The sequence below is a fragment of the Bos javanicus genome, chromosome 2 (genome assembly GCF_032452875.1).
Source record: "Bos javanicus breed banteng chromosome 2, ARS-OSU_banteng_1.0, whole genome shotgun sequence".
In the NCBI taxonomy this organism is placed as follows: Eukaryota; Metazoa; Chordata; class Mammalia; order Artiodactyla; family Bovidae; genus Bos; species Bos javanicus.
Window position 1 is genome coordinate 54335160 of NC_083869.1, and position 72089 is coordinate 54407248.

Genomic DNA, 72089 nt, shown 5'->3' on the forward strand with positions numbered 1-72089 from the left:
ATTTTGGGTTTTGTTTGTTCTTTTTTGTTTCTTTCTCTGAGAATTGTTTTTCCCTTCAACTCATCCTTTATCTTCTCTACTACATCTACAACAAAAATAACACCCAAAGCCCTCATAACAATTTAAGACTCTATTGTTTATATAAATCAGACACCTTCCTGATAATCTTCAACATAACTCAGCCTTTTATTGGGAATCTCTCATTTAATCAATCTTGTCCTTAACATCAGTGTTTTAGGTCGTAAACCATCTTTAAACTCATGAGTGTGATGGGGAATTCACTTTTAAGTTCCTGCATGTTGGTTTGCTGTCTCAAAGTGCCATTGCTTCCTGTTAATTAAGTTAAAACTTCACAGTAAACCAGTGACCACTTTTTATCTGCCCCAATTTTAAATTGCCTCTCATATTATTATTGTGTAGATTTCTGTCTTATAAAAATATACCCATTTTTCTATATCAGCATTGAAATTAGCTCTTTATTTCCACTGCTCTAACATAAAACCTCTGAGTTTACATTCTCTGAATTTGACTTTCAACAATTATTCAAAAAACTACTTCAGTGAACTTCAAATATATATTTACTTTCCATTCTCAAATGGTCACACCATCTTCAAAAGAACCTGCTCTATTACTTTTAAAGACTGTCATGTACCTAGAGAACTTAGATGTTCTACCTAAGAGCATGGTCATTTGATCATGTTTACATGTTGAAATGGGATTTATTCTGGTCTTATAATTGATATTTACTTAAATTTTCCATTTATTTTGATCTCTTATGATCAACCCATTGCATAGAAAGAGATAATACACTTTGGTGAGTTCTGTTTTGTTAAACCTTGCAGATTATTTGCCAGACCTCACTGGTAATTTAGAAAATTGTAAACTGTTCTATGGTATGTAGGCAGCAAAAATATATTAATATTTTAAAGCTTCATGTTATTAGCATGAATAGAAGCTTTTGAAATATTATCTTGTTAATCAGTTGATCTTTCAATAACTAGATCTTTCAACTCTAAATTTACTGGAAATGCTATTTTTAAGGTACTATAAAGTAAAATTCACTAAATAAGAAAAATATCATTTGAAAACAGTAGATTTTTTTCTTATATTGAATTCATTTCTCTTACTATTCTTGGTAACTAATTTATTGCTGCTATCATTTAAAACTTTGATCTTCTAATTGTTAATGATTTAGAATTGAGATAATTAGAAAGTGCATTATAATGACTAATTAGAATATGAACAGCACTATGCCTCAAACACAAATAATGAGTGGGAAATCTGTTGAACTGTTTTTAATGTTTTAAATTATATTGCCATTTGAGAAATGTAATTATCATTTTCAATAGCAGTTTTGTTCCTACAAAGAAGTTTTAAAACAAGATTGCAGCTTGAGACCTCCAAATTTGTTCAAATATGTTAAAATCTCACTTATGTCCTTTTAATTTTGATATATATAAAGTGTGAATTTGAAACTGAGATTTTTGCCTATTTATAAAAAAGAACATGTGGAGGTTACATTAAAATATGTATCACATCTCCTTTTTGAAATGTATTAGACAGCAAGCTAATTTATTATGTTTGGTTGGCATTGGTAGGGCTACTCAGTGAATATTCTGAAAGATACTTAAGTAAATCAAAGTTCTGATTCTTTACTTACCTTCTTACTGAATGACTTTAGACTAAGGTATTTATGGCAGTCATAATATATATTTAAATACTAAGAAATTTAGAAAGATTTTTGGATGAATCATTGGTTGTTAATAAGGATGGTTTGGGTATTGCAGGCTTGTTGTGATCATTTTGCCACTAATTCCATCTTAAAGTTTTTTAATTAGTCATTTTTTTCTATTAGTTTTTGTGGGCAAGAACAAACTCCTTGGAAGAGCTAATTCTATAAATTGTTCAAGTACCTCAGTTATTTCTAATTTAGGATTGTTCAACCATCCAACTTTCTCATTTATTATCTTTAGCTTTCTAATTTCAGTCAAAGTCATAAAATAGAACCCAAATTATCTGTTCTAGAAAAAAGAGAGACTCCAAACTCCAGATAGTTTGATCTACATTGGAAAAAAAAATACACTATTTATAAAATCCCTATAGCACTTTGCAACTAATCCATGAGAACATTTACTAAAGCACATGTTTAAAAAAAAGGTATGTGTAAAGATAATTTTCAAATAAGCTTTAATTATACAGAATGAAGTGACTTTAGTTTGTCCAATAGGAATTTCAGCATTGAGATTATTTCCTGAATTGACCAGATAACTGGATTTTTATATCCCACTTCACTTGGTAGTGGCCACATCCTGAGTTATGTGAACATGAGGAATGTTCCTCAATCTAAAAACAGTGAATAAGAGAATATATATTCTAGGGAAAACTGAGGAAGAAATGATGGCATCAGTACCTGCTTCAGTATTTTACCAAATAATAGCTGAAAGAATGTTTTAAAAGATACCAAATCAGAGATTTTCTATGCTAAGATGGTAGATCAATGAGATTTTCTATGACATAAACATATTAAAGAGCTGTAACAAGGCTCATTGGAGGTTACTATATCTTCATGGAAACCATTTTCTTGGATTTGCCCTCTGAGTTATGAGGAATTCAATGTATGCATACTTAATGTGAAAGTCTGAAGTCATGGCATGTCAGAGAGAATCTGTGTTTCATAGGTTATCTATCTATGCAGGCTCATTGTTGTAATGCACACAAGAAATCAGGTTGGTAAAGCTGGCACATAGATTATCTCACATCCAACACCATCCCTGGAAAGTATAGATCTAAAAAGTAGTAAAAGGTCAGAGCAGTGCTGGAAAACATGGAGGGATCCACAGAGGAAATATAAATATCTAAAGAATTCCTAAATAAAGTTAATATTACTATTTATTACAAAAATAAAAACTATATAAATTGATAAGAAAAAAAAATCTGTGTAGCATAATAACCATAGAAAAAATTGAAAATATATATTAGTCCCTAAAGGTTATGTGGCTGAGTATTCCAAATCTTGAAGAAATAGAAAATTCCCCTTGTTATATAATCTCTTCCAGAAAAATAAGGGAAGTCGCTTTATTATAGGGCATGTACAACTTCAGATTTATAAGTCAAAGCCCAGTCACTATCACTCTGTATATATTTTCACCATCAATAAATATGAATTCTAATTTCATACTTACCCAACAACATTTGGTGTTATTATTCTTATTTGTTTTTTAGAGATGAAGATGTCATATCCTATTACTTTAATTTATATTTTCTTAATCACCAGATTATCTGTTAAAATGTTTATTAGTAATTACTTTTATAAACAGGGATCATCTTAAATACAACAATATATACAATATAATTAGTGGAACATACATTATGTTTGTTGAGTAGGTACTAATACATGTATAGAAATGATTCTCAATAAATTCTGCATCATGACTATCTCCTGGGAGGGCTCAAGCTAGAGTGAGTTTTTCCTAGAATTGAGTAGATTAGATTTCTGTTCACAAATATTTAATCCCTTCTCCTCTTGACATCCATAAAAAGAGTATACTTAGCTATTGTATTGATTTTGGGCTGGACAGTGTGATTTGTTTAGGGCACTAGAATATGGATGGAAGTTAAAGTATACTAACCCTTAAAGAAACCCCATATTTCCACTCACCTCTGGTGAAAGCTTCTATTTCTTCATGAAAAGTAATTATTTTAAGTAACTGCTGGTGGAATAGGGCTAAACTCAACAGGAGCCTTTAGTAGAGCCAAGTCTTAGATACATGAGCAAGAAATCCATTTTTATGTAATAGTACTACAAATCAATAGGAAAAAAAATGACAAAAGATATGAACAAATATATCACAGAAGACAACAAATAAATGAACACCATAAGAAAGATGCTCAACTTTACCAGGAAAATGCAGAAAAGAATCAGAGAAAGTATCATTAACATGTCAAGCAAACCAGCATTTTTCTCTTACCAGGTTGGTAGAATTGATAGTTTGATCAGATATAGTGTTAATGTGGATATGTAAATTGAGTATAATATGTCTTTGCTGAAAATAATTAACTTTAGCTTTTTAGGAACACAACTTGACAGTATCTTTTAACAGAAAAAAATGCAAATACCTAAAGCCCCAGAATTCCCACTAGGGAAATTAGAGATCTCTCTTAGAGAAACCTTGTTCACATATATAGAGTCATGCAAAAACTATATTTACTGTAGCAGTATTGGTGAGAACCTAAAAACACTTTTCCTGTTCCATTACTAGATAATACTGAAAATAGGCAACTTGGGTACTTTTTCTGGGAAGATAAAATTAAGAACAAACTATAATAGATTATTTATCAATAATAACAAAGTTCTTATCAAAACTAGCTTCCAGACCCTCATCTCTCAATCAAAAGGTATATAATACATAGTGGTAAATTCTGTTAACTCCAACCCAGTTTCTTACTGTGTAAGACTTCCTTTAAAAATCACTCTGACCAGGCCTTAAAATCCAAATTCCCCTTTCTAGGAGATTCCAAAATTCTATCAACTGGATATTCTCTCTTACCATAGTCAATCTAATCAACTTATCATTGCTTGGTTAAAGATTTTCCAGGAGATGTTTAGAGAGTTGAGAGTCAAGATTAGAAATAGCAGTATCTGTATGTATATAATGGAGAAGAGCACAGTTATGAAGCCAGATTTCCTGGTTGAACTGATATAGCTAATTCTTGTTAAAAGTAAATGAGTAAATTTATTTAAACCAGTTTGGATAAGGACACAGATTTTAAGGTTTCAAGAAGTGTTAGACCTAAACAGTAATAAGTAAGTAAACGTCCTAAATCTCTATCAACAGAAGAATAATTAAAAAGACCTACAATTCATTTGTATTATATACAGTTAAATAGAAAGTTAATAGAAGAAAAGTGAATTATGACATGAAATGTACTACGTTCAGTTTAGTTCAGTTCAGTCGCTCAGTCGTGTCTAACTCTTTGCGACCCCATGAACCGTAGCACGCCAGGCCTCCATGTCCATTACCAACTCCCAGAGTCTACCCAAACCCATGTCCATTGTGTCAGTGATGCCATCCAACCATCTCATCCTCTGTCATCCCCTTCTCCTCCTGCCCTCAATCTTTCCCAGCATCAGGGTCTTTTCCAAAGAGTCAGCTCTTCACATCAGGTGGCCAAAATATTGAAGTTTCAGCTTCAACATCAGTTCTTCCGATGAACACTTAGGACTGATCTCCTTTAGGATGGACTGGTTGGATCTCCTTGCTGTCCAAGGGACTCTCAAGAGTCTTCTCCAACACACAGTTCAAAAGCATCAATTCTTCTGCGCTCAGCTTTCTTTATAGTCCAACTCTCACATCCATACATAACAACTGGAAAAACCATAGCCTTGAACTTGTATTTAAGTAAAAATAAACTATAGGTATGTAATGTATGCTCAAGTAATACATGAAAATTTTCTGTAAGTATCACATCAAACCCAGAACAGTGTTCATTTCCGAGGGAAAGGAATGGATGAGATTGAAAATTACTGAAAGGAGTTGTATTTTTTTTTTGAAAGAACATATTTATGCATTAATTGATTTTTCTTACAAAGGACATATTTTCATTGTTTTTATTTCACATGGTGGTGTTGAAAAACAGTTCATATAGTATGTGGAACTCTAAAATGTTCATAAAATGCATGCCTTTTTCATCTAAAACTTCCAAATAATTTACAAGTGAACATACAGAGTACTTTCAAGTACTTCTTTATTTATGATTTTCAAATAGTCACTTCAGGAAAGAGACTCAACAGCTGTTTTACTGAAGCATTAAGAAAATCTAAGTCATGAAGTGAGCAGTAATTCCTTAACCAAGGAAAATGTCAGGAGGCATTTAGATAGGCAAAATATCATTCTTCCTGGATGGTTAGATTGTGTGTTGCTTCATTTAATTTTTGGCAAATTGATCCATTTTGCTTTCATGAATACATTTCTAGAAATCATAGGATGTTTTACATTGGCTCAGAAGGAAATATTTTCCTCAATAAAATCAAGCAGCATAATTTTTCTGGTCTTTAATCAGGACAAGGAGGAAAGAAATTTCAGTCGTTAAGCTTTAAGGTTTGAAATAGAATTCTCCCTTAATACAATGTTTATCAGTATCAATCAAATATAGTCTAACAAGATATTATGTATAACAGTATCCTCAAAGGCAGTTAATGTATTTCAGTGCACTTTTTTTTTTTTAAAGAATAATCTGTTACTTTAGACTTTATAGATCTCATTCAGATCTTTGATGTGTACCATTGAAACACATTTAAAAAGACAAATGAGTTTAAGGGAAAAATACTGATCCGGAAACACAAAGTACAAAATTAAAGTGTGTTAATCACTAGCTCTAATATATGATTTATATTTTTTCCTGCTTTACTGCTGCTGCTGCTGCTAAATCGCTTCAGTCGTGTCTGACTCTGTGTGACCCCATAGATGGCAGCCCACCAGGCCCCCCCGTCCCTGGGATTCTCCAGGCAAGAACACTGGAGTGGGTTGCCATTTCCTGCCTTACTAAGGTATAAACGACACAAATTTATATTAGTTTAAGGTGTACAACATGATGATCTAGTATGTGTATACATTGTGAAATAAAGTGCAATAAGTTCAGTTAACATTTTATCACGTCATTAGGAACTTTTTTTTTTTTTTGGTGATGAAAATTCTTAAGATCCACTTTCAAATATGCAACACAGTATTGGTAGCAATAGTCCGCATGCTGTACATTACATTTCCAAGACTTATCTTATGGCTAGAAATTTGTACATTTTGACTGCCTTCATCCATTTCTTCCTCCCACCACTCCCAACTCTGACAATAACAAGTACGTTTTCTACGAGTTCAGATTCTCCAAATAAGGGTGATCATACAGTATTTATCTCTTTCTAAGTAAGTATTGCTTACTTCACGTATCGTAATGCCCTAGAGGTTCATCTATATTATTAAAAGTGGCAAGATTTCCTTATTTTTATAAATTAATACAATTCAATTATATATGTATAGTTATAGATACAGATATATCATATTTTTAATCCAGCTATCTATTGACTGATACATAGGTTGTTTGCCTATCTTGGCTATTGTAAATTTAATGCTGTAGTGAAGATGTGGGTGTGCATGTATCTCTTCAAGATTATGATTTTTTTCCTTAGATATATACTCAGAAATGGGCTTCCTGAATTGCATGGTAGCTCTATTTTTAATTTTTTTAGGAAACTCCATACTTTTTTACTGAGTGGCTGTACCAATTTACATTTCCATTAACAGTGCACAAGAGTTTTCTTTTCTTCACATTCTTACTCACACTTGCCATCTCTTATCTTTTAGATAATAGCCATTATAACAGGTGTGAGGTGATAGCTCATTGTGATTTTAATTTTCATTTCCCTTTTGATTAATAATATCAATCTCTTTTTCATGTATATGCTGTTTCTCATTTGTATGTCTTCTTTGGAAAATGTTTATCCAGATTTTCTACCTATATTTAAATTGGATTTTGTTGTTATTGATTTGTGTACACTTTTTATGTGTTTTGGATGTTAGTCCCATATAAGATAAATGATTTGCAAATGTTTTTTCCTAGTCTATGTTTCCTTATCAAATTGTTGATGGATTCCTGTGCTTTAGTTTGATAATAGTCCCACTTGTTTATTTTTGCCTTTGCTTATGGTATCAAATCTATCATTGAAAAGCCTATGCCATGGAGTTCTTTTTTTTTTTAATGTTTTATTCTTTCTAGGCATTTTATGCTTTAGGTCTTATTTTCAAGTATTTAATTTATTTTGAGTGGATTTTTGTGCATGGTGTAAGATAGTGGTCTAATTTCATTGGTTTCATGTCGGTGTGCAAATTGCCATACACCATTTATTAAAGAGACTGACATCCCTCATATATTCCTGGGTTATTTGAGATAAATTATCTGACCATACATGCATGGGTTTATTTTTGGGCTCTCTATTCTGTTTCATTGGGATATATGTCTATGTTTATGCCAACGGCATACTGTTTTGATTATTGTAGCATCGTAGTATTGTTTGAAATCAGAAAGTTTGATGCTTTCAGTTTTGTTCTTCCTTCTCAAGATTACTTTGACTATTTGAGATTTTTTGTGGCTCTATACAAATTTTAGAATTGTTTATACAATTTCATTGAAATTTGATAGGGATTGTATTGAAAGTGCAGTTTGCTCTGGATATTATGGAGATTTTAATGATATTATTTTTGCCAGTTTATGAACAAAGAATATGTTTTGATTTATTTGTGTTTTCAGTTTTTATGTCAATTGACATGAAAATGTGACAATTTTAATGTCATATATCTTTAGTGTACAGATCTTTAACATCCTTGGTTAAATTTTTTCCAAGATATTTTTATCTTTTTGATGCATTTATAAATGGGATTTATTTCTTAAATTGTTCTTTCTGCTATTTCATTATTAATGTATAAAAATGAGATTTTTTTAATGTTGATTTTGTATTCTACAATTTTACAGTATTAATTTATTAGTTCTAACAGTTTTGAGAGGAGTTTTAAGGCCTTATCTTTGTAGTGTAATGTCACCTCCAAATAGAAATAGTTTTATTTGTTCCTTTCCAATTCAAATGCCTTTGTTTCCTTTCCTTACTTAGTTGTCCTGAGTAGGATTTCCAGTGGTATATTGAATACAATTGGCAAGAGTGGGCATTTTTGTCTTGTTATTGATCTTAGAGGTAAAGCTTTCTGCTTTTCACTGTTGAATATAAAGTTAGCTGTGGATATGTTATATATAACCCTGATCATATTGAGGTAATTTCTCTTTTTGACCAGGTTGTTGAAACTTTTTATCACAAGTAGATGATGAATTTTGTCAAGAACTTTTCCTCCATCATATGATTTTTATCCTTTATTTTGTTAATGTGGTATAGTTCATTGATTTGTACTGTTAAACCGTCTCTGAATCCCTGTAACAAATCTCACTTGATGTGCTGTATGATCCTTTTAATCTATAGTTGAATTCAGTTTGTTCATACTTACGTGAGACTTTTGCATCTGTGTTCATCAGAGATTGTTGTTGTTCAGTCACTAAGTCATGTCTGACTCTTTGCGACCCCATGGACTGCAGCACACCAGGCTTCCCTGTCCTTCACCATCTCCTGGAGTTTGCTCAAATTCATGTCCATTGAATCAGTGATGCCATCCAACCATCACATCCTCTGTTCTCCCCTTCTCCGCCTGCATTCAGTCTTTCCAAGCATCAAGGTACATGGTACAGATACCTTCTTTATGGTCCAACTCTCACATCCATACATGACTACTGGAAAAACCATAGCTTTGACTATGTAGACCTTTGTAGAGAAAGTAATATCTCTGCTTTTTAATACACTGTATAGGTTTATCATAGCTTTTCTTCCAAGGAGCAAGCATCTTTTAATTTCATGGCTGCAGTTACCATCTGCAGTGATTTTAGAGCACAAGAAAATAAAATCTGTCACTGTTTCCATTTTTTACCCATTCATTTGCCATGACGTGATGGGACCGGATACTATGATCTTAGTTTTTTGAATGTTGAGATTTAATGTTGAATATCATCAGGGATATTGGCTTGTACTTTTCTTTTTACTATATTTTTTCTTATCAGGTTTTGGTCTCAGGATAATGTAGTCTTGTAAAGTGAGTTTAATGTTCCTTCCTTTTTATTTATTATTTTTTGGAGGAGTTTGAGATGATCTCATATTAATTTTTGTAAAATTTTTACTCAGCCATTTATTTTTAAAATTTTTATTGAAATATAGATGATTTACAAGTTTTTTTGAGGTTCAGGTGTACTGTAAATTGAATCAGTTTTTTATATATATATATATATATATATATATAATACTCTTTTTTTAGATTCTTTTTTCATATAGGCCATTACATAGTATTGAGCATAGTTCCCTGTGTGATATATTATTAGTTATATTATAATATATAGTATGTTATATATATATTATATAGTATTATATTATAACTAACTATTATTATTTATTTATTTTCTATACAGCAGTGTCAATCCCAGTTCATCCTTTATCCCTCTTCCCCTTTGGTAACCATGTTTGTCTTCTACTTCCATGACTATTTTTATTTTGTTAATAAGTTTATTTGTCCCATTTTTATAGACTTTTCAAAAAACGTGTCATATGATATTTTTTCTTTCTCTGACTGGCTTACATTACTCACTTTGACAGTCTCTAGGTCCATCCAAGTTGCTGCAAATGGCATTATTTCATTTTTTCTTGCAAAGTAATATTCCATCGTATTTATGTACCACATTTTATTTTTCCATCTCTATGTTGGTGGACATTTAATTTGCTTTCCTATCTTTGCTATTGCACATAGTGCTTCTGTGAACATCTTGGCTATTTGTATTTTACTGAATTGATTTTCTCCAGATATATGCCCAGGAGTGGAATTTGTGGGTCATACGTTAGGTTGCTAAGAGTCGGACATGACTGAGTGACTTCACTTTCACTTTTTACTTTCATGCATTGGAGAAGGAAATGGCAACCCACTCCAGTGTTCTTGCCTGGAGAATCACTGGAGGAGAATTCCACCAAGGGAAGCCTGGTAGGCTTCAGTCTAAGGGGTCACACAGAGTCAGATGTGACTGAAGCTATTTAGCAGCAGCAGCAGCACGTTACGTCTATATTTAATTTTTTCAGGAACCTTCATACTGTTATGCATAATGGTTGCATCAATTTGTATCCCCACCATCCGTGTATGAGGGTTCCCTTTTCTCCATACCCTCTTCAATATTTATTGCTTGTATATTTTTTGATGATGGCCATTTTGACTGGTGTTAGGTGATACCTTGTACTTTTGATGTGTACTTCTGTAATAATTAGTGATGGTAAACGTCTTTTTTTTTTTTTTGACCATCTGTATGTCTTATTTGGAGAAATGTCTGTTTAGATCTTCTGCCTATTTTTTAATTGGGTTGTTTGTTCTCTTGATATTGAGCTGAATGAGCATTTTGTACATTTTTGGAGATTAGTCCCTTCTCAGTCACTTTGTTTGCAAATATTTGCTCCCATTCTGTAGGTTGTCTTTTTATTTTGTTTACAGTTTCCTTTGCTGTGCAAACATTTTTAAGCTTAATTTGGTCCTGTGTTTATATTTTTTTTCATTACTCTAAGAAATGGATCCGACAATATCTTGCTGCAGTTTATATCACAGAGTATTCTGTCTATGTTTTTCTCTAAGAGTTTTAGAGTATTCAGACATATATTTAACTTGAATCCATTTTGAGTTTATTTTGTGTAATATGTTAGAGGATGTTGTAATTTTATCCTTTTACATGCAGCTGTCCAATTTTCACAGCACCACTTATTGAAAAGTCATTTTTATATTCTTGCCATTTATATTCTGTTCATATATATTCATGCCTGCTTTGTTAGAAAACAGTTGATCATAGGTGCATGAATTTATCTCTGGACTTCTATCATGTACTGTTGATGCATATTTCTGTTTTTGTACCACTACCAAACTATTTTGGTTACTTGTAGCTTTGTAGTATAGTCTGAAGTCAGGGAACCTGATTCCTCAAGCTGTTTTTCAGATGTTTGATAGAATTTATAAGCAATGTTATCTAGTCCTGGTCTCCTCTTTGTTGGGAGTTATTTTATTACTGATTCAGTTTCCTTAGTAGTAACTAATCTGTTCAGAATTTATATTTCTTTCTGATTCATACTTGATAGATTGTATGTTTCTATGAGTTTGCCTGGTTCTTCCCACTTGTCCAATTTGTTGGCATATAGTTGTTTATATTTTCATTTTATGGTCCTTTTATTTATGTGCTATCAGTTCTGATGACTCCTCTTTCCTTTCTAGTTTTGTTTGAATATGCTTTCTTTTTTTCTTAGTAAGCCTAGGTAATTTTTTTTGTTAATTTTGTTAATGTTATATAAACATATCTGTTTCATTAATCATTCTTTTTTTTTTCTTTCTATTTAATTTCCTCTCATGTTTTGTATTTATAGGCATGGTTTTATTGATGCCATTTTGTTCATTATTTTATGGATGGTTTTTAATTATGATTTTTATTTCTCTTTTTCTCTCTTCCTTTGTGATTTGATACTTTCCTGTAGTGGTGTGCTTGAACTTCTTTCTGGGGATATTTTTGTGTGTATTTGCTCTATATTTTCACTGTTTGATTATCATGAAGTTTACACAAAATGTATTTATGATAGTTTATTTTCAGTTGATAACTTCAAATGCCTAATGAATCCCTATATTTTTTTTCTCACATTTTTTTTTGTTTATGATGTCACATTTTACCTTGTCTATCTACTAACAAAATTTTTAGGGATATTATTTTTTAAATTATTTGTAACTTTTTTCTTAACCTTCATATTTTTAGAAATGTGACAATTTTATCCACCATCATTACATTAGAGTATTCTATACTTATCTGTATATTTACCTTTACCAGTGATATTGATACTTTCACATATTTCTCTCACATATTTTTCTGTTACTAATTAGAATCCTTTTGTTGCAGCTTGAGGAAATCCAGTTAACCTATTTTGTAAGGCAAGTCTAGTGGTGATGAACTCATTCAGCTTTTTCTTGAATGGAAAACTCTATCTCTCCTTCAATTCTGAATGATAATTTTGCTGAGTCCAGTATTCTTAAATGTCAGGACTTTTTCTTTCTTTCTTTTTTTTTTTTTACTTTCAGATTTTTAAATATGTTATGTCATTTCTTTCAGGCCTTCAAAATTTCTGCTTGAAAATCTGTCAATAGCTATATGCATACTAAGTTGCTTCAGTCATGTCTGACTCTGTACAATGCTATGGATTGTAGCCCGTCAGGCTCCTATCTGTGGGATTTCCCAGGCAAGAATACTGGAGTGAGTTGCTATTTCCTCCTCCAGGGGATCTTTCCAATCCAAGGATTGAACCGGTGTCTTCTAAGTCTACTGCACTGGCGGGTGGGTTCTTTACCACTAGCCCCACCTTGGAAGCCCTACTGATAGTAATAGATGTTCCTTTTTGTGTAACTTTTCTCTCTTAATTTGCTGGGGTCTCACTGTGACTTAGCAGCAGCAGCAGCACTGAGTTCTTACTTTGAATTCTCTGAACTTCCAGATCTACATAGCTGTTTTTTGTTTGTTTTTCCAATGTTAGGATTGGAGTGCTAACATTATTTATGCAATGCTCAGCCATTATTTATTAAAACAAACTTTTCATACCTTTCTTTTTATTTGTCCTTCTTCTAGGAATGCAATAGTGCAATTTTCATTTTTCAATTCTGTCTTATAAATCTGTTAAGCTGTTTTCTGTTTTCACTCTTTTTTATTGTTTTAGTCATTCTTAATGGATGGGTTTCACTACCTTGTTTTCAATTTGCTGATTTTTTTCTTCTGCCTAAGTTATGTCTACTGAATACCTCTGTTGCATGGGTTTGTTTGTTTTTTTTTAGTTAAATTATTATATTTTTCAACTTTGTGATTTTTGCTTTGTGGTGTTCTCATTTAGTCTGACTCTTTGTGACCCATGGACTGTGGCAAGCTGTGCTACTCTGTCCTCCACTGTCTCCTAGAATTTGCTCAGATTCATGGCCATTGCATCAGTGATGCTATCTAACCAACGAATCCTCTGCTTGCCCCCTTTTAATTTTCTCTTCAGCATTTCCCAGCATCAGAGTCTTTTAATATGAGTTGGTTTTTCATATCAAAGGGACAAAGTATTGGAGTTTCAGATTAAGCATCAGTCTTTTCAATGAATATTCAGGGTTGATTGCCTTTAGGATTTTTTTTTCTTTTTGATCTCCTTGTAAGGGACTCTTATGAGGGACTCTCAAGAATTTTCTCCAGCAACACAATTTGAAAGCATCAATACTTTGGTGCTCAGCCTTCTTTTATGGCCCACATCTCACACCCACACATGACTACTGGAAAAACCATAGTTTTGACCATAAGGACCATTGTCAGAAAAGTGATGTTTTTTGCTTTTTATAAACTGTGTCAGTTTTCATTCCAAGGAGCAGGCATCTTTTAATTTCATGACTGCAGTCCCTGTCCCCAGTAAGTTTGGAGCTCAGAAAATAAAATCTGTCACTTCTTCCAATTTTTCCCCTTCTATTTTCCATGAAGTAATGGGTCTGGATGCCATAATCTTAGTTTTTTGAATGTTTAGTTTCAAGCCAGCTCTTTCAGTCTACACGTTCACTCTCATCAAGAGGCTCTTTAACTCCTCTTTACTTTATGCCATTAGAGTGGTATCAACTGCATAACTGAGCTTGTTGATATTTCTCCCAGCAGTCTTGAATTCAGCTTGTAATATATTCAGCTGGCATTTCGTGTGATATATGCTGCATATAAGTTAAATAAGCAGATTGATGATATACAACATTGACATACTCCTCTCCCAATTTTGAACCAATTGTTCCATGTTTGGTTCTAACTGTTGCTTCTTGAACCACACCCAGGTTTCTTAGGAGACAAGTAAGGGGATCTGGTACTCCCATCTCTTTAAGAATTTTACACAGTTTGTTGTGATCCGCACAGTCAAAAAGCAAAGTTAATGAAACAGAAGTAGATGTTTTTCTGGAATTCTGGTGCTTTCTTCATGATCCAATGAATGTTGGCAATTTGATCTCTGGTTCTTCTGTCTTTTCTAAACCTGGCTTGTACATTTGGAAGTTCTCGGTTCATGTACTACTAAAGCCTAGCCTGAAGGATTTTGTGTATAACCTTAATAGCATGGAAAATGAGCGAAATTGTATGGTAGTATGAACATTATTTGACATTGGCCTTCTTTGGGATTGGAATGAAAACTGAAATTTTCCAGTCCTGTGGTCACTGCTGAGTTTTCTAGATTTGCTGGCTTTTTGAATGAAGCACATTAATAGCATCATATTTTCAGATTTTAAAAAGCTCAGCTTGTATTCCTTCACCTTTGCTAGCTTTGTTCATAGTGAAAGTGAAAGTGAAGTCGCTCAGTCATGTCCGACTCTTTGCGACCCCATGGGCTGTAGCCTACCAGGCTCCTCTGTCCATGGGATTTTCCAGGCAATAGTACTGGAGTGGATTGCCATTTCCTTCTCCAGGTGATCTTCCCAACCCAGGGATTGAACCTGGGTCTCCCACATTGTAGACAGACGCTTTACTGTCTGAGCCACCAGGGAAGCCCTAGTAATAGTGCTTCCTAAGGTCCACTTGACTTCACACTCCAGCTACACATAAGTGACCACACCATCATGGTTATCTGGGTCATTAGACCTTTTTTGTATAGTGCTTCTGTGTATTTTTGTCACCTCTTCTTAATATCTTCTGCTTCTGTTAGGTCCTTACTGTTTCTGTCCTTTATGGTGCCCATCCTTATATGAAATATTTCCTTGATCTCTCCAATATCCTTGAAGAGATCTCTAGTTTTTCCCATCCTATTGTTTTCCTCTGTTTCTTTACATTGTTCACTTAAAGAAGGCCTTCCATCTCTCCTTGATATTTTCTAAACTTCTGCATTCTGTTGGGAACATCTTTAATCCCTTTCTCCCTTGCATGTTGCATTTCTTCTTTCTCCAGCTATTTGTAAAGATTCCTCAGACAACTACCTTGCCCTCTTGTATTTCTTTTTCTTCAGGATGGTTTAAATCTTTGTTTCTTGTACCATGTTTATGAACCTCCAGCCATAGTTCATCAGGCATTCTGTCTGACAGATCTAATCCCTTGAATCTATTAATCACTTTCACTGTGTAATCATATTTGATTTAGGTCATACCTACATGGCCTAGAGCTTTTCCATACTTTCTTCAATTTAAGCATGAATTTTGAAATAACAGTCTCTTAATCTGAGCCACAGTCAGCTTCAGGTCTTGTTTTTGCTGACTGTATAGAGCTTCTCTGTCTTTGGCTGCTAAGAACATTATCAGTCTTGACAATTGACCATATGGTGATGTCTATTTGTAAAGTCGTAACTGGGATTGATGGAAAAGGATATGTGCTATAACCAATGATTTCTCTTGAGAAAACTCTGTTAGCCTTGGCCCTGCTTCGTTTTGTATTCCAAGGCCAAGTTGCCTGTTATTCCAGGGATTACTTGACTTCTTACTATTGAATTCTAATACACCCATCTGAATGCAGAGATCCAAAGAATAGCAAGAAGAGATAAGAAAACCTTCCTCAGTAATCCATGCAAAGTAATAGTGGAAAAACATGTAATGGAAAGACTAGAGATAGGTTCAAGAAAATTAAATATACAAAGGGAACATCATGCAAAGATGATCACAATAAAAGACAGAAGCAGTATGGACCTAACAAAAGCAGAAGATATTAAGAAGAGGTAGCAAGAATACATAGAACTATACAAGAAAGATCTTAATCTAGATAGCCATAATGGTATGATCACTCACCTAGAGTCATACATCCTGGAATGTGAAGTCAAGTGGGCCTTAGGAAGCATCACTACGAACAAAGCTAGTAGAGGTGATAGAATTCCAGTTGAGCTATTACAAATCCCTAAAAGATGATGCTATGAAAGTGCTGCACTCATTATGCCAGAAAATTTGGAAAACTCAGCAGTGGCCATAGGACTGAAAAGGTCAGTTTACATTCCAATCCTAAGAAAGCAATGCCAAAGAATGTTGAAACTACTGCACATTTGCACTCATCTCAGATGCTAGCAAAGTAATACTCAAAATTCTCCAAGCCAGGCTTCAACAATACATGAACCAAGAACTTCCAGATGTTCAAGCTGGATTTAGAAAAGGCAGAGGAACCAGAGATCAAATTGCCAAAATCTGTTGGATCATATAAAAAGCAAGAGAGTTCCAGAAAAACATGTACTGCTTTATTGGCTACACCAAGGCCTTTCACTGCGTGGAACAGAAAAAAATGGAAAATTCTGAAAGAGATGGGAATACCAGACCACCTTACCTACCTCCTGAGAAATCTGTATGCAGGTCAAGAAGCAGCAGTTAGAACTGCACATGAAACAATAGACTGGTTCCAAATTGGGAAAGGAGTATACCAAGGCTGTATATTGTCACCCAGCTTATTTAGCTTATATGCAGAGAACATCATGTGAAATGCAGGGCCCGATGAAGCATAAGCTTGAAGCAAGATTGCCAGGAGAAATATCAGTAACCTCATATATGCAAATGACACCACCCTTATCGCAGAATGCAAAGAGGAACTGAAGAGCCTCTTGAATAAAGTGAAAGAGGAAAGTGAAAGAGCTGACTTAAAATACGACATTCAAAAGATGAGGATCATGGTATCCAGTTCCATCACGAATGGCAAATAGATGGGGAAACAATGGAAACAGTGAGAGACTTTATTTTCTTGGTCTCCAAAATCACTGCAGATGATGACTGCAGCCATTAAATTAAAAGATTGCTCCTTGGGAGAAAAGCTATGACCAACCTATACAGCATATAAAAAAGTAGAGACAGTACTTTGCCAACAAAATTCTGTCTAGTCAAAACTATGATTTTCCCTATAATAATTGTGTATGTGAGAGTTGGACCATAAAGAAGCTGAGCTCTCAAGAATGGATGCTTTTGAACTGTGGTGTTGGAGAAGACTCTTGAGAGTCCCTTGGACTGCAAGGAGATGAAAGCAGTCCATCCTAAAGGAAATCAGTCCTGAATATTTATTGGAAGGACTGATGCTGAAGCTGAAGCTCCAATACTTAGGCAACCTGATGTGAAGAACCGACTCATTGGTAAAGACCCTTATGCTGAAAAAGACTGAAGGTAGGAAGATAAGGGGACAACAGAGGATGAGACAGTTACATGACATTACTGACTTGATGGACATGAGTCTGAATATGTTCTGGGAGCTGATGATGTACAAGAAAGCCTGGCATGCTGCAGTCCATGAGGTCGCAAGGAGTCAGATACGACTCAGCAACTGAACTGAACTGACTGATGATTAAAATGACATTTTTTATGTTGATGTTAGTTCTAGAAGTTGTTGTAGATTTTCATAGAGCCAGTCAACTTCAGCTTCTTTGGCATCAGTGGTTGGGTCATAGAGATGAATTATTGTGATGTTGAATTATTTTCCTTGGAAATGAACTCATATCATTCTGTCACTTTTCAGGTTCCACTCAAGTAGGATATTGGACACCTTCTGACCTTGGGAATTCACCCTTGGTGTCATATATTTTTGCATTTTCACATGGGGTTCTCCTGGCAAAAGTACTACAGTGGGTTATAATTTCTTCCTCCAGTGGACCAGGTTTTGTCAAAACTCTTCACTATGACCCATCTATCTTGCATGTTCCTTCACAGCATGGCTTATATCTTCATGGAGTTATGAAACCCCTTCATCATAACAAGGCTATAATCCATGAAGGGATAAATAGTTTTAGGAAGCACTTACACTTTTTAAAACAAATTTCAATAAATCTTATATAGTAAAACCAAGTAGAAATGACAAAAACAGAGTTGTAACAAATGTATGAGATAGAGAAATAAAGTAAAACATGTGAAATATGCAATCAGTACTGTAGGATACAATCTTGAGTAGTTTTCCCAACAGTCAGAAGAGGTCAAGATGTTAAGAAAAGGAAAAGATGAACATTTTGTAAAAAGTACACATATTAATTTGTAATGTATAAGTAATATACTTAAAATTTGTGTGTGTTTGTGTGTGTGTCTATATATATATAACATAATATGACAATGGGATGGAAATAATATATATATAATTATGTATGTATGTATATACACGTTTTTAATATGTGTGTATATGTATGATCATCAGTTCAGTTCATTCCCTGAGTCATGTCCAACTCATTGTGACCCCATGAACCACAGCATGCCAGGCCTCCCTATCCATCACCAACTCCCAAGTCCACCCAAACCCATGTCCACTGAGTCAGTGATGCCATCCAACCTCTCATCTTCTGTCATCCACTTCTTCTCCTGCCATCAATCTTTCCCAGCATCAGGGTCTTTTCAAATGAGTCAGCTCTCTGCATCAGGTGGCCAAAGTATTGGACTTTCAGCTTCAACATCAGTCCCTCCAATGAACACCCAGGACTGATCTTCTTTAGGATGGGTTTGACCTCCTTGCTCTCCGAGGGACTCGCAAGAGTCTTCTCCAACACCACAGTTCAAAAGCATCAATTTTTCGGCACTCAGCTTTCTTCACAGTCCAACTCTCACATCCATACATGACCACTAGAAAAACCATAGCCTCGACTAGACGGACCTTTATTGGCAAAGTAATGTCTCTGCTTTTTAATATGCTGTCTATGTTGGTTATAACTTTCCTTCCAAGGAGTAAGCATCTTTTAATTTCATGGCTGCAGTCACCATCTGCAGTGATTTTGGAGCCCAGAAAAATAGTCAGCCACTGTTTCCACTGTTTCCCTATTTGCCCTGAAGTGATGGGACCAGATGCCATGATCTTAGTTTTCTGAATGTTGAGCTTTAAGCCAACTTTTTCACTCTCCTCTTTCACTTTCATCAAGAGGCTTTTTAGTTCCTCTTCACTTTCTGCCATAAGGGTGGTATCATCTGCATATCTGATGTTGTTGATATTTCCCCTGCAATCTGGATTCCAGCTTGCACTTCCTCCAGCCCAGCATTTCTCATGATGTACTCTGCATATATGTTAAATAAGCAGGGTGACAATAAACAGCCTTGATATACTCCTTTTCCTATTTGGAACCAGTCTGTTGTTCCACACCAGTATAACTGTTGTTTCCTGACCTGCATACAGGTTTCTCAAGAGGCAGGTCAGGTGGTGTGGTATTCCCATCTCTTTCAGAATTTTCCACAGTTCATTGTGAATCACACAGTCAAAGGCTTTGGCATAGTCAATAAAGCAGAAATAGGTGGTTTTTTGGAACTCTCTTGCTTTTTCCATGATCCAGCGGATGTTGGCAATTTGATCTCTGGTTCCTCTGACTTTTCTACAACCAGCTTGAACATCAGGAAGTTCACAGTTCACGTACTGCTGAAGCCTGGCTTGGAGAATTTTGAGTATTACTTTACTAGCGTGTGAGATGAGTGCAATTGTGCAGTAGTTTGAGCATTCTTTCCATTGCCTTTCTTTGGGATTGGAATGAAAACTGACCTTTTCCAGTCCTGTGGCCACTGCTGAGTTTTCCAAATTTGCTGGCTTATTGAGTGCAGCACTTTCACAGCATCATCTTTCAGGGTTTGAAATAGCCCAACTGGAATTCCATCACCTCCACTAGCTTTCTTCATAGTGATGCTTCCTAAGGCCCACTTGACTTCATATTCCAGGATGTCTGTCTCTAGGTGAGTCATCACACCTTCGTGATTATCTGGGTCAAGAAGATCTTTTTTGTACAGTTCTTCTTTGTATTCTTGACATCCCTTCTTAATATCTTCTGCTTCTGTTAGGTCCATACCATTTCTGTCCTTTATCAAGCCCATCTTTGCATGAAATGTTCCCTTGGTATTTCTAATTTTCTTGAAGTGATCTCTAGTCTTTCCCATTCTGTTGTTTTCCTCTATTTCTTTGCATTGATTGATGAGGAAGGCTTTTTTTATCTCTCCTTGCTACTCTTTGGAACTCTGCTCCAAATGGGTATATCTTTCCTTTTCTCCTTTGCTTTTCACTTCTCTTCTTTTCACAGCTATTGGTAAGGCCTCCTCAAACAGCCCTTTTTTTTTTTTTTTGAATTTCTTTTTCTTGCGGATGGTCTTCATTCCTGTCTCCTGTATGATGTCATGAACTTCCATCCATAGTTCATCAGGTACTCTGTCTATCAGATCTAGGCCCTTAAGTCTATTTCTCACTTCCACTGTTTAGTCATCAGGGAGTTGACTTATGTCATACTTCAATGGTTTAGTGGTTTTCCCGACTTTCTTCAATTTAAGTCTGAATTTGGCAGTAAGGATCTCATTATCTGAGCCACAGTCTACTCCCGGTCTTATTTTTGCTGACTTAGATATTCTCCATCTTTGGCTGCAAAGAATATTATCAATCTGATTTTGGTGTTGACTTCTGGTGATGTCCATGTGTAAAGTCTTCATGTATGACCATAGGCTTGAGGTAATAATTGAGTTGGGATAGGACACCTTTTTGGTATTGTTTAGTCACTAAGTCATGTCATTTGACCCTTTGTAACCCCATATTCTGTAGCCCAATAGACTTCTCTGTCCATGGGATTTTCCAGACAAGAATACTGGACTGGGTTGCCATTTCCTTTTCCTGGGGTCTTGCTGACCCAGGATCAAATCAGTGTCTTCTGCATTGGCAGATGTATTCTTTACCTGTGACCCACCTGTGAAGCCAACAGGACAACTTACCTCAGCTGAAAAATAAATTGAATCCATAGCTTTCTTAGGTAAGCTGCGAGAATACCTAGAAAACCTGGTGAAACTTAAATACATGGATTAAGATACATTCAGGCAGGAAAAATAAAGTTTACATACAAAGGAATAATGCCAGCCTGATCTCAAGTTCTTTCTTTTCATTTCAAAAGACATTGATATCAGAAGAGTTTTGAGAGGAAACATTACCACCCACAACTCTATAACTCTGTTATTTTGAAGGAAAAAAAAGAAAAGAAAATTCTCAAATACACATGGCTCAACAGTATAATTTTTACAATCTTACAAGGGGGAAAAAATCTTCATAGACATAGTCTTATTTGAAATATGAAGCTGTTGTTTGAAAGCAACATCAAAGTGAAGATATTAATATTTTAGTCATGATAAGAAAAGTTATAATCAGCGTGAAATCAGTTAAACATTGACTTAAGATAATTAATGTTTAAACAGACTGAACACAAATGTCAATAATTTTTGGACAAAGTGATACACAGTTTAAAAGTAAAGTAACTGAAATAAAAATATGACATTGTAATAAAAATGGAAAATAATTATAGGTGAAAGGTAAATAAATGTGTGTTATATTCTTTGAAAAGGGTCAACATATAATTATCAGTTTAACAGAGACACCAAGAGAAATGTAGGCTCAACTTTGATATTTCAAAATGTTAATCTCCAGTAGAATTGCAGAGGATTTTTTCTTTCTTTCTGCTACAGCTATCAAATAAGTAAAGAAAGAACACACAATAAATCATATCCTACTATCTAAAGAGAAAAAATAATAAACACTTAAAATTTTAAACAATATTATAAGATTTAAAATAAAATATTATATTATATATATATATTAAGAATGAAAATATACTGAGTTTCCATAATGAAAAACAAAAAAGTGATCTCTCTTTTGTCAGCAAATAAAATTCAGTCTCATTGTGATACATGTTCCTGGGATTTGGGGTTATTTGCATTTAGTAAAATTAAGGAAATTTTACTATATATACAAAGTAGAAGATTTAACAAGAAGCTCACAAACCAGTGGGCTTCCCTTGTGGCTCAGCTGGTAAAGAATCTGCCTGCAATGTGGGAGACCTGGGTTTGATCCCTGAATTAGGAAGATCCCCTGGAGAAGGGAAAGGGAACCCACCCCAGTGTTCTGGCCTGGAGAATTCCATGGACTGTATAGTCAATGGGGTCACAAAGAGTTGGACACGACTGAGTGACTTTCACTTTACTTCACAACCTAGTAATCAAATGTCTTTTGTCACCAACTAGATATGTACAATAGGCAAGTTAAAATACTTCTCGTGTTATTGTTTGTTTGTAATATGAAAATAATAATAAGATCTACCTCATAAGATGTTCCAAGGAGCTCAGAGCACAATTTGTTTTTTAGGAAGTGCTCCATTAATACTGTTATGTAAAGACATTCAGGAGGAGAAAAACTTGTAAGTGGGTAGTACTCTCAGATGTGAAAACCTCACAACTATACTTGAGCTGGCGCTGGCTGTGTGTACAATGTTTGATGGCAGGTAAAGACACTTTGTCCTAGGTGTTATAGGTCCAGATGCCCACTTGAGAGACATTGAAGTCTCTAATATGATTTTCTGAAATCTATTGAAATGGATATGGTGGCTCAGAAGGTAAAGAATCTGCCTGCAATACAGGAGACCCAGGTTCAATCCCTGGGATCATGAAGATCTCCTGGAGAAAAAGGGAATGGCAACCCCTCCAGTATTCTTGCCTGGAGAATTCTACGGACAGAGGAGCCTGGCGGGCTACAGTCAATGGGTTCACAAAAAAATCAGACATGACTGAGTGACTTAACACACTTTCACACCTGAAATAGTGTCAAAATTCAGGGGACCAGAAAGGAAAGATTTGGAATTGGAAAGCTCCATTTAGCATAATTAAATTTTGACTATACCTTTATATCAGTTTGTTCCACTGACAGATTTTTAGAGTAGAAGCAGTCAACTTTCAAGAATAAAAACATAGATGTTCAATTGACTGATGAGAAATCTCAGTTTTTTCCTAAAAAAGAACATAAAATAACTATCACATTTTGACACAAAAATAATTTTGTTCTCTTTAAGAAAATGTAAAAATGTGCTGCATGATGTCTTGGGTGCTAAAATATACTGTTTGCCAGTATAACTGCATCCTCCATCTGAATGGGTAGGTGGGAGATAAATGAAAAGTGACAAGTGGAGTAAGTGTGGTCACGCAGCCCATTTAGCTTCCACTTTGAATATGGATTGAACATTCCTCAGTGAAATGGATTCCACTCTTGAAAGTAGGTTAGAGCAAAGATGAAAAAGAGAAAGTAATAAACAGGTTATATTTGTGATATGGCCCTTTGTGCTGAAAAAAAGAAAGAGGAAATATTTAAAATATATAAACAATGATGCTAAAGAATTGTGAATGAGTGTCAACAGAATAAAGTGCAAACTCAGAAAGTTGACACCCCAAAGTTTTATGATTTATTGAAATTAAATATAGAGCTGAAACATACTCCTCATGCATACTGATAGGAAAGGGAAACCAGATAAATTTGGAAAAGAAAAACATACTGAGCTCTTTTAAAGTGGTATATTACCACTGGTTCAGACATAGACAAATATTGTTTTGAATATTAATTGTGGGTAATGAATATCATTCTGTGCAGAGTCCTGCAGACGTTTTTCTAGAACAGCAAGACAAACTCAAGCAAGCTTTAGTTAACATGACTGAAACTGCAGGTACAGAGTTATGTGTCTTATACAGAAGGTGCAGTGTTATGTACCTGACACTTCAAGTACAAGATTATGTGCTTGACACTAAAGGTACAGGGTTCAACACAGTCGATGCAGACTTCTGCTGCAGTTGATTAACTTTCATATTTTAACATTTAAAAAGAAGATGACAGTGGCTAAAATGTAAGGTCCTAATTCTTCCTGCTCATATTAATTCTCTGGTGAAGAGAATGTTTCACCAAGAGAAGATTTAGAATGCAGAGAAGCAAAGGGTATGAGAAAGGTCTTGAGAAAATAGAAGATTAAAAGGAGGGAAGAAGTGTACACAATTTGTATGTTGATAGTAACCAGAGGCTTCCTAGGTGGCCCAGTGGTAAAGAATCAGCCTGCCAATGCAAAAGAGTCCAGGTTCGATGCTTGGGTCAGAAAGATCCCCTGCAGAGGGAAATGCAACCCACTCTAGTATTCTTGTCTGGAAAATCCCATGGACAGGGAAACCTGACATACTACAGCCTATGGGGTTGCAAAACAGCTGGACACCATTTAGGATTAAACAACAACACAAGCAATTAGAAAAGAATGATGTGAGGAAGTGGAACTTAAAATCTATCTAAGAGGAGATAGGGAATCGCATTAAGAGCAGGAGATTATATATGTCTTCTTAAACCCTTGCTAAAGTTTTGGTTTGAGGAAAAGGCATGATCTTAAGAAAAGGATTGCAGGGATTGTGTGGGAGACAGGATAAAGCAATTCATTTCTGAATGTGTCAGAATATAAGACTTTCGGCCTACATATATTTAAGTGGGAAAAGAAGGATATGCTAATTACAATTTGTGAATAAGCACTCTGAATAGCATATATACAGAATAAAATGTCTAGAGGCAGATGTTCCAGAAATAATTAATTAAATAGTAAAACAAAACGAAAAGTTAAAAAAAGCAAAGAGAAACTTTCGTGGTCCAGTTTTCAGGTTTAGTATTGATATTCAATTTCTGTAGAAACTGTTGGAATTCTGTACAATTTCTGTTGGATTGGCTCACAGGAGTTGGATTGTAAATATGTATAATATGTAAATAACTTTAAGATACGTAAATAATTTAAAAAGAAGGGTAATAGATATGAAAATGCTCCACAATGAAAATCATTATAGACACTGGGAATGTTGAATGGAGTACCCAAAGAACATTTCCAATTCTTATCTCATTTCTCCTGAAATGTATCTAATTTCTTACATAGGGACACATATAAAATATAATCCCTTCCTTATTGAATGAATATATTTTCTTTCAACTTACCTTCTTTCGAGTCATTGCCTCTAGGACTTCTGTATAGTGAAGATTCATTTGGCCGCTTTTCTACATTTATGTTTATTGTTTTTGTCATCCATTTTAAGCCCAACAATTCTAAAAGGCAGGAAATGTAGCTACTTACATTGCCCAGTCTGGAAAATATAAACATTATATGATAATGATAACCAGAGATTAATTCACTAGGCAGCATTTTAAACAATTGCATTTTGAAAATAAATTCAATTTCTTACATACAGCTTATATCTTCTAATAAAATTTACAGTAAAACTGGAGATCTCTTTAATATATAGTCAACTCTCAATATATAGGCACATCTTATTTGCAAAAACTGAATGTTCTTCCAAAAGCATCACTTTCATCATATTTCAAGGACCTTCAATGGTTTCTAGTTACATACTAAGTATGAATTCAGAATTTACAGCTTTAAAAAATCCCACCCAATATCACCATAGTGTAACCAACCATAAAACTCTCTTTTGCTTTTGCTTTGATTAAATTTTGCCATGACTACTCATCACAATTTTTTTTTCAATCAGTTTCATGTTTTTCTTCATTGTTGCATGTTGATGTTTAATATCATGACTTTATTTTGTGAAAAACACATTTCCTATAATAGCACCTTAATGCAGTGTTTCATTATGTCAGTAATAATCAATTTTTTTCAACAGAATGAATATTGATTTAATTTTTTGTATTTTGTAATAATTTACATGATAATTATAATTATCAAGATGATTTTAAGTGTACTTCATAACTAAAGTTCAAAGAAAGAATGAGAAAAAGGGAATATTCTGAAGGAAACCGAACCAAGCATGATAAACTAATCATCTAGTTTTGTCCATTTTGCTTCCGAAGACTCTCTTTTCTCCTAATTTTTCTATATCCACTCCCAGTTCTCAGTCTAGAACATCATATCTTATCTGGATTTATAAGGAAAGGGTTAATAAGAATTCCTTGCTATCTAATTTTCCAATTTTATTGTTGGTTTTTCTGCAACTTTAAAAAAAAAGTTTTTCAAGAAAAAACAATGTTTCTAAAATGTAATCTGTTTCTGTTATCCTTCTACTTTAAACAGTCTCCGATGAAGGCAATGGCAACCCACTCCAGTACTCTTGCCTAGAAAATCCCATGGACAGAGGAGCCTGGTGGGCTGCAGTCCATGGGGTCGCTAAGAGTCAGACATGACTGAGCGACTTCACTTTACTTTTCACTTTCATGCATTGGAGAAGGAAATGGCAACCCACTCCAGTGTTCTTGCCTGGAGAATCTCAGGGACGGGGAAGCCTGGTGGGCTGCCGTCTATGGGGTCGCACAGAGTCGGACACGACTGAAGTGACTTAGCAGCAGCAATGGCTCTAGCCTATCTTCAAGATAAATTCTGACTTCTCACTAGCGCACCCGAAGTCCTTCACTGCCTGGTTCGCCACCAGTCACTGCTCTGTTTCTTCTGTGAACATCCTGTCCTAATCTCTTGAATCTGTTGGCAAGTGGCTCAGTCAACCATGTTTTCTGTCATCTGTTTTATTTGGAAGGAATGCTCACGAGGACAAAAAAAAAAAATGTTATGTGATTCTGATACGCTGTAGTTTAACCTTGTACTTCTTCTGTGACTTCCAAATAACTTTGAGAAGGCATGATGGAAAATTGTTAGATAGATATGAGATAGCACTTTAAAAATTATATGGAACTAAGTAATTAATGTAACCTTAGTCTAGTTGTTTCTATAGACAGAATTATTATTTTGAACCTGAGCTCTTCCTAGTGGCACTAGGCTTAGTCTCCATATTCTAACTTTACAAAGTTATGGTAGGAGCACTACATGAGATTTACTTTCTAACAGTGTTTTTATATTATTTTTGGGGGGGTTTCATTGAGATATAATTGACGTATAGCACTGTATGAGTTTCAGGTAAAGATTTGACTTAGATTTATTGTGAATTGGTTACCACAATAAACTTAGTTAACAACCATCATTTTATATAGATATAATAAATAAAAGTGGGAGGTAAAAGAAAAACAGTTCATGGTAATAACTCTTATGATTGATTCCTTTAACAACTTTCATATACAGCAGTGGTAATTATAGTCATTATATTGTACATTATACCCCTAGTATTTATTTAGCAACTTTTTAAATGTACAATGCAGCGTTGTTAACTATACATATAGTGTTAGCACATTTTTAGAACTCATTCATCTTGCATATCAGAAATTTTATACCCATCTAATAGCATCTTCTCATTTTCTTCTCTGCCTCAGCCCCTGGCAACTACCATTCTACTCTATTTTACTGTGAGTTTGATTATTTGAAATACCTCATATAAATAAAATCATACTGTATTTGTTCTTCTGTGACTGGCTTATTTGACTTCGTATAATGTCCTCAAGTTTCATTCATGGTGTCAGGTATATCAGCCTTTCCTTCTTTTTTAAAACTAAATAATGTTCAATCATATGTCTGTACCATATTTTATCTGTTCATTTGTTGATAGAAATTTAGACTTATTCCACATCTTGGCTGTTTTGAAGAATGCTGCAATGAACTTGGAGATGCAGATAGCTTTTTGATATTCTGTTTTCATTTTCTTTGGACATATCCACAGAAGAGAGATTGCTGGATCATGTGATAATTCTTTATAATTTTTTGAGGAACCTTCACATTGCTTTCTATAGCAGCTGCAAAATTTTACATTACCACCAACAGTGTACAAGGCTTCCAGTTTTTCTCTATCCTAACTTGTTTTGTTTTCTTTTTAATTTTTTTTTACAATAACTATCCTAACATATGTGAGGTGGTCTTATTGTGATTTTAATTTGCATTTCCTTAATAATGAATGGTGTTGAGCATCTTTTCATATGCCTATTGGTAGTTGTATGTCTTGAAGAAATATCTATTCAAGCCCCTTGCTCATTTTTTAATGGTTACTTGTTGATTTTGTCTAGTTGATTTTTAGGTTTTTGTTTGTGTGTTTGTGTGTGTATTTTTTTGCTGTTGAGTTTAGGATTACTTTATATATTTTGTATATTAAAATCCTGTTAGATATATGAGTTGTAAATATTTTTTCCCACTCTCTAGGTTATTTTTCACACTGTAGATTATCTTTTTCTCTGCAGAGCTTTTGCTCCCTGTAATTTTGGTGTCATATCCATGACATCACTACTAAGACCTATGTTATGAAGATTTCCTCTTATTTCCCTCTAGAAGTTTTGCAATTTTAGTCTTTATTTTTTTTAACTATTTTTGATGTTTTGTGTAATATATAATATGGGTTCAGTTTCATTATTTTGCATGTGGATATCCAGTTTTCTCAAGACCATTGCTGAAGAGACAATCTTTACCCTATTGTATAGTCTTGGCTCCCTTGTCAAAGTTCAGTTGACTGTTTATGCATGGAATTATTTCTAGCCTCTCTATTCTGTTCCACTGGCCCATGTGTCTATCTTTATGCCTGTATCAAATTTAGGCAGAATCCTTTTTAAAACAAATGTGTTTTTGCATCACTAGACCTGTATGAGAGTAATTTCTTAAAATCTGATATTAGTATTTTGCTTTATCCATAATTTGCACCAAGCTAGCCCTTTTAAGTAATATAATCACAGAGTAGGGGAGTTACAAGGTACTTGATCAGTGCTGCTCAACTAACTGGTGATAAAGCAGGAATAAGAACCTTGGTCAAATGAGATATTGCCCAGTGTTCTTATACCATATGACCAACCCCTTTTTTATATATTGACGAAAAACTTACTGTAGTTTTAACATATTAATTTTTTTTCATTTTCCTAGACCTAATTTTCATAATTAGTGAATAAAAATTAAAACAGCAGATGGAACAGAGAAAGGAGACAGTCTGCTTCAGCAGCATTCCTTGGATAGCTGGACATGCAGATTGTGGAAACTGGAAAACAGTAATCAAATTGCCGATGATAAAGTCACCAATCAGTCATAATCAAATAACTGTCAAACCTCAACATTGTTCATATTTCACATGGACCTTGGTCCTTTTCTAATTTGTAAATGAAATACAAAAGGCAAAAATTTGAATAGAACATACTGTAAAACAAAGGTTTAAAAATTCACCTTTATACTCGTATTTCCCTGTGTCTTCAAATCTCTTGTCCATACAATTCGTATCATTCTTGCTTAATATGAAAATAAGTAAAATATGTATATTTTTTAAAAGCTAAGATCTTTATTATTTACTGATAGTTTATATATTAAAAACAATACAAATAAAATTCTAAGTAATGTATTTTAGTGTACTATATGATTCACACATGGCTATGGTAAAGGGGGAAATTATTTTAGCTAGAGAAGGCTACTGCAGATTTGCAGAGTGTAGAGAAGAATAAAAAGTAACAAGGCACAATCAGTCATCTGATCCTAAGACTTATTCCTTATTCTTTGAAACTATACTTAATAAATATTTTCAATCATTTATTTGACATTTAAAATTTTTATTTAAGAAATATAAAATGCTTATTGGACACACTAGGCATGGTATTCTTCTAGATTCACAAAACCCAACCAAGAAAAGAAAAAATCTGAAATAAAGTAATATGCATGGTTTAAGATGAATTGCTAAACATAATTCATATTTCTATTGTTAAACTAAGTGACCATGTAGCCATGGACATGTAAGAACATGGCACCACTCTGAGGAAAGTTGTTGATGAAAATGACAGGAATGGCATATTTGAGAAGAGGCATACTAGCCTGAGAAATATGGAAACAAGGAAGACAAGAAATCAATAGATATGCACATAATGAAGCTTACTGACTAGATAGACATCATAAAAGGACAAAGAGACAACAGAATAAATGTCTTCCTTACACTGGATATTAAGAATGATAATGATAGTAATAATTAAAACAACTACTATATATTAGGAACTTATTTAAACTTCACAATAACTTGATGAGTTGGTGTTTATCCCTCAACTTTATGGATGAAGAAATGTATATTTTTTGTGGTCAAGCCACATGTCTAAAATTGTGAAGCAAGTCAAAGAACTCAGACCTATCTCAAAATCTTTGCTTTTAATCCATAATACTTCCTGCTAATACTGTTGACATTGCTACTGCAGAAACAGGTTAAGTTTGTGGTGATAAATAATAATGGATCAGATATTCTGGATAGGTTAATATTAGTATGGGATAAAAGGTGAAAGATACGAATCAGAAAGGAATTCTTAAGCAGTCTTCTTTGTAAATTTTAATGTTTTTACAGCTGAACAGAAGGTGTGTTATCTTCTGAAAAAAAGCACCCAAGCAAGAAAGGGGGAAGAAAGAAAAGTGATCCTTGCCTTCCTGTCTGGTGAGATTATCTTGAATGTGTATCTTTAATGCTATTGGATTCCTTTTTCAATAGCATGTCTTCCTTGAGCAGCTCTTTTGCCTTTCCTCTTGGCAATAACTTCTTTATTAGCTTTCTCTGTAATGTAAGGACTGTGATAAATAATTTAAATATAGTGTACCATATTAAACACAAACAACTCTATTCTTATACAGAATACAAAATAAAAGCTTTCCCTTGGATAATTGAATATTTTTATTCAATTACCTGACTTAGCTGTCTAACCACTTTGTAGAGAAATTCTTCTGTAATACACATGGAATAGATGCCCCCAAAGTGGCTAATGGATAAATCAGTGATTGAATAAATGTAATTTAAAAAGGAGATACTTGCCTTGTTATATTCTCAGGGTACACTAAAGATAATGCATGCTTTCCTTGATTAATCAAAGTCTCTATATTTCAAAACAATTACTAGTTAATTGTAAACACTGTCTTATTTTACTGCAAGTTAAATATGAGCCAATAAGAATTATGATTGTCAATAAATGGGTATTACAATCTTAGGATGAATTAATAGAAGCATAGTGTAACCGAAGAGAGGAGGGGATAATTCCTTTTTTTTTCTTTTTTTGCTCTACCAATCAAATAATATGTAAAAGGGTACATAATATGTGGGCTAAAACTTGATCATAATAAGAATTATCTATCATGTTAAAAATAGAAAAGATACAGGCAAAAAATGAAAAAGGGAAATTTCTTATTGTAACAAGATTATAAAAAATACTGGGTAATATTTGCAACAGACATCTTAAGCAAAATTTACCCTTTTTGAGTCTCACATCAGTAAAAGGGATAAGGATTAAGAATGAAATAAATGTTAGGGCTATCTAAAACACACTTTATAAATAGGAAAAATACTTTTTATATTGATTTTCAAGTGGAGAAATCACAGTATCAGAGCTTTGCATTTGGAATAGCACATTTGTTTATAGCTGCTTCCACTCCAGTGTTCTTGCCTGGAGAATCCCAGGGACGGGGAGCCTGGTGGGCTGCCGTCTATGGGGTCGCACAGAGTCGGATACAACTGAAGCAACTTAGCAGCAGCAGCTTCATTTAAAGAAGGGACTTTTAAAATTTGAGGACTTGAAAACATGACAATGTGGGTCTTCAAAATCTTTTCATTCAAGGGTATGTTTGAAGGATTATGGGCCCTGTCATGAGGAGAGGAGATGAAAGGCAGAGGTGCTATCATTCCTGTTTCATTGTGAAATGGAAAAGATACTAATAGTCTAAGCTGTCAATTCTTAGAAAGCATAAATTATTATTAATTTTAACATTTCTATTCTTCACCAAATTTAAATATTAGTCACTTAATAATCACTGGACAGATGGAGAGAAGTATGTGTTTAGAGCAAATGGATTCTAAGTGAAAACTGAGTATCTGAAGAACTGTATCTGTGAAGGGTAGAAATTTTAATTTGTGAACAACTTTTAGTTGAACTGGAAAAGTATTTAAGGCTGGTTCTTAGCTACTTCTTGATGGCAAAATAACTGTGGTCATTTAATTCTGGACAGGATTATGCTGCTGCTAATGTGTGACCCCATAGACGGCAGCCCACCAGGCTCCCCTGTCCCTGGGATTCTCCAGGCAAGAACACTGGAATGGGTTGCCATTTCCTTCTCCAATGCATGAAAGTGAAAAGGGAAAGTGAAGTCGCTCAGTCATGTCTGACTCTTAGCGACCCCATTGACTGCAGCTTACTAGGCTCCTCTGCCCATGGGATTTTCCAGGCAAGAGTACTGGAGTGGGGTGCCATTGCCTTCTCCAGACAGGATTATAACTATACCTAAAATAATTTGCAGAGTAACAGAGTTGTTTAGTTTTGTTTCAGAAGAAAAAGATTATGTTGCTGAAGTTTACATAGATAATTAAAGTTATAAAAATTTCTGAAATCTGAATCAGCTTCATAGTATGTGAAAAAGATGTCACCAGAGTTTTCATAAATGTTGAGTCTTATTCATTTATTTACCCAGTTAACAAAGTTCTTATAAACCTACCAAATGCTAGGCTCTATTCATATAAAATATAATATAAAAAACTATCTTCCAAGTACTAACATTTAATTTATAACCTAAGGAGGATGAACCAAACCTTTCTAGGACAGGTGAGCCTTGGTGCACCTGGTGACTCCCCAGAGGAGACAACATATAAGCTAAATCCTTCACCACTAGAAGCTGGTGTGCACCAGATGGATAATTTAAGAATGGGAAGTCCTGCCAGGAGCTGGGGTGAGGAGTAATTGCTCTTTCATTTTGGTGGAAATGGCATGAAATTTGGCAATGGATAAGAACTTCACTTTTCTGGAACACAAAGCAAATGGAGCAGAGGAAAACAAGAGTGTGCAAATATACTAGGAGCTAAATGAACAGATTGCGAAAGGGTTTGGATGTCACGTGCAGGAGTTTTACTTTGTGCAGGGAATGATTTTTTTGTTTTTTCATGAGAGTGACATGGTCAGATTTCTATTTCAGAAAGACTACCCAGCACAATGTAGTGTCTGGATCACAAGAAGGCAGAGAGTCTTGTTAGCGGGCTCTTACACCAGTCTAGAGCGGGAACTGTGAGGGCTGAAGCAAGGCAGGATAGACATGCTAAACTGCTGTTGTGGTTCTTAATAGAAAGAGGTTAGGGAAGATATGAAAATTTTGTACTGTGTCCCTTCTAAAATATGGAAATTGGCATTCACTCTTGAGAATAATTAATACATAGTCTTTCATATTAATTGGGATCATGTGGAAGCCAGATTCTTTTAGTATGTCTGATAGCTACACATGTAATATTGGGTTCCAGGTACATCTCTATTTTACAAAAGAATGAACAGCATCAGATATTTAAGTTTTCTAAAGGTGATGTGCCCAATACTTTTATTACGGGGGAGGGGGGACCTAATTATGTTAATCAAAACATATACAGCTTCTCTCTTCAGTCAGCACCTACACAAGGTAATAATATATCTTTGTCTCTTACCATCTTTTTTCTCATTCAGTTGGGTTCTTTTGTTTCTGCCAGTTCCAGGTGCTCATTCTGTGTTGCTCATGATTATTCCTTTTTATCTTAAAGTGTATCCAAAGTTTCTGAACATTCTTCTTAAAGGTTTTTGTAACTTGTAACCTTCCCTATTACCTACCCAATCTTTTAGTTTTCATGATTTTCAGTAATTCAGACTGATTCCTCCTTTGCATATCTGACTTTACAATGGCAGAGTAAGAATTCTTATCTAAGAATGTGTTTCCTTGGTTCAGTCAACTAGTATTTGTGCTGTCCCTATTCCTGGTATAATATCATTTTTGAAATTTGGCATTTGTGAACTCATAAAACTTATCAGGTACAGGAGAGTCTCTGAATTTATTATATGTTCTTTAAAAATGCTATCATGAAATTTAGTTCTACTAGATTCAGTGCTACTGATTATCCATTTCTTTATAAGTTTATTATATTTAAGTTTATTAGTGGACATTCAAGATATCCTGATATAAGAGGACATGAAGAAATACCTGTTTTTTATACCAAATGAGTGGGGAATTACAAAAGTATATAAAAATACATTAGTTACACATTGCTTACTGTGAAAAAGTCAGTACATTCTAACAAATGCCCATGGTAGGTGATAGGCATTTATAAATTCTAAGATTCTACAGAGATGGTCCATAAATTCCTCCAAATTTTACAGAATTTTCTAAGAATTCTCCAAATTTTCTAAGACTTCTCCGAATTTTCTAAGAATTCTCTCTTTGCTAAATATCCATTCTCCAAAATGACAGTGACTCTACACCCTTTGGCATGAAAATGTGGTTTTAAATACATGATGTCATCTTTGATTACTTTCTCATTATTTAACATAAATATGGTGATGGACCAGATACATGGAAAGCTCTTCAAGAAAAGAGAACATGCAATTTATTCTTAAAGATTAAAGAATAGTCTTTAGTTTTTACTGTCTTTGATACAATGAAGAAGTAAAATGATACAGTGTAGTGAATTACACAATCAAAATTGAAAATAGTAGATGAAAGGGAAGAGAAGCGTGTCAACAGAAAAAGAGGATGTGGTTAGGAAAATAACAGATAAGGTATATTCTCTGAGGTTCTAGTTCCAAGATATTATAAGCTACTCATCATGGAAAAGTTTTTTGGAAAATTTTGTTTCTTCTTTAAAAAAGTATTTAAAATGCTTAAATGACAGGTATTTCATTGTTTAGGCTCAGATATTACCATATAAATCTAAAATAAATATTTTGAAAATTAATTGCTTCATTTGTAAATATTTTGATAGATATTATAATCCAAATAGCTCTTATCTGTATGTAAAGAGATCAATTTGGAATTATTTTATTTGTTTTCCCAGTTATTTAAATGTTATTTAAATGTGGTCTAAGTAACTTAAGTAAGTAACTTAAGGTAAGAGGTATATGATTTTTTTTTTTTGGCAGATATTTTCTACAACTAGATCTTTTCTGAAATATATATTTTATTCCATTGTCTTATTTTTCAATCTTTGTAATTTTTCCACATTGCTTAAATTATTGTATCATTCAAATACCTAGACAGACAAGCCACTATTTATTAAGTATTTTTTGAAAAGATTCTTGTTATTATCAATATTTATTCTCCAAACTGATCATTGGTGTCATTTTTCAAAGTTGTTTTTCACCAACCCCTCAACCCCCAAATGCTTTTGGGGTTTGACTTGGCCTACAATAACTACTAGTGCATTTTTAAACCTAATTTCCTACATTATGTAAGTGATTTCAAAATAAGTATATTTTAAAAAATTTTCAGTTATCAGTTGTAATTGTAGTGTCTATATATTTCATAAGATAAATGTTTTCTATTCTGAATCAGTGAATATGTGAGAATGTCTCTCAACTGGTAATTCCCCAAACTTGAAATCTTTACTAGCCAATAAATACAGCTTTTAAACTAAGCTGGGAACATTTATATATATATATATATGTATATTTCTTTGGGACTTTTCAGTATGTGTCATAGTGTATATTTTTACAGCATTCTTGAGGTTTTCTGAATCAATCTTATTCACGTTACCTAGCAACAGACTCAGTTCTCCTCTAAAAGAACACTTTGAGGATAGGTGGGAGGGGATTTGCTTTTGGATGGCAAGCAAATCTGGGGTGGGTATTTTGCTGCAAGTTTTTTTCAATGTGTAGATATTCACTTATTTAAAAAGAAAGTCTCAGACTGAGACCTGTGCTGTACTTGATCATTTGTTTTGAAGAAAGACTTGAAATTTTTGTTTCTTTTTAATTTCAAAGCGAAGCTTTTCAATGTGAAGGCATGATTCACCACAAAATATTATCAAGACATTATTTATATTTCCATTTAAAATAAGTAATCAGTAAATTAGTCTTGGTATTTGGAAGTTTGTTAGAAATGCATCATATCACAACCAGAGATTTTAAACATGAGCACTTTTACTAATATACATACAAATGTGGGTATAGTTAATAAAACATCAATAAATTCAAACAACTGAGACAATCTTACTATAGTTAAGATGACAAATTTCAGAATCAAACCACCTGGCGTTCAGTTGTAATTCTGCTATTTACATGCATGTAGCTTTGACCACTTACCTAAATCTGTAATTCTTAATTCTCTTCTCTTTAAAATTGGATGATGACAGCATCTACTGAGTTCAGTTATTAGAGTAATAAATGACAGAGTTTATGTAAAGCACTTTGAACAAAGCCTTATACAGAAAAAAAGCTGAAAAATAGTTGTGAACAAAGTGAAATAAAGTATTTTTAATAAAATTAAAAATTAACACAGAAGGCATAAATTTGAGTGTTAAGTATTCTATATTAAAATTCAATTAGGGTCAAAATAGTTTTCATGGAAAATGTCCACAGAATGTTGCATCATTCACCAAAACTGTTTTCTACAATAGCAAAAATAACAGAAAACATACCATAACTTACAGAAAAAATATCCATTTGCAGCTTAAATTTCTACAAGCATTTTAAAAACATGTAGTACTTGTTCACCTGATTAAAGAAAAAAGTGTGTGTGTTTTTTTTCTTTATGCTTTAACTTAATTTCTTAGAGTGGTTATTCTTATGTGGTGAGTTGAAGGAGTTTTGAAAGTTAAGGGTAGAAGCACAAATATTTAAGACCAATAAAAAAATTTGCAGGTAATTGCAGACTTTATTAAAGCCTTAATTAAAGAGCACTAGGAAAGTGAATTAGCACATCTGAGATTTTAATCAAACTGCTATTTCAACCAATTTATTAATTGACTGCAGGATTAGGCTGTAATTGTGCACTGTTAAGATGTATGTTCATGATTTGAAAACCCCATGGTTATATCTTACTATTCTTATCTCAGGAACAACCAAATTGAAATGTGTGTTTAAAATTAGTCTTCAAGGTTTACAGGGATAATTATAGATCTTACAATGAACATTGATCATGTTATGCCTACAATAGCTAAGCCTAAAAAATGATATAATTTGAAATTCAGCAGACAGTTGGTGAGTAGCTTGATGCTTATGGAAATTTTGGTTCATCTAAAGACAGAAACCATATTCTTGATGTGAAATATAGTTCAGGCAAGAGTTATAGCAGATGACTTGTAGAAGACAGTGCTTATGGTTAACAATATGGTATTATACACTTCAAAATGTGTTAGGAGAGAAGATTTCATATTAATTTTTCTTACCAGAAAATAAATAATGAAGGGACACAAGGAAACCTCTGAAAATGATGGATTGTGGCTTTGGTATTGTATTAGGTATATTTGTATGTCCAAACTCAAAAATTGTATATAGTTTTGCATATTAAAAATACTACAATAGAGCTTAAAAATTGAAAGAAATGAATTACTTCATTCTTGGCAGGAATACCAAAAAGAGAAAATTATTAGTTAGATACAAATAAAATTTGTCTTCAAAATCTTTAAAGATAACTGTAGAAAAATCCCAAAGAATTTTCAAAATACATAGAAGAAACCTAAAATTCCAATCTAAACATTAAATTTAGGGCCTTCTTTTATTCTTTATGGACTGCTAAAAGAAATACTATAGATTGGGTGATTTAGAAATAATAAACACTTATTCCTCACAATTCTTTTGGCTGAGAAGTCCAAGATCATCATTGGCAGAGACAGTATCTACTGAAAGCTCCTTCCTATCCATGCTTCATTCCTTTGGCCATAGCCTCAACTGGTAGAAGGGATGAAGAATTTTGCTGATGACTCTGCCCTTAAGACCTAATCACTTTCAAAAGCACCACCTTCAAACACCATCACAATGCATATTAGGTTTCAGGGTATGAATTTGTAGTGGGTCCCAAACATTCAACCTACAGATGGCCTATTTTACTCTGAAGTTGTAAATCAGTAGATTATTCTGTATTTTTGGACGCACACCATCAGAGAAAGAAACAAATCACATAGTCTTCTAAATAGAAATATAATAAGGCTTCAGAGTGAAGTGGATTTTCCTCTTCTGTATAGAAGATGGGCACACTGAATTTCCTTCTAAATTCTCATTCTCCCAGATGATTTTAGATATTAGCTTATATTCTTTATAAGGTATTTTTAAATATTTATTTTAATTAGTTAGTTAATTTACTTGGCTGTGCCAGGTCTACTTTGTGGCATGCAAAGAAGGTGTGGCTTACAGACTCTTACTGAGGTATGTGGATTCTAGTTCCCCAACCAAGAATTGAACCCAGACCCCCTGAATTAGGAGCACAGAGTCTTAGCCACTAGACAACCAGAGAAGTCCTGACACTAGTTTATACTCTTATCCCACTAGATAATCAAGAAAAAAAAATACTCCTTTACATTAAATATTATTTTTTTGAATTCATGACATGTGTTAAAGTGTTTTGAAAACACAGCAAATGACAATTATGCATTTTCTAGTTTCTCCTTTCTCTCAACTTTAGCAACAAGAATAGCATCAGCCCAGGAGTTTTCAGGCTGTTAGTGAGATTAACCAGTTGGAGCTTTTTCTAAGTAAAAACAGGTTTGCCTTGCTTTTTTTTTTTTTTTTTCATTTGGAGGTGAATAAATATGGAGGCTTTGAAATTGAAGAATATATTAATCCTGGCTTTTTATTTTTGATATTTCTGAAAGTTTGATATCTGGAGCCTTTCTGATCCTAGAGAGACTGCTCCTCCCAGGGCTAGCCAGTTCTTAAAAACAATAAAAATGTTCCTACAAATGCGCCTTTCATATACAAACCAGCCAACCCAGAGCCCATGCTCCATCCACCTCTTGTATCAGCCTCTCACAGCACTCTTATAGTCCAAGCCTCTTGGACTATTATTCCTCTGCCTTTAATCATGTGGGACCAGGCATGAGACAATCAGAAAGCTGCTGCAACCTGGAACCCACTGAAATGATCCAGAATAGCCAATCCTAAACCTGCTTACTCTGCTTTTGCCCATTCCTTTTCAGAGAAACCACCAGGGAATGCTTTGTCCCTGCCTTCTTCCTGTCCCCTGTTCCCTCTGCCTCCTTACTGAACTTGTTGCTTCCCCAGATGGCCCCTGCATCATATGGCATACCTCCACCTCTTGGACACTGTGAGCAAAAAAAACTGTCTCCTCCTCTGTTGGCCCCACCATAACTGAGTAATAGTAAAATCTAAAAGCAAAAACAGTGAATACAGAACAGCTTTATTATTAAGAAAACAGATATAGCTTCCCACTTCTAGGCATGATCTGATTTTCTAGCCATGTCTAATAGTAGAGCAAATAATGTTGCTTTAAGTAGATGTTTTTATGGTTTCTTTCTTTGTAAACCAATCAAGCAGCCAGAACCCCTGCTGCCAATAGATTTTTGTTCATGTTTGCAACAACAGCTCATGCTGCACTTGGCTAGAAGCAACATGATAAAAATACTACCTGAACATTCCACGATAAGCACCTTTTTCAAGGTATTAACTTAAGAATTAAAGGTTCTTTCATTTTCATCCCTAAGGAAAAATAACTGATAAGCATAGGACCAGTGAGCAATGTTTTCTATGTAAGGATGTTTAATTCAGCATTTTTACTGTAATAATTTTGTTGTTGTGCTCTGTCACATGACTCTGACTCTTTGCAATCCCATTTACTGCACCCAGGCTCCTCTGTCGATGAGATTTTCCAGGCCAGAATACTGGAATGGGTTGCTATGTCCTACTCCAAGGGATCTTCCTAAGCCAGGGATTGAACCCACATCTCCTGCATATCCCCCATTGGCAGGCAGATATTTTACCACTATGCCACCTGGAAAGCCTGTAAAAATTAATATATGTGAAAACAACTCATAGAATTCCTATTTGTCATAATTATCTGACGTTAAAGTGTAGCTTATGTTTCAATTTCACTTTATTATTCTAAAAATCACCCTCTTTTTCAAGTCCACAACCTTTCCATTTTTAAAGTGGTACTGAATCCAACCATACTCAAGCAGATTTCTAAAAAAATATAGAAACAAAAAAATTAGTTTCTCACTTCTCAATGTGCCTACACACAGGCCAACATGACAAAATATATAATAAATCTTAGTGGACACCATGGATTAGGTTATTTTATTTGTTATGGTTTCAGTAAGTTTAAATTCAAGACCTGAATGATACTGGACATTTGCTGGCATTAATGGATATAAAAGCTTCCTATGGATCATTTTAAGTACTCTTATAGACACCACTTCTTTTCATTATTAACTAATCTGTGTATGGCCATCAGTTTCTACATAATTAGTTAAATAAAGAAAGCCTCAAGTGGTTGAGCAAATTAATATTATTGACTTATCCAAAAAAAGATTGATATGTCTATGAGTTCAGAAATGTTTAAAATATAATATATTATGAAAATAATTGCTCATCATCAGTACTTTGGATAAATAGGACAATAATCATCAACCATCCACCTATTGATGGTGGTCTGTAAAGTGTTCCTTCACTTTGGCCAAATTCATCAGAATAATTAACTGATTTTTAAACAGTCTAAATTCAACTTCCTCAGTTTCTCTTGTTCTGATTCTCCCCTTTCTAAAAAAAGATCAGGCTGGTTTCATGGTCCTCTGAACTGCTGCAATTGCTTTCAAGCTAAGTCATTTTATCTGTATTCTCAACCCATAATAAATTTGTTCTTCAGAGTTCTGCCAGAGAAGTAGGGCTAATATGTAGTGAGGAGCAGGTTTTTCCCATGCTTAATGTTCTTCAGTTATTGCTATTACTTATAGTGTATTGTAACAACTTCTTAATATGGCATAAATGGCCCCTTAAAATCTACTGCTTTCCCATATTTTATACAGTATGATTCAATGACAATTGACTATTACAAACTCACAAACTCATGTGTATCCATGATCACGTGCATCTCTTCCACACATAGTTTTCTTCTCTTCAGATGCCTTTTTACTAACTTATTATTGACTCACAAACACTCCCATGGAATTTTTCATGACTTTTCTAGAAAATTTGGTAATTTTAAATGGTAGATTTTAGAAAATCACAAGAAGTTTGATGCATCCACCGATTATGTCCCTACGTTTGAATCTGGGTTGTGACTTGTACACTGAACGGAAGACAGTGGAAGTTATACCCTGTGACTCCTAAGGCTAGGTCCTAAAAAGTCATGCAGCTTCTTCCTGCATCTCTTGAACTCTTGTTCTGCAGACAGTCTCAGATCCCATCCACCTTGTAATGAGAAGCTCATTATTTCTATATGGAAATGAACAGAAATGACATATATAAATGCCAAGAGTAAGTGTTCCAGTCAAAAGTTTGAACTAAGCCCTGGCTTTGAGTTATGCCAGGTATCAGTCGGGAGCAAAGACACCTCCCAAATGATTCCAGCCTCAAAGTTTCCAGTTACCCTCGGGTATCAGGACTTCTTTGAACAGAGACAAGTCTCCCTGCCTGTGCCCTGTCTGAATTCCTGACTGATGAAGAGCAAAATACTATGGTTGTTGTTTAGAACACTAATTTGGGGGTGGTATTTAATAAGTAGCAGCAGATAACTAGAAGAAAAAGCTTATTATATCATGAAGGAAAATTAAGCAAGGGGGGAAAAAACAAAACAGTTGTAAGAAATCAATCAGTAATAGACCAGACAAGGAAAACAACGTGGTTACTGAGTCTACAAGAATGGTAGAAAAAACAGGGAAGAAAAGAGTTGGCAGGAGTTGGCAGGTAGGTCTCCTGGGATCTATAGATGACTGTCAGAAGATATTCAGGACAAATGTTGAGTGCAAGAGTAGAAAAATTATGCAACAGCAGTACTTATTGAGTGCCTGTGTCTCTGGGTGCTTACTTAGTTGCTTTAGTCATGTCCATCTCTTTGCAAACCTATGGACTGTAGCATGTAAGGCTTCTTTGTCCATGAGACTCTCCAGGTAAGAATACTAGAGTGGGTTGCCGTGCCCTCCTCCAGAGTATCTCCCTGACTCGGGGATCAAACCGACAACTCCTGCATCTTCTACATTGCAGGCAGATTCTTTACCCACTGAGGCACCTGGGCAGCCCTATTGAGTGCCTAATGTGTTCCAAAGACAAGTTACTCCCCCCCACACACACACACTCACATATATATCAGCTTTTGCCACCCACCTTAATATTGTTTATTGTCATGTTCTAATACTTCCTTTACAGTTCTTTGCACACTTGGAAAATCTTTTTAAAAGAAAAATTTTCTAATATCTTATTATTGCTATTTGAGATATTGTTGCATTTGATTTATCTTAAATTACAGTTGATGATGCCTGATTCATCATCCACTTATTGCTCCTTCCTCATAGACAAAATTAAATGTGACTGCTGATGGTTTACAAAGAATATTTGAGAAATGTCGCAAAATCTTGCAGTCAACCATCTGTTCGAGGAACTGTTTCTTTTCAAAGAAAATATAAAACTTATCAACAATTGAGACTCTTGATTTCTTACCAGTGGAGACTGAGAAGTGTCCAGCAAGATACAGCCACTTGCTCTTCTAATGAATTCATGGCATCAGTGAATAAAGCATGGCTATGCGTGCATGCTTAGTTGTGTCCGACTCTGTGACCACATGGACAGTGGCCCACCAGGCTCCTCTGTCCATGGCATTTCCAAGGCAAGAATTCTGTAGTGGGTTGCCACATCCTCCTTCCAGGGTATCTTCCCCAAATAGGAATCTAACCCACAGCTCCTGTGTCCCCTGCCTCAGCAGGCAGATTCTTTACCACTGAGCCACCTGGGAAGACCTAAAGCGTGGCTGCTAGGAACGCTTTAAAATATCTTCTAAAGAGTCAACTCGTTTTCCACTTTCACTTGTACATGTTTTAATACAGCTATGATTGTGGACTGCTTGTCTACCTGATAATACAAAGGAACAATTAAATCTTCCAAGTCTTTGTTGCCATGTTGTCTTCTTGTAATGGACGGTAATTTCATAATTGTCAGTTACCACAGGTAAACATTTTGCAGGTATTTGGATGAAAAAGTGGATATATTGAGCATCCTATTCAATCCAACAGGTATGTCAGGAAACAAGGCAGGCTTTTGAAAACATAAAATGAAAAAATATAGAGACTGCATAAATAATAAGGCAGATATTTTATGCCCTTTCCCTTTTGCCTTCTTTTCTCGATCTACTAGCGTCTCTTCTAATGTGTAAAATTCAAATTCCTTCCATTGGTGGACACTGTGTCCATCTTTGTCTCTTTTCCTTCTATTCTCTTTGAGTAATATCCTCATATTTTTCTCATTTCTGGCAACCTCACTATAAGTAGGGGCCACTATTTTCTTTTACTTGACATTTTAATTATAAAAATAATTTGAGGATATATTCTTAGACTTCCCTCCTTAAACTGTTCTTTTGAAAATGTCTACCCTTTCCCACAATTTACTTCATTTTTATTGTTATACTAATTCTGAAACAGTTAATATAGTGGTCCCAAACTTACATCTAGCAATCTGTATACCGGTGTGGCTTAGAGTCAGGTTTTGTTTAAGCCCCACAGTTACTTAGGGCTTCCCAGGTGGCTCAGTGGTAAAGACTCTGCCTGCCAATGCAGAAGACATGGGTTCAATTCCTAGGGTGGGACAATCCCTGGAGAAAGAAATGGCAACCCACTCCAGTACTCTTGCCTGGAATATCCTATGAACCGAGGTGCTTGATGAGATACAGTCCATGGGATCACAATCAATTGGACACAACTGAGCAACTGAGAACACATGCACAGTTATAAATTATATTGAGTGGTCTCCTTACTGGTAATTTTAAAAAGGGAAGCCATCTATGAATTTCTGTGTTAAATTAGAAAAGCAGGGTCTACAATTACAAGGGCACCAACTATTGAAGTTGAGTGGCAACTAACTCCTTCAGAAAGACACATATTTTTTCATGGTGCTGTGTTCCCCATGGCTTTGTTGTTTTGAACATAGCCTATTACTTCAGTAGTCCCTGTATGCCTTTGAGTTTGCAAACCCTCTTCTAGTCCATATCTTGAGAGCAAAAGATATAAACCTTAATTTTCAGCTGCCAGTTGAACAACTTCATTCCAAAGTTGTCATTTGTCCTCATACATAAAGATTTCCTTGCTTGGTCTGGTAAAAAAATCTCTTAGAAACCAAGGTTGGAAGCTATCTACTTTTTTTTTTTTTTGGTCTCATTTCTTTTTCCTATTCTTTTGGCATTGATTAATGATGAGGACAGATCTTATGGATTCAACTTCTATATTTTCTGTTAGCTCCTCCTTACCTTTTACCTGGAAACATTAGAGATTCTAAGTGATCCCCCCACAAGAATTAATCCTATGTGTCTTTAGTAGATTAATCATCCAAATGTATAACCTTAATCATATTACTACCTGGCTCAGAAAAGTTTCAGCAAATTTATGTTGTCTGCAGATTAAAAAGAAATTTGTTAACTTACCATTCTAGGCCATTCCAAACAGGAACCAACCAATGCATTCTCTAGAGTATTTTAGAATAGGTATGATCTTAATGATTTTCCAATTCAATTTCTTCTGTGTGTCACTGAGAAGACTAGGTCTACAAGGGCTAAGTGATTCATCCGTAATTCGATGGATAGTTGGTGGAGTGAAGATCAAAACTTAGCCCCCCAGATTAAGTTTTCAGGGCTACTTCCACATTCATCAAGCAACTAGCAACCAACTTCTGCATTTATCAACCAAGAACTAGGTTCTTGGCCTTTATCCCATTCATCACTACCAATACCTGAACCTATGCTGCCAAGACTATTTCAAAGGTGCCTCCCTCCTTAAAGGTTTTGGTCATCTCTTCCATTTGTTCATAGAGTGAGATATATCTTAAAATACATTATAAATTTTAGTTTTGTTAAGGCATTCACCACATTCTCTGTTACATTTCATCAGCCTACTTATACCTATCTACTTTCTTACAAACACATTGAAGAAGGGATTGTACTCTTGTAGCAACTGGCACAGTGTCTTGAATGTAATGATTTAAATCACCGTTGAGTCCCCAGCCCAGCCTCCTTTCTCCTTCCCAAACGTACCCTCCACTAAGGATGTCTGTTATGATCTGCTGAATAGAAATTCCTCCCTCTGGCTCAGAATGATTCTCTTCCAAATGTTTGCCGTGTGTTTGTTTCTTCCACATTTTCAAATGCTAAAGTTTATTCTATTGTTTTTAATATTTAACTGATTTCAATTCCTCCCTTTGGCCTTTAAAAATCTAGATCAGGAACATTAACTACTTATGTTTTCAGTACCATTAGTGATTTGCAGCAGTATATAAAGCACCATCACATATCTAAAAGGGTATGGCTAGTATAAATTGTGATCAAGAATTGTTCAGCCACAGTCCCAAGTCTCTGAAAGTCTACCAGGCTTGTGTTTGTGGAAAATTCATACTAATCCTCTGGCACCTGATATTAAATCCTAAGGAATAAGCAATTTAATAGTTGCTTAGTTTAATATCTATTGCTAAGTAATTTTAATTCATCAAACTGTTCATTCCAGTTATAGCTCTATGCTGTGTTGTGAAATTTAATCATATATTAATTTGAATTCAGGTCATAACACTTCTAGTTATCTCCTCATAATTAAACTCTCACTTCAAAAATAATTTTTTTAAAAAAGAATATACTTATATCTACAATTGCCTGTCTGTTCCTACTTTGTTTTGCTGAAAAATATAATAATTAATGCTGAATACAATAATAATCTGTCATATTTTTAGATATACAGTTGAGGGTATTTTATATTTTTATTTGGGTTGACTGAAGTTGATAAAAATCAAATTTTAAAACTTTAACCTATGTTATCTTCCTGATATATGCATATACAAAGCCTTATTTGATCATTCTATTTAAAATAAACATTGTCACAATTACCCATTCACTTAAGATTTAAAAATATTTCATAAATGAAGATAAATATAAAATATTCAAATTATTGCTTATTTTCTTCATGACTTTTCTATCATTTTTCTTTTTTGCATTGCCTACCAGTGTCAGGCCTTTTAAAAATAATCTTTTATATTCAATAAGCCTGATATCACTGCCTCTCAAATTTCTTATAAGTGCATTAAAGGCAGGGATGGAATTCTGCTAGAAATGAGCACAATGCCTTGAACCTAGCCAATGCTTGAGGAATATTTTTTAATTATTTTTGAACCCCAAGCCCTCCTCTTCCTTTATTTCCATTTCATCTGTAGTGTTCTACTACTGCCTGGTACTGAGAAATAAGCTACTTCCCAGAGAAACACATATGTAGTCAGAGCTTTTAATCATGAATAACAAGAGTAAATATATAATTTTAGTCCTCAGAAATACTGTAACTGCTATATATGAGCTTAATCAAAATGTGTTAGATCACAGACTTTAGTATTCTCTGTGACAATTGAATAGACATTCATAATATGCTTCATTTCAGTTCAGTTCAGTCGCTCAGTCGTGTTCTACTCTTTGCAACCCCATGAATCACAGCATGCCAGGCCTCCCTGTACATCACCAACTCCCAGAGTTCACTCAGACTCATGTCCATTGAGTCGGTGATGCCATCCAGCCATCTCTTCCTCTGTCATCCCCTTCTCCTCCTGCCCCCAATCCCTCCCAGCATCAGGGTCTTTTCCAATGAGTCAACTCTTTGCATGAGGTGCTTACATGATACCAATAAATATAGGCCTAAGGGAGCCAAAGATGGGTAAAACATGCTCTTAATCTTGAGGAACTTACAATAGGCAGGAAAAAAGAAACATATATGATAAGAGTGATGTGTATATCATGCCATGGCAACACAGTGGCGGGACCCAGCTGAATAAGCCTAAAGATGTAAGAGAATATCACAGTGAGAGGATAACATTTGAGATAAGTTCAGGAAGCGTGAGTAGCCATTCATGCTACATACAGGAAACATCTTTTACAGAAGAATTATGAGACACAACAATGAAAGTGGTATAAGAGAGCAAAAGAATGTCATGGCTTCACTTTCAAGGACCACAACTGAAAGTTAAATGGAATTATGGGTTGGGGGCGTGACAGGTCATGACAGTGTAAAGTACTTTGAAACAAAACATTTTACTATCACATTGGCAATGAAGATCTATTGAACATTTTGAACATGGATAATCATAAGATACAATGTATTCTCTAGAGGCAACATAGAACTTAAAGTGAAAGGCATGGTAGTTAAAAGAATGTTAAAGATGAGAACTTGAACCAGGGAAGATTTGTAATATTTGGTTTATTTATTTTAGATTAGAAATAACAAAAATAGACATATATGAAAAGATTAAAAGAAAAAATACTCTATTCTTTTTATACCAAACAATGACTCTGTTCACCTACATATAAAAACTTTTTCCATTTAGTCACTAATATTTTCAGTAAGTAGTACACATCCAATAGGCATATGCTGGTAAGTGAATAATGAGTCTGAGTGATAAGTAAATGAGTTAAGTGTTACTATAGGGAATACATTTACACCTACCTCCATATGGAGATATTTGTTTTGATGCTTCCCATTACACTAAGAGGCATACTGAAGTACAGCCCATCTAATGCTTCTCATGTCTAACTGGTTAGGTTGTGATGTACAACATCCCCCTTTCTCTTTGTTATTATAGTAAGAATGAATAGTATGGCTTCTTGATTCTATAACTCTTATTCCCTGAGATGATCTGTTATTCATGTTCTTCAATCTATTGTTATGATGCTAGAGAACTTTGAGTCTCATTTGCAGTAAAGCCATCATATTGACCACTTAATGTAGGTACCCAAAATAGTTGAGTGTCTTACTGTATATAGGAAACTTTCTGTTTTGCACCGTTTTCCATCCCAAGCCAGTAGTGACTCTAGATAGCAAACAAAACTATCACTGACTTGCTAGACAAAATGACATCAATAACAAATATGAGAATGTTTCACATTTTAACCATGTCCATGAGATAGTTGTAAAAAAGTCAGTTAGTTTTTTAATGTCCATTGTGTCTCAGGAAAAGGATGTATTAGGCTTTTAATTTTCAATATTTAGGTAGTCAATAAACAAAAATACTTCTTATAGGCACATATAAATAATAGAAGGCATTTTCCTTTAAGTTAAAGTTTAGCTACATATCTCAACTTAAAATACAGTTGTATACCTGAATTACTTATTACATATGGTAAATGTTTATTATTAAACACTACTTGTTTGATATTAAATAATACACACACACACACACAAGAAAGTGAAAGTGTTAGTTGCTCAATTGTGTCTGACTCTTCGTGACCCTATGAAACTCTTGTTGCCTGCCAGGCTTCTGTGTCCATGGAGTTCTTTAGACAACAATACTGGAGTGGATAGCCTTCCCTTCTCTGGGGATCTCCTGCATTGCAGGCAGATTCTTTACCATCTGAGAGAGAAGCCCATATGTATATGGGCTTATATGTGTGTGTATATACACACATACATACAGAAATGTTTATTCTGAGCTCTCTGGAGATTGACCTTAGTTAGAGACAGCTGCCTTGCCCAAGTCACTTTCCCTTCTCAGGGACAGCTTAAATCTAATGACTACTTAATATGTATTCAACCCCCTCTATTCAACATGGTAAACCACTGAAGAACTTTCCAAACTTCAAGGCTCCCTGTGGGATTAACTAAGAACTATGTCTCCCATTACATTGCCACAAACTCCTTCAATTATCCATTACTGCTTCCATCCTTTTCCTCATCAAAATGTTTGATCTTAATACCTTATCAGTGTTCAGTAACTAAGTCATGTCTGACTCTATGTGACTCCATGGACTGCAGCACACCAGGCTTCCCTGTCCTTCACTATCTAGCAGAATTTATTCAAACTCATTTCCATTGAGTTGGTGATACCTTCCAACCATCTCTGTCACCCCCTTCTCCTCTTGCCATCAATCTTTCCTAGCATCAGGATGTTTTGCAATAAGTTGGTTCTTCCCATCAAGTGGCCAAAGTACTGAAACAGAAGCTTCAGCTCAGTCCTTACAATGACTATTCAGGGTTGATTCCTTTAAGATTGACTGGTCTGATCTCCTTGCAGTCAAAGGGACTGGCAAGAGTCCTCCAGCATCACAGTTCATAAGTATCAATTCCTTGGTGCTCCACCTTCTTTATGGTCCAACTCTCACCTGCGCACATGACTACTGGAAAAACCATAGCTTTGACTATATAAACCTTTGTCAGTAAAGTAATGGCTCTGTTTTTAATATGCTGTCTGGGTTTGTCATAGCTTTTCTTGCAAGGAGCAAGTGTATTTTAATTTCAAGGCTGTAGTCAACATTTACCGTGATTTTGGAGCCCAAGAAAATAAAGTCTGTAACTGTTTCCATTGCTTTCCCATCTATTTGCCATGAAGTGATGGGACCGGATGCCATAACCTTAGTTTTTTGAATGATGAGTTGTAAATCAGCTTTTCCACTCTCCTCCTTCACCTTCATCAAGAGACTCTTTAGTTCTTCTTCGCTATTTGAAGTTAGAAGGTACTGTCTACATATCTGAGGTTGTTATTTCTCCTGGAAATCTTGATTCCAGTTTGTGTTTCATCCAGCCCAACATTTTGCATCATGTACTTTGCATATAAGTTAAATAATCAGGGTGACAATATACAACCTTGACTTACTCCTTTCCCAATTTGGAACCAGTCTGTTGTTCTATGTCCAGTTTTAGCTGTTGCTTCTTGACCTGCATACAGGTTTCTCAGGAGGTAGGTAAGGTGGTCTGATATTCTCAGCTCTTTAAGATTTTTCCATAGTTTTTTGTGCTCCACACAGAGGATTTAGCATAGTCAGTGAAACAGACTTTTTTTTTTTGAAATTATCTGCTTTTTTTATGATCCAATGGATGTTGGCAATTTGATCTCTGTTTCCTCTGCCTTTTCTAAATTCAGCTTGTACATCTGAAAATTCTTAGTTCATATACTGTTGAAGCCTAGCTTGAAAGATTTTGAGCATTACCTTGCTAACATGTGAAATAATCACAATTGAAAAGTAGTTTGAACATTCGCCACTGGTTTTCTTTGGTATTGAAATAAAAACTGAACTTTTCCAGTTCTGTGGCCATTGCTGAGTTCTCCAAATATGCTGACATATTGACTGCAGCACTTAAACAGCATCATGTTTTAGGATTTGAAATAGCTCAGCTGGAATTTCATTACCTCCACTTGCTTTGTTCATAATAGTGTTTCCTAAGCCCACCTGACTTCACACTCCAGAATGTCTGGCTCTAGGTAATTGAATATACCATCGTTGTTATCCAGGTCATTAAGACACTTTTTGTACAGTTCTTCTGTGTATTCTTGCTACCTCTTCTTAAACTCTTGTTTTTCTGTTAGGCCCATGTTCTTTTTGTCCTTTATTATGTTCACTTTTGCATGTTATTTTCCTTTTGTTTCTCTGATTTTCTTGAAGAGATCTCTAGTCTTTAACATTCTGTTGTTTCTTCTATTTCTTTGCATTGTTCACTTAAGAATTTCTTATCTCTCCTTGCTTTTCTCTGGAACTCTGCATTTAATTGGGTATATCTTTCCCTTTCGCCTTTGCCTTTCACTTCTTTTCTCAGCTATTTGTAAGGCCCCTTCAGACAACCACTTTGCCTTGTTGCATTTCTTTTCCTTGTGGATGGTTTTGGTCACTGCTTCCTGTATATGTTATCAACCTCCACCTATAGTTCTTCAGGTACTCTGTCAATCAGATCTAATCCCTTGAATCTATTTGTTACCTCCACTGTATAATCATCAGGGATTAATTAAGGCCATACCTGAATGGTCCAGTGATTTTCCCTACTTTCTTCAATTTAAGTCTGAATAGTTTATAGTCGATCTATTATACTGATGAAGATGCAAATGATTCACTTTCAGTTCATATAATAGCATAAAGTTGGGGATTAACTGAGTCTAGTATGATGAACAAACCTTAGTACAATGAGAACCTTGGTTTATCATCTATTATTGTAAATAACTGAAATAAATTTTTATTGTTGTTGTTCAGTTGCTCAGTCATATGTGACTCTGCAACCCCATGGACTGCAGCACGCCAGGCTTCCCTGTCCTTAGCCATCTCCAGAGCTTACTCAAACTCATGTCCATGGAGTCAGTGATGCCATCCAACCATCTCATCCTCTGTCGTCCTCTTCTCCTACTGCCTTCAGTCTTTCTAAGCATCGGGGTCTTTTCCAATGAGTCAGCTCTTTGTTGCAGGTGGCCAAATTATTGGAGCTTCAGTTTCTGCATCAGTCCTCCCAGTGAATATTCAGGGTTTATTTCCTTTATGGTTGACTGGTTTGATCTCCTTGCTGTCCAAGGGACTCTCAAGAGTTTTCTCCTGAAATAAACCTGAAATAAATTTTAGGATTTACTATGTATATTTTTAAAATGTGATGATATAAGGATATAGAATAGATACTTCATTCATTAAAATCGTTATCAGTATCTGTCATTTTTCAATGTGTTGTTAGATGCTGAGATTAAAAGAATCAATAACAGTGCCCCTCCCCCCCTTTTTTGGAAAGATATGCCATCTGTAAGAGCTAGATGATTTAGAGGAACCTTTAAATAATGACCTGAATATCAGATAATTTATAACAGTTATTCTCCAAATGTGGTCCCTAGAAAGCAGTATCAGCATTTACCTGTTAACTTGTTGCCATTGCAGATTCTCAGACCCCATCCCAAACCAACTGAATCTGAAACTCTAGGGTAGATCCCAGAAATCTCTATTGACCAAGATGTGAAACAATTCTGGTGCTCATTACTATTTGGGAACCAATCCTTCAAAAAATTACAACAAAGGAAGTTTTGAGAGTGGTAACTAAGTTATGATTTTTCTTTGTGAAGGGAAAAACTAATTTGAACTAGATGCATGTTTATCACTGAAATATATAGCAGTTTCTTAGATGAAATTGGAGGGAAAAAATATCTAATTAAAATACCACATCCTTTAAAATAATTTTGCAAAATCCTAATAAATATAAATACAGAAAGCAAATGAAAAGAAAATTAACCCAAAACAACAAAAAGCTCTCCTTCCTTTGCTGATTTTTTAAGAGTTTTCTTTTTTTTTTTTTCCAAATGGGAAGACTCTCTCCACATGACACTCTTTGCCTGTTACACTGGGAGGGATTCTTTTAAATCCTATTATTATGAGGGTATTTAGACTGATTTTATAAGGCATGGATTCTTTGACCACAGTTATACTGTCTGGAATTCACCTTAATCCATCTCTGTCACTATTAGGAAATAATAACTTTTGTTTTATAGATGAACAAAAATGAAGTGGAAACAACAGTCTTCAAAATATATTTTATGACTTTTATCATTGCGGACATTTGATTGAAATGATTGTGGAAAATCCACAATCTTATTACATTAATGATTTTTGTAGATATTTCCTTTTATTAAATATAGTGTGGTGTGGTATTTGCAGTTATAAGGAACCCAGTTTAGCATAGATTATAGAGTATCTGAAATGTTCTGCATGCTTCCGTATTTATTCTAGATTCTATTACAGTTAAATTGGGGCTATGAATTAGTAGTTTGTAGACAATGGCTTGTTAGAAGTTAGTGAAGTATATCACTTCCGGTCTCAGTTACTTGAGAACAATGAGTCTTCCACAGTCTCTGTTCCTTTGCCACTACTCTTTAATGTTCCATAATGGCAGCATCAAAATACAGAAGACACCTGAATTCTTGAGTTACCAGATGGACATTTAATCTAGGTTGTTACCTAATCCATATAATAATTGAGAAACACAGCTTTGATACATTAAGATACTGAGATTTATAATCTTGATGTAGCATAGGCTAACATCCTGTCTAATTATTCTGATTATCTTTAGTAGCCTTTTTCCTAATAATCACTAATAGGAAATAGAGCTTGCTCTAACTTGCAACCCTTCTATGGAGGCTTTTTGTTTGTTTTTACTTTTTGAATAGATAACACATTCATATGGTTCATAAACTAAAAACAGATTTTCCTTAAAAGTCTGATAGCTTGGGTTGTATTAAACATGACTGCGTTCCCTGCTGCACATGTGGTAGTGTTTATCGTAAGATAACATTATGGGTCTTGTACTGGGAAAACAAACTCATGGTAGAAACTTTAGATTGTCCAAATGTCACAGAGAAGACTTTTCCAGTCTCCTACATGCATATCAGGAGCTACCTAGAACAGACACAGATGAACATTTATTAACTCTTTTTACCATGGAGTATGCTATGGAATTCTGTTGTTTTCCTCTATTTCTTTGCATTGATTGCTGAGGAAGGCTTTCTTATCTCTTCTTGCTATTCTTTGGAACTCTGCATTCAGATGCTTATATTTTTCCTTTTCTCCTTTGCTTTTCTCTTCTCTTCTTTTCACAGCTATTTGTATTACCACAGAATGGGAAAGACTAGAGATCTCTTCAAGAAAATCAGAGATATCAAAGGAACATTTCATGCAAAGATGGGCTCGATAAAGGACAGAAATGGTATGGACCTAACAGAAGCAGAAGATATCAAGAAAAGTGGCAAGAATACACAGAAGAACTGTACAAAAAAGATCTTCATGACCTAGATAATCATGATGGTGTGATCACTCACCTAGAGCCAGACATCCTGGAATGTGAAGTCAAGTGGCCCTTAGAAAGCATCACTACGAACAAAGCTAGTGGAGGTGATCGAATTCCAGTGGAGCTATTTCAAATCTTGAAAGAAGATGCTGTGAAAGTGCTGCACTCAATATGCCAGCAAATTTTGAAAACTCAGCAGTGGCCACAGGACTGGAAAAGGTCAGTTTTCATTCCAATCCCAAAGGAAGGCAATGCCAAAGAATGCTCAAACTACCGCACAATTGCACTTATCTCACACACTAGTAAAGTAATGCTCAAAATTCTCCAAGCCAGGCTCCAGTGATATGTGAACCGTGAACTTACTGATGTTCAAGCTGGTTTTAGAAAAGGCAGAGGAACCAGAGATCAAATTGCCAACATCCGCTGGATCATGGAAAAAGCAAGAGAGTTCCAGAAAAACATCTATTTCTTCTTTCTTGACTATGCCAAAGCCTTTGACTGTGTGGATCACAATAAACTGTGGGAAATTCTGAAAGAGATGGGAATACCAGACCACCAGATCTGCCTCTTGAGAAATCTGTAGGCAGGTCAGGAAGCAACAGTTAGAACTGGACATGGAACAACAGACTGGTTCCAAATAGGAAGGGGAGTACATCAAGGCTGTATATTGTCACCCTGCTTATTTAACTTCTATGCAGAGTACATCATGAGAAACGTTGGACTGGAAGAAACACAAGCTGGAATCAAGATTGCAGGGAGAAATATCAGTAACCTCAGATATGCAGATGACACCACCCTTATGGCAGAAAGTGAAGAGGAATTGAAAAGCCTCTTGATGAAAGTGAAAGTAGAGAATGAAAAAGTTGGCTTAAAGCTCAACATTCAGAAAACGAAGATCATGGCATCCGGTCCCATCACTTCATGGGACCGGATGGGGAAACAGTGGAAATAGTGTCAGACTTTATTTTTGGGGGCTCCAAAATCACTGCAGATGGTGACTGCAGCCATAAAATTAAAAGATGCTTACTCCTTGGAAGGAAAGTTATGACCAACCTAGATAGCATATTCAAAAGCAGAGACATTACTTTGCCAACAAAGGTCCATCTAGTCAAGGCTATGGTTTTTCCTGTGGTCATGTATGGATGTGAGAGTTGGACTGTGAAGAAGACTGAGAGCCAAAGAATTGATGCTTTTGAACTGTGGTGTTGGAGAAGACTCTTGAGAGTCCCTTGGACTGCAAGGAGATCCAACCAGTCCATTCTGAAGGAGATCAGCCCTGGGATTTCTTTGGAAGCATTGATGCTAAAGCTGAAAGTCCAGTACTTTGGCCACCTCATGCAAAGAGTTGACTCATTGGAAAAGACTCTGATGCTGGGAGGGATTGGGGGCAGGAGGAGAAGGGGATGATAGAGGATGAGATGGCTGGATGGCATCACTGACTCGATGGACGTGAGTCTGAGTGAACTCCGGGAGTTGGTGTTGGACAGGGAGGCCTGGCGTGCTGTGATTCATGGGGTCACAGAGTCGGACACGACTGAGCGACTGAACTGAACTGAACTGATGCTATGGAATAAACTGTATTCTCTCAACATTTCTACATTAAAGCTCTAATCCTCAGCATGACTGGATTTGGACACAGGGTCTTTATGGAGGTAAGAAAGGTTAAGTCATGAGGGTAAGGCCTTAATCCCATAAAACTGAAGTCCTTATAAGAAGAGGAGATAGCAGAGAGTTTTCTGTCTGAATATGAACAGAGGAGTTCTGATAGCCACTTTCTTATAAAGATCTGCTTTAGGTTATTTACTGTATCCATTTCTGTTTTTCAATATGTTGGCTTGAAGGTGATGAGGTGTGATAACAGCTCATTTATAGTTCTTTTTTCACAGATTATTTTAATAATTTTGAGGCAATTTTAGAAGCATTGTTAGAAATAGATACTAACTTAGAATCTTTGTGTTCCCAGTACCTGACACAAAGCTCTGATTGTGCAACAGATTTCTGATGTTATTTGAGAATACATGAGGCACTCTGAGACATTTTTGTGGTCCCAGTACAATCAGTATATTTTTCTCCTGAAATGATCCATCCTGAAAACATTATTTGGAGCCTTCAAGGCGTCCACACACCCTTCCATACTTAAGAAAGTTCTATGTATGGTTTGTTTTTATTGAAATAAATCTTGGATTTACAGATGCAGTGTGATAAAGATATTATGATTGCTATTCATTAATTAAAAACTATTGAATGCCTATAATGTGTCCTAGGAATATAACGGTAAAAGAAATGAGCAAAAACTCTGTATCTTGGATCTCACATTTTGGTTCAGAGAAATCTACAGCAAAAAAAAAAAAAAAAATCAAGTGGTAGTAAGTACTATAAGTAAAATGACATACCATCTCTTCCATAAAAGCAGACTGCCACCTGTCATTACTTAAAGACAAAATGTCAAAATATCATAAATCATTAATACTTGGCAGAATAAACACAATGACCAATTTTAGTTATGTGGTTTGTTTTTATTGAAATAAAACAAATTATCAACAATCCTTTTAAAAGACACTTTTTGAAGTGAGATTAACTTATAAGTACATTACTCAATGTACCCTCTACTGCTGAGTTTATGAGGTCACATCTCCTATATCTGAGGCTCATGAATTTTCCTTTCTTTAGCTAAAGATCCTTAACTAAGTCCCTTCCTTAGCTAAGGACTCTCCATCCTGGCATATCGCAAGTCAATTCTTGGATGCTTCCTTTGATCATCTTCATTTTAGAGAAAGGAAAAATAAAAGCTTCCCACCTCTTTCTGAGTGTTTCTCTCTTTCTTACCATCTATGAATTTTTAATAAAATGAAAATTTTGCTTATGAATTTGAAATCTGTGTGTGCATCCATGGGAAAGGGATGGGGGTTCTAATACAAGTGAAATTGACATAGCAAAGCAATGCCTTCATGTAATTATCTTTTCTGGTGAGATAATTCAACTGACTAGTTGTGGGAACAGTTTGAAATACTTAGGTGGTCTTTTTTTTTTGGTCACTCCCCTCTTATCCGTTTAAAGGTCTACATAACTAAACTGTTTCAGACATTTAAATACATGATTTGATCAACATGGGGAGATATACCAGAGAAGACCGTCCATTCACACTTGCAGCAGAGGGCCAAAATATAAGATGTAAAAGGACTAAATAAACACAATAGAGCATTGCCTTTTTCTTTCTTGCCTTCTATCTTTTGACCCTTTCCTACTTGGCCCCCATATACTCAATTTCTTTTCCTTTCTGCTCTCTTTCTGCCTTACCTTGGGAACCATGAGTTGCTTATACACTGTGAGGCTTCAAAAAGTAATTCTTGGAAAAACTGTTCTGATGCTTATTGTAACCCCGAGCAAAAGACATGACCCGCAACTATGAGTTTTGCTTAAAGTCAAAAATCACTACCTAAACCAAAACAATGAAGGCAGCTACTCAGGTCTCCCCTATGCTGTCAAAATTCTGACTGCTTCAATTAGGAAGCTATACATCTTCAGATGCTCTGTTTCACAAAAGCTGAAGAAATCCTTTAACCTCTATTTAAGTCACTTAAATTTCTTCTGAAAATTCAAGATCAGAGAGTTTAGGACATAGACACTAAAATTTTCACTGGGGCTTGAGAGCAGATGATAGGTGAAGAATAAACTTTAGCACTGAATGACATTATGCAATAGTATAACATATATTCTTATTCTTTAAAAATTGCCTAGATTTGCTTGAGGTAAAAGCAAAGTGTAAAGACATATTTCTAACATTCATATAGACTTATTTGTGGAATTGTCATTCATGATTGGAGCATGAACCCTCTATTGATTTATGCATGTCTTTATAGTAGGTATTATGGTAATTGATTCCTCAAAGATGTAACCTATTGATAAACATAGCACCAGCAGTCCAAGATAATGCATCATGTTATGAAATACAAGCATATCTTCATTTTCAAAAAGCAATGTGATCACTGAAATGATGATCCCGGAAGAATTTTTAATGCTTCTAAATCCGATGTTATAGAACATTATTTTCCAACAGTCAGTGTAACAAATCAGCTATATTTTCCTTTTGTGGAACCAAAATTTGACAGATAGGATACATATCTAAAATATTTACTAAGTTAAATTTATCATTAAAATAGTTATATCAAAACTTGTAAATATCTTCATTTTGGTTACGATTCTCTTAGGAACAATGCTGGAATGTCCAGGCTAATACTCCTCTGTATGTGTGTATATGTGGGTATTCATGCATTTGTCCTAGATATTGAATTTGTGCCTTAAGTTTATCTCTGACTCAGTTTATACAGTTTTGAATTTGTAAACAGTCCATAAGAACAGAACAAGCAGTGATATTCAATGTAATCCTTAAGGAAGGGCCAGTAACATGTCATTTAGAACTACAAATGTGGTTTTTGTATTTTTTTTTTTTTGTATAGAAAGATATATGGAAGGGAAGGAAAAGGATAGAAGTGAAAGAAGGAAATAAGGCATGAAAAAAGGAAAGAAGAAAGAAATAGAAAGGGAAAACTCCAGAAGAGAGAAACATCTAAATAAAACTCTCCAGACCCAATTATGTACTTCAGGTGGGCTGTATATTTTATGACTTAAAATCTTAATGGTAATGGGACACTGCAAAGCTACAAGAGTAGATTACTAGAGTTTTATAGCAGTGTGATTTATTTTATTTGGCCATTTTGTGATGTCTGCAGAGTTTTTAAATTAGTAGGATTAGGCATGTACTCTGCTTAGTAGGATGCAAGCAACCTAGCAAATACACATACAGCACACTTAGGGCTTCGCTTATGACTTAGTCAGTAAAGAATCTGCCTACCATATAGGAGACCCAGGTTCGATTTCTGGGTTGAGAAGATCCCCTGAAGAAAGAAATGGCAGCCCACTTCAGTATTCTTGCCTGGAAAATCCCATGGACAGAGAAGCCTGGCAGGCTACAGTCCATTGGGTCGCAAGAGTTGGACATGACCTAATGATTAAACCACCACCACAGAACACTTAAGATTCAGCACTTAAGTAGGATCTATAGCCAGTGGCTATCAGACATCCATTGATTTTTAAAATTAGTGCAATTTGAAAATTCCTGGAATCATAAAAACTAGTGTCTTTTGAAAGAATTACATAAAAAAAAAAGAAAGAATTACATAATAAGTAAGAAAAAGACTGTCCAGGGACTAAATTGGAACAAACTGAAGATATTAACTCAGCAAAAATGGAGTCTGTGCTCAAACTCAAGCTATGCTGATTTAAGAGAAAGGGGCTAAAAAAAAAAAAAAAAAGAGTAGATAGAAAGACATTTATAATTGTTTCTTTGAAAACTATTGTGAAATTGTTTATCATAATAGTGAAATGCTTACAAAAGTATTTCCAAATTGCCTTAATATTAAAAAAAATGTAGGAGAGTTTCATGCAAAATGAATGAGATGAAGCTGTTCTAGCTTGACTCAGAGTTGGACTCTCGGTGTGAAGTATTGCAAAAGAAAGCTAAATATATTCAGGATAGAGGAAAGAAATCAGCAGCCTGTATTATTTCTTTTGGGAAAGTGGATGATGGAGATAGAATGACCATATGGGAGCCAAATCTCTGTAAAGGGACATTTATCAGTGGAACAGAAGGACTTTAGCTCTGCAATCTGGTGGCTATGTTTGTAGAAAAAGTACCATTTAAAATCTTTTCTATTTCATGAATCTTTTTTTACATAAGAAAACTCTGGTTGGAAATGTTACTATAAGGATTTGTTGCATCCTATGTGTATTACGTTCATCCATACTGTGAACTTGCTTGGTTAGATGTCAGTAGGTTATCCTTGAAAGAGAGAACATGTCAGGAGAGCAAAATATTTTACCGCAGTACTGTTCCTCTTCTTGTCCATATTGCACATGCTAAATTACCCCTACTTCCTCTTCTCACAGTGCCCCACAGTGGCTTCTTTCCTCCTCTTCCCTTCCCCCCACCATATGGTCCTATCATTGCTTGCAAATGTTTTCAATATGTTCCTACTCATCTTCTAAAGTGAAAGATGGTTCCTCTTGGTTCAGTTTTACCCACTATATTCTAGGAATGCAAGCTAAACTTAATAACTGATTCCCACGTAAGGAAACCAGGCAGGGAAAAATTAAATATGCAAACATTTTGTGGGAAAATTTAAGTTAAACTTACAGGATCTGTGGAAAAGTTAAGATTTAAAAATGTGTCTTTTGCTTATACATCTATGGTAATCAAGACAGTATTGGGTTGATGAGGTATGGATACATGGATCAAGGCAATCGAAGCCAGAAACAGATTCCCATAATTAACTGATTTTTTTAAACAAAGGTCAAAGGCAATTCAATAAAAAATGACTAGTCTTTTCAATAAACAGTGCTCCAACAATGAGATGTTCATATACAAAATAAAGAATCAAACAAACCTGGGATCTTAGGTCACCTTCATTATTTCCTTCCTCTATAAATTTTTGCATATGAGGTTCCTAGTAACACATGAACCTATTGATACAGATCAGGGAACCCTTGATTATGTGTTTCTAGATCTATCCTACGTTGTTCTGTCTATTTATTTCTATCTTGTCTATGAAAGTCTTTAACAATGGTTTACAGCCCAACTGAGATTAAGGCTTAAAATCAATCATAATGGGCTTGCCCTGTTTTGAATTGGCACTAACTTTTTTAGACAGTTTATCTTTGTGAATCTCTTGTCCCCCAGAACTAGAAGAGAGTGGATTAGGAAGAGGCATGTAGGAAGAGTGTATGGAGGGGCATTTACATAACGAAAGAGCAAGAGTAGGATGAAAACTGTCTTGTTCAGGTAACTGTGGAAGGCTTGAGAGAATGAACTTAACATTTTCCCAGATTCTACTTATTTTAAGGGAAATGTTAAGGATGCAGTGTTATAAAATTATAGAATTTAGAAGCTCCCTCATACTAATCAAAAAGTGGAGATCAATAGGTGTTTGGAATTTTGTTCCCTTTTTAAGACATCTCTCAAATGAACAGTTTTATTTATGTTTCCTAAATACTCCTGTAATTTAAAATTATCTCTGGGTAAATTTTGCCACTTAGAAATATACAAATTAGATTTAAGATGTGAAATACATATTTTCTAAAATGCTAGCATCTGGCTTGGAGGAGACATACACTTAAATTATGAAAGAATAAGAATGGTTGATTATATATGTTGTTGGCATACTTCATGGCTTAGGCTCCCATGCTATCAGTTGGCTGCCTGAAATTGAAGATCCAACAAATTCAATGGAAGTTTTGATAGTGAGATCTACTACTAAGTCACACTCTCAGAGAATAACCAAATAAACAAATAAATACAATAGGAAAATTCTCATGCATTTTAAATAGAATACTTAAGCCAAAGTTTGTCCTGTAAGAACTGCCTGCTGCAACAAACCATTACATTGAAAGCGTATTAGAAGTTTCTCAGGATGAGGCAGTCAGTGGGTAATATTTATAAAATTTTGAGGTCTGGGCAAGGATGCGTAACTAAGTTGGAGAAAATCTGTGATACAACTGTTTAGCATTTGAATACACAGCATCAAGAGGCTTGAAGTAAGACCTAATAAATACACTGGTGTTTCAAAAGTGAGTTGTTTGGCCAGATGAGCCATATGTTGTCCCAATATTGTTGTAGTTCAGTCGCTAAGTCATGTCTGAATCTTTGAGACCCCTTGGACTGTAGCACAAACCAGGTTTCCCTGTCATTCACTATCTCCCAGAGTTTGCTCAAATTTATGTCCATTGAGTCAGTGATGTCATCCAAACATCTCATCCTCTGTCACCCTCTTCTCCTTTTGCCTTCAATCTTTCCCAGAATTAGAGTCTTTCCCAGTAAGTCAGCTTTTCGTATCAGGTGGCCAAAATATTGGAACTTCAGCTTCAGCATCAGTCCTTCCAATGAAAATTCAGGACTGATTTCCTTTAGGATCTACTGGTTTGATCTCCTTGCAGTCCAAGGGACTCTCAAGAGATTTCTCCAACACCACAGTTTGAAAGCATTAATTCTTCAGTGCTCAACCTTCTTTATTGTCCATCTCTCACATCCATACATGACTACTGGAAGAATCATAGCTTTGGCTATCCAGCTTTGGATGACTTTGCTTTTTAATATGCTGCTAGGTTTATCATAGCTTTCCTTCCAAGGAGCAAGTGTCTTTTAATTGCATGGCTGCAGTTTGCAGTGATTTTGGGGCCCAAAAAATAAAATCTGTCACTGCTTCCACATTTTCACATTCTGTTTGCCATGAAGTTAAGGGACCTAATGTCATGATCTTAGTTTTCAGAATGTTGAGTTTTAAGCCAGCTTTTTCCCTCTCCTCTTTCACCTTCATCAAGAAGAAGTAAAACTCTCACTATTTGCAGATGACATGATCCTCTACATAGAAAACCCTAAAGACTCCACAGAAAATTATTAGAACTAATCAATGACTATAGTAAAGTTGCAGGATATAAAATCAACACACAGAAATCCCTTGCATTCCTATACACTAATAATGAGAAAACAGAAAGAGAAATTAAGGAAACAATTCCATTCACCATTGCAACAGAAAGAATAAAATACTTGGGAATATATCTACCTAAAGAAACTAAAGACCTATATATAGAAAACTATAAAACTCTGGTGAAAGAAATCAAAGAGGACACTAATAGATGGAGAAATATACCATGTTCATGGATTGGAAGAATCAATATACTGAAAATGAGTATACTACCCAAAGCAATTTATAGATTCAATGCAATCCCTATCAAGCTACCAACAGTATTCTTCACAGAGCTAGAACAAATAATTTCACAATTTGTATGGAAATACAAAAAATCTCAAATAGCCAAAGCGATCCTGAGAAAGAAGAATGGAACTGGAGGAATCAACCTACCTGACTTCAAGCTCTACTACAAAGCCACAGTTATCAAGACAGTATGGTACTGGCACAAAGACAGAAATATAGATCAGTGGAACAAAATAGAAAGCCCAGAGATAAATCCACGCACATATGGACACCTTATCTTTGACAAAGGAGGCAAGAATATACAATGGATTAAAGACAACCTCTTTAACAAGTGGTGCTGGGAAATCTGGTCAACCACTTGTAAAAGAATGAAACTAGACCACTTTCTAACACCATACACAAAAATAAACTCAAAATGGATTAAAGATCTAAACGTAAGACCAGAAACTATAAAACTCCTAGAGGAGAACATAGGCAAAACACTCTCTGACATACATCATAGCAGGATCCTCTATGACCCACCTTCCAGAATATTGGAAATAAAAGCAAAAATAAACAAATGGGGCCTAATTAACCTTAAAAGCTTCTGTACATCAAAGGAAACTATTAGCAAGGTGAAAAGACAGCCTTCAGAATGGGAGAAAATAATAGCAAATGAAGCAACTGACAAACAACTAATCTCAAAAATATACAAGCAACTCCTACAGCTCAACTCCAGAAAAATAAATGACCCAATCAAAAAATGGGCCAAAGAACTAAATAGACATTTCTCCAAAGAAGACATACAGATGGCTAACAAACACATGAAAAGATGCTCAACATCACTCATTATCAGAGAAATGCAAATCAAAACCACTATGAGGTACCATTTCACACCAGTCAGAATGGCTGCGATCCAAAAGTCTACAAGCAATAAATGCTGGAGAGGGTGTGGAGAAAAGGGAACCCTCTTACACTGTTGGTGGGAATGCAAACTAGTACAGCCACTATGGAGAACAGTGTGGAGATTCCTTAAAAAAGTGGAAATAGAACTGCCTTATGATCCAGCAATCCCACTGCTGGGCATACACACTGAGGAAACCAGAAGGGAAAGAGACACGTGTACCCCAATGTTCATCACAGCACTGTTTATAATAGCCAGGACATGGAAGCAACCTAGATGCCCATCAGCAGATGAATGGATAAAGAAAGCAGTGGTACATATACACAATGGAGTATTACTCAGCCATTAAAAAGAATACATTTGAATCAGTTCTAATGAGGTGGATGAAACTGGAGCCTATTATACAGAGTGAAGTAAGCCAGAAGGAAAAACACCAATACAGTATACTAATGCATATATATGGAATTTAGAAAGATGGTAACAATAACCCTGTGTACGAGACAGCAAAAGAGACAGAGATGTATAGAACAGTCTTATGGACTCTGTGGGAGAGTGAGAGGGTGGGAAGATTTGGGAGAATGGCATTGAAACATGTAAAATATCATGTATGAAACGAGATGCCAGTCCAGTTCGATGCACGATACTGGATGCTTGGAGCTAGTGCACTGGGATGACCCAGAGGGATGGTATGGGGAGGGAGGAGGGAGGAGGATTCAGGATGGGGAACACATGTATACCTGTGGTGGATTCATTTTGATATTTGGCAAAACTAATACAATTATGTAAAGTTTAAAAATTAAATAAAATTAAAAAAAAAAAAAAAGAAGCTCTTTAGTTCCTCTTCACCTTCTTCCATTAGAGTGGTATCATCTACATATCCGAGGTTGTTGATATTTTTCCTGGCAAGCTTGAGTCCAGCTCAAGAGGACTGGAGGACTTCAGCTTGAGTCCTCTCCAGTCATGCAGAGTCATCCAGTCTGGCATTTCACATGATGTACTCTGCATATAAGTTAAATAAAAAGGGTGACAATATACAGGCTTGTCATACTCCTTTCCCAGTTTTGAACCAGTAAGTTTTTCCATGTAACGTTATAACTGTTGCTCCTTGATCTGCATACAGGTTTCTCAGGAGGCAGGTAAGGTGGTCTGTTATTCCCATTTCTTTAAGAATGTTCCACAGTTTGTTGTCATCCACACTGTCAAACGATTTCATGTAGTCAGTGAAGCAGAAGTAGTTTTGTTTGTTTGTTTGTTTGTTTTTTCTGGAATTCCCTTGCTTTCTCTATGATTCAACAAACTTTAACAATTTGATCCCTGGTTCCTCTGCCTTTTCTAAATCCAGCTTGTATATCTGAAATTTCTCAGTTCACATACTGCTAAAGCCTAGATTGAAGGATTTTTGAGCCCATGAAATTTGGGCAATTGTATGGTAGTTAGAACCTTCTTTAGCACTGCCTGTCTTTAGGATTGGAAAGAAAACTGACCTTTTCCAGTCCTGTGGCCACTGCTGAGTTTTCTGAATTTGCTGGCGTATTGAGTACAGCACTTTAGCAGCAGCATCTTTTAGGATTTTAAACAGCTCAGCTGGAATTCTATCCTCTCCTCTAGTTTTGTTGGTAGTAATGCTTCCTAAGGCCCACTTGACTTCTCAATCCAGGATATCTGGCTCTAGGTGAGTGATACACAATCATGGCTATCCAGGTCACTGAGACCTTTTTTGTATAGTTCTTCAGTATTTTCTTGCCACCTCTTCTTAATCTCTTCTTCTTCTGTTAGATCATTATAATTTCTGTCCTTTATCATGCCCATCCTTGCATGAAAAGTTGTCTGAGAAGGCTTTACACATAGGTGAGGAAAGAAGAGAAGCAAAACCCAAGGGAGAAAGGGATAGATATACCCAACTGAATGTAGAGTTCTAGAGAAGAACTAGGAGAGCTATGAAGGCCTTCTTAAATCAACAGTTGTCCTAATTGGAGAGATTTTTGCCAGAAGTAAACTGTTTGTCCAGATAAATTGGTTTACAGTAATTTCCCAAAACAAACGGTTAAGCCATGTCAACACAGATGGTCTGAATTTTAGGTCCTGAGAGTTACACTTTGGTGACTATTATAAAGGTATCTTTAGTGTCATATTTAAGAGAACAAAAGCCAAAAACAAAAGAAAACAACATACTTTGATGCCCAATTCACATTCCAGTTTGTCTGCTTTCTGTTTGACCACCAAGGTCATTGCTATTTTAAGGCCATGTGTATAATATTTATTATAACTTACACATTTTATAAAAGTCAATGTTAACTTAATCATGCATGTATAGAATCTAAACCAGTAACTGTCATATAGAAGTTGCATACCTAAAGCAGTTCCTCCTCAGGAAGATTAAGATCAGTAGGGGAAAATATTAATATTTTAGTCCCTTGAATGTAGGAGATAACATCATACATTTTTTTTTATGTTCCCAAGGAAGACTTCTTTACATGTATGTTTGTACATTTGTGTTAATTAAATTGTGTTGATTATTGCCATGTGAGAAAGTTTATTAGCTACAAAAACTTAGAATACATTTATGACAGTTTATCAAGTTAAATTTTATTTTTGTGTTGTCTATTATACAACTTATGTTATGAATTTATAGTTTGCTGAGTTTAAGGAACGATTATTCAGTTGTTCAGTTATTAACTTGGGTATGGATATACAACATTGCGTTTATCTATCACATGTTGATGGACATTTTGGTTGTTTCAGGTTTTGGCTGTTAGGAATAATGCTGCTATAAATTTACACACAAAAATATTTCTTTGGATATATGTTTATTTCCTGGTAATTAAATGTCTGTATCATATGATAAGGATACATTCTTTATTTGTAAAAGTGGCCAAGCTGTTTTCCAAAGTGACTGTATAATTTATATGTGTGTACTCCTACCAGCAGTGTATGAAGGCTCGAGTTCCTCCGAATTCTTGATGATATTTGGATATTGCCTGTTTCTAATTCTAAATAGTGAGTCTATAGTAGCATTTCTCTGTGCTTTTAATTTGCATATTCTTCATTACCAATTTTGCTGAACATCTTTTCATAAACTTACCTGCTACATTCATAACCTTTTTTGTGTAGTGTCCTAACTCTTATTCAGTTGTGTAAGTGTTTAATATTCTGGATACAAAGCTTTGTTTAACTTTGGTATCCAATTAATTTTACCCAATCTGTGATTTGTCTATTTATTTTCTTAAATGTTTGTTTTGAAAAACAAAAATTGTAAATTAACTGTGTCTAATTTGAATATTTTTTCCTGTGGTTCAAATCTTTTGTATTCTAAGAAATCTTTTTAGAATACTCAATTCATATGTTTTCTTCAGTTTCCTGTGGAGGTTAAATATTTTAACTCTGAGATTAGGTCTGTGATCCATTTTCAGATAAATTTTGTTTATAGTGAAATGTCTTTTAGTTTCAGTTTTTAAGGACAGCTTTATTAAATAAAAATTATTGATTTATAGAATTTTATGTAATTCCAAAGCCGTTTGGCTTGTTAAAAAGTAAAAAGTCTTATTCCTTGTATATAATATATCATACTTTTCTGTCTGATTTTAAGAGTTTTCATTTTGACTTTACTCTTAATAATTTAAATGTGTCTAGAAACTTTTCTTTTTATGTTTATCCTCCTGGAGTTTACTAAGCTTTTTTGAATCTATAAATTTTCAAAACAAATTTGGGGAGTTTTTAGACATTATTTCTTCAAAAAAGTCTTGTCATTTTACCTAGTTGTCTCTTTCTGTGACCCAAAATTACACATATGTTAGAATGCTGGTATTTTCCAAATAATCTGTGAATCTTTTCTTTTGTCATCTTTGTCTGTGTTCTCCAGATTGGATAGTTTTTGTTGGTTTATCATCACATACATTGATCCATTTTGTGTGATTTTTTTTTTTAGCTATCCTGGTTAAGTTACCCAGTAATATGAATTTCCTAGGGTTGCTATAATAAGTTATTAAAAACTAGATTGGATGGCTTAAAACAACAGAAATTAATTCTTTCACAGTTCCAGAGGTCCAAAGTATTTTTTTTTTCTTTTGTTGCCTCTTCCAGCTCTTGTTGACATTCCTTAGCTTGTAGATGCTTTGCCCCAATCTCTGCCTCCATATTCACATATCATATTTATTTGTATGTGTCTCAAAAATCTCTCTACTTGTCTGGTATAATGATGCATGTGATTGTATTTAGGGGCCACCTAAATAGTCCAGGATAATATCCTTCTCTTAAGAATCTTAACTTTATCACATCTTTTACTGCATAAGGTAATATACAGTGATTAGGAGGCCATGTGTGAACAAAACATGTTTGGAACAATTCTTAAATTGGGACATTATGACAGTAGGGGCTTCCTAGGTGGTACAGTGGTAAGGAATCTTCTAAAGCAGGAGATTCATGATATGAGGGCTTGATCCCTGGGACAGGAAGATCCCATAGAGTATGAAATGGCAACCAAATCCAGTATTCTTGCCTGGGAAATTCCATGGCTCCAGTCCATAAAGTCACAAAGAGTCAGACCCAACTAAGCAGACATGTATGTCATGCATGTCAGTGCAACAATACTACAGAATGTGTGTGCACATGTGTGTGTGTAAGACCATAACCTTTAAAATTTAGTAATTTTTAAATCATCACACTAGGATATCTTGAATAATAGGAAATGGAAACCCATTTATATCATATCCAGGGAACATTGAAACATTTAACTCTACACAAAAATGTTATGAAACACAAATTGATGTCCATTGAGCACTTTGGATATTTCTACATATAATTGATTGATTGATAAATTTCACACTTTGGATTTACAATGAAAGAAATTTTGATATACTCAATTACTGACAAGCAAGTAATCTTTATAGAGAGTACCATAATGCAATAAAATCAAAAGGTCTTAATTTTTGGAAAATACTACAATTACATAGGGTATATTCTGCAGAAGATGCAGTTTGCTTTGAAAGGTATATAAATAAAACCTATCTTTTTAATTTCAAAATTGATTCTCTTGGTGTTTCTGCAGTAGTTTCTTACTTACTGAGACAAACTTAAACTTATAAAATTTTACATAGGAAAATTCAGAAAATTTCAGATGGAAACTATTTTCTAAATTAATAAAGAAATTATTAATTGTATTAATTCAGTATATAATTAACATTTTATAAGTATACTAATAATTTATAATTTAAAAATCCCAATCTGAATACTAACATCAGTTTCATAAAATATGTACTTACTTTCAAAAAATAGTGTAAGCTATTAAAACAGAATCAAGAGAACCTTATGATTGTTATGTAGTATCTCCAATTTTAGATTTTTCTTGATGGTAGTTATCATTTGAAATAACTTTAAGTCCAGTGAATATCAAAATCTAAACAACCAAAAATTTTGGAAGGTTTCAGTACCTATATTTGATTTTTCCAGCTTTTAAGAAAATTTCAAAATTACAGAAAAGATTTGAAAGAATATTTCATTAGATACTCAAATGTTATTTACTTAAATCTAGCATCTCTTGACATTAATTTAATATTTCTCACTTTCTGTCAGTTTGAACCATTGAAATTAAGTTGAAGTTATTGAAGTTACTATGTTCATTGGATATCATGGAAAAAGTCTGCTAAGAAAAGGACAGTCTTCTGCAAAATCTCAATATTATCACATCCAAGTACTTGAACACTTTACCTGACCTAAGAATCGAACCTTTGTATATCCCACATGGCAAGCAGATTCTTTACTGTCTGAGCCACCAGGGAAGCCCCTGTTACCAATATAGAGCTTATATTCACATTTTGGTAAATATTTCAATGATTCCTTTGTAAGCCACTAGTTCCTTTGCACCTTCAGCACCTCTCCATAGAAATCAAACAAGAATTATACTTTATGATTATTTTGTTTCCTTTGATCTACACCAGTACCCCAATTAGTTTTGCCTTTCATATTTTCAACACTTTTGAGAGTTTAATTCAATTGTGTTTAGTATATCACAGTCTAGGTTTTGTTGCTTCCCTATGACTACTGCAAGCTATACATTTTTAGCAAGGTGCTACGTAGGTAATGATACATACTTCTCATTTCATCACATCAGAAGTCAAATGATATCAGTGTGTTTCATTATTAATGAAGCTAAATATGATTATTTGACTAAGGTGGTATATATCATGTCTGCATTTCAGAAGTAGCTGTTTCTTCTCAATAAATGATACACATACTGATATTTTGAAATCTTGCAGATAACCTGTTTCACAACTGCCTTTATCCAATGATTTTGTATCCATTGATGATCTTTGCCTGAATCAATTATTCTATTAAGATTTTCAAATGAGTTATTTTTTTAATTATATCAGTCTTTTTTCTTTCCTCTATTTCTTCTTCCCTCCTTCCCTCATCACTCTCTTGCTTTGAAATATTATACATCCATACATTGTCATTTTTATTTCTTTTTATGATTTTACATAGGGGGCCCTTCAATCTAGATCTAAATGTGTTTATTCTTCTTGGTATATTCTGCTTCTAGTCCCTCTCAGTGGACATAGATAGAAAGCATATATACAATTATGTGTGTATGTGTGTGTACTTACATGATATTACATTTGTTGTAGTATATGTTGTTATATGTTAAATACACTTTTCATTTACAATATATTTGTATATGAATACATGGCTTTGTTGAGTATGTCTAATTCCTTCTAAAAGGAATTCCTTGAATTTCATCATCATAGAATAAAATATAAAATTTTCTCAGACACTTTGCAATAGAGCATTCTGATACTTTTTCATATCTGATAGGCAAGAAATAATATTTAGCATAATTTTTATTTTTATTTCTTACTATGAATAAAGTTGAGTATTTTTCACAGGTTTAAGAGCCACTTGAGCACATATTTTTCTAAAATATTTGTAAATGGCTTTTTTCATTTTTTTCTCATATGTTTGAAGGAAAGAAAAGTGAAAGTCGCTCACGCCTGTCTGACTCTTTGCAACCCCATAGACTATATACTCCATAGAATTCTCCAGGCCAGAGTACTGGAGTGGGCAGCCTTTCCCTTCTCCAAGGGTTCTTCCCAACCCAGGGATTGAACACAGGTCTTCCACATTGAGGGCAATTCTTCAGCTAAGCCACAAGGGGAGCTCAAGAATACTGGAGTGGGTAGCCTATCCCTTTGCCAGGGGATCTTTCCAACCCAGGACCTGAACCTGGGTTTTCTACATTGTAGGCAGATTCTTTACCAACTGAGCCATCAGGGAAGCCCATATGTTTAGTCCTCTGCAATGTTTGTGTGAGTTCTTTACAATTTAAGATTAATCTTTTATATATAATACAAGTATTTTCTTCTGACTTTTTTTTGCCTTTTGATTTTGTCATTTGCCTTTTGATTTCAGTTTTTTGGTTATCACTGTAAATGTAACCAGATAAATCTGTTCTTTCTTTTACTACAGCTGCATTTTAAATCACAAGTAGAAAGGTTTTTCCCTGCTTTCTGAAATTCTTTTTAAAAATTTGACATCCAGATCTCTGATCCCTTTGTAGCATTGTGGTTGAGTGATTTGGATATAGGTGCCCACTTATGTTTTCCCAAATTTCTGTCCATTTGTCTCAACCCTTTCTTCTTAGTGTTTTCTCCCTCTCATTAATGTGAGCTGATCATCTTCATATTACTAAAAATTTATTATATATTGGAATCTATTTTTGAACTTTCTTAAAGCATTTTCCAGTAATCTATTTGTGGTCAGTTTCATACTACTTTGTTTCTTGAGGCTATGAAGTATGTTTTATATCTTGTAGACCTTGTTTCCTCTCACTGATAGGAAAAGGCTCTAAATTGGATATCCATGAGAGGAAACAAGGCCTACAAGATATAAAACATATTTCATAGCCTCTGATATCCAATTTAGAGCCTTCCTAGCTTTTCTTGGTAGAAGGCAATGACAACCCACTCCAGTACTCTTGCCTGGAAAATCCCACAGATGGAGGAACTTGGTAGGCTTCAGTCCATGGGGTCGCAAAGAGTTGGACACAACTGAGCGACTTCACATTCACTTTTCACTTTCATGCATTGGAGAAGGAAATGACAACCCACTCCAGTGTTCTTGCCTGGAGAATCCCAGGGACGGTGGAGCCTGGTGGGCTGCCATCTATGGGGTCGCACAGAGTTGGACATGACTAAAGCGACTTAGCAGTAGCAGCAGCAGCAGCTTTTCTTGAATGTTTGTTTCACATATACTTTAATGTAACTCATATCCTGAAAGTAATCATTTTATTGGATCTTTACATTAACTTTGGATGAATCTTTTAAATTTTTTTAATAATTTTATGATGTTCTGTCATATATAAGTACATGAAACATTATTTAACCATACTTTTGTGGGATTTCTTTTTAGTGGTTTCAAAAACTTCCTGTTTTAGGGTTCCCAAATATGTTATTAAGTTTATTCACAAGTGTTTAGTATTTATTTTATTTCCACTGTATCTTCTAACTGGCCAAATTTGTATATATGAAAGCTACTGAGTTTTATGTGTTATTTTAGATTCTTTAACTACTTGGATCCTTCAACATTATTTGATCATTGTGTTAGTTTTGTCATTAAATTTCTGAGGTTATCTAGATAAACTGTCAAATCACCTGCAGATGAAAATAATTTTCATTCAACTTATTTGCCTCTAATTGTTACCTCTTTTCTGGTTGCATTGGATAATATATTCAGTAAAATTTTGAATTACAGTGGAGCTAGTGGAGCATT